Genomic DNA, 70,635 nt, shown 5'->3' on the forward strand with positions numbered 1-70,635 from the left:
TCAAAGGACAAGCTCAGATACCGAATCTTGCCTTTCGCCTCATTTGAGACAGGGTCTTTTCTTTTGGTTGTTTTCTGTTATGGAAGCTAGGCAAGCATGAACACTTGGGTTCATCCAGTCCCTCCTTCCCGTCTCACTGTGAATCCCTAAGATACATTCCTGTGCTACAATGCCAGCTTTTATGTGTGTCCTTGAGATTCAAACTTGGGTCCTCTAGCTCGGTTGGTAAGAGCTTGCTTTATCCGCTGAGCTATGTCTCCAGCTCTCATGAAATCTGAGGGCTGTGACATGAAATGTGTCCACCGAGGGGATGCCTGAGCCAAACAGCACTGCTCTGCTGGGCTCTCTCCTCTCTGGTCCAGAGTGTGGGATGTTCCCAGCTCCTCTCTTTGCACTGTGCTGAAGATCGAGTCAACTCTCTGGGGGAGAAAACACTGACAGATCTTCTCAACATGACCTGGAGAGAGGGTTTTCCAGGGCCTGTCCAGCTCCAGTGTTAAACTGAAGCAGTGAAATGGAGGGCCGATCACCTGAAGGGCTCTTCTCCACTACAGGGGAGATAGCACTGCCTCCTTAGCAGGGGCTTCCACCTTACCCATCTAGACGGCTCCTTCCGAATCATTGTTCTCAATGCAGGCTGCCCCTCCATGGCCATGTCTTAGCTCATGGTAACTGACTTAGAAGCTACAGGGTAGGACTTGGGCAACAGAGCTTTTAAGAAGTAGTGCAGGCTGCAGGCAGATGACCTTGGCAGGAGAACGAGGGTTACAAGAAGTCCTTAAGCAGCCACTCAGCAGTGGGGACTGTCTTAGAAACCTTCAACTGAACCTACATTTTAGTAAAATGAATAATGTAAAAGCCTGTGTGCATGTGCCTGTGTGTGCACACATTCTTGTGCGTGTGTGTGTGTGTGTGTGTGTGTGTGTGTGTGTGTGAGTGTGTATGTGTGTGTGTGTTTTCTTGTTTTGAAGCAGGATCTGACATAGACAAGGCTGGCATCAAGTTCCCCATGCAGCCAAGAATGACTTTTTATATCTGATTTTCCTTCTTTTACATCCCCAGCACTGGGCATACCAGCACATCCCACCACACCCACTACACCCACCATACCTACACCACACCCACCACACCTACTATACCCACCATATCCATATCCGGTTCATGTGGTACTGGGATTAAACACGGTGTTTCATGCATATGAGGCAAGCGCTCTCCCAACTGAGCTGCATGCCCAACCTTTGCTGTCTATCCAAATCTGATGGCTGGGTTTTTTCAGCCTTGTTAAAATAAACATTTTTGTTGTTCCCTTCTCCTTTAAGGGGGCAGAGATGCGGGGCGGGGGTGGGGGAGTTGGGAAGAAGAGAATTTTAATTTTCTTGGCAGGTAGTTAGAACTAACTGACATCTTAACAACCCAAATACAAAGGACACACAATCCTAAGGCACTGCCACGGGGGAACTCTGATAAGGGAAGGTGGCTGCCCTGAATTAATGCCCTGGAGGAGCCCCAGCAGCTTATACATTTCTCTGACCTGGTCACCCAGCTGCAAAGCCACTGCCCCAGCTAAACAAAGGGCTTCACCAAGTCCTTCCTGGCCAGGGTGTCTGGTCTATCCACTCTTTTGGGGAAAGCCTGCAAGGATCCTAGGATGGGGGAACCTGACTTCACCTTTTAAAGCAGAGGTGTGTTTAACTTCATACCTGTCTCTGATGGAGGCTTCTGCCATAGTGGCAGGAACAGGAGTTTCCCATCAAGTCATGTGAATCTGCACAGAGACTGCAAGCTGTTTACAGTCTGTGTGTTTCCTCACCTGACGTGTTAGGTGCTCAGAGCGACGACCCACACACACACACACACACACACACACACGCACACGCACATGGACATGGACATGAAGAATGTGAAGAAGAGGTAAAAGAACACAAAGCTTCATCTTGTACATATCAATTCTATAAAGATTTGCTATACTCTTCTTACATAGACCGATACAAGTGAGAAATGGTTTGAGCTTTCAAGGTATAACAGGTGTCCGGAAAGAGCTACGGAAGGATCTGTGCAGTGGCGGGTGCTACGTAAAACTGAGACCCAATGGTTGAAGAGATGGAACCAACTACTCTTTAGAAGGCCAGAGCTAGATTCCCAGCACCCCCAAGTCAGCACATAACTGTCTATAACTAGGTTCCAGGGGATCCAACACCTCTTCTGGCTTCCATAGTTGCCAGGCACTCAGGTGGTCATACATGCAGTCATACATACAGACTACATACCCAGACACATTACATAAACTTTTGTTTAAGCTGAGTTCTGGTGATATCATTGAATAGCTGTGGTAGCTAGGCCATTTGAATTAAACCCAGGTGACTGGATCAAAGCAGCTGGCCTGTGACTATTTTGGTGACACCATCTGTAGGACCCTGAAGGGCTGCTATGCCCTGGCTGAGACTTTCCATGTGCTGCTGTCTACCAAGTAACATTCTGCGGTTTTTCTAAGAGCAAAACATCCTGATGTAGGCACGGTGCCCCAGGAAGGGAATTTACACTTGACATCTCATTGCCCCCCTCCCCCCAGTTGAGTTCCTGTTTGTGTTTTTTCCTTCCCTGGCTTGGGGTATATATTGAACCTGCTCAGTAAAAGCTTTGGCATTCTCACATAACGAATGACCTGAGTCTGTGTCTTTCTTTAATTCCCCAGGCCTACGCCCAAGCACCTTGGCAGTGCTGGAACTATCAAGTGGAGGTCCCACTGAGATCAGGAACCATCTGTAACAGGAAACGAGCCTGGGAGATGGCTCTGTAGACAGGTAAAGCTCTTAGGATGCAAGCCTGAAGACCTGGGTGTAGATGCCTATATAAATCTAGACAGTAGCACGGGGGCACACGTCTGACATCCCAGCACTCTTGAGGTGGATGGGAGATGCAGACAGGAGAATCCTTGCAAGCTCATAGCTAGCTAGCCTGGCCCACGCAGGTGAACATCAAGAGAATTGAATCCAAGCGGAAGGTGAGGGCCGGTTCCTGAGGTGGTCCTCTGACTTCCACATGTGCACCGTGATGTATGCACACCACTGTACACATGACACATGAGTTGGGTTTTTTTTTTAAATGGGAAACATTATTTACTGATTCTAAAAGTTCTGCAACCATTAAATTGTGGTGAACATCTTTAATGTTAACATTTGAGAAACAGAGGCACACTGGGAGACTAGGGTCATCCTGCTCTACCTAAGGAGTTGTAGACTAGCCAGGGCTACATAGTGAAACCCTGTCTCAAAAATTAATTAATTAACTAGTTAATTGTGAAACCGACACTTCGCTAACATAGTTGGATGGCCTGCCCACAGATATTCATGGGGCATGCCATTGAAAGTTTCCACATCAATGATTGACACAATTGTGTCCATTTCACAGATAGGTCACTTCTGGGTCAAGAAATAAAGGAAACATGAAAGCTCCAGAGGATGCAGTGATGTCTTGGGCTGGCATTTCCAGGCCTCACAAGAGGGCATCCTTTTCCTCTCTTTTCTTTTTCAGTCCCCAGAGACTAGACTCATGAATTAGATGCCATTTCTCCTCCTTCATGCTGCCTGTTCTTGGCTTTCAAGCAGCCTTTTGATATTCCAGTCTCAGCTCAGCAGTCATCTGCTCAGAAAGCCTTTCTAGGTTCTCACACCTTACCCCAGCTCCTCTCTATCCAATCTTTCTGAGTTATTGCCTGCACAGGGCAAACCCGTCTGATGTTCTCATCTTGTTTCTTTGTGTATTGTCCTCTATGTAAGTGTAACTTCTAGAAAAATATGTCTGCGCTGCATTCACAACTCTGCCCGCTGTGCTTAAAATGGTGACAGGCACATAGTAGGTGCTCAGCTAGAACTAAGCTGAATAATGAATAAAGCTACCCTCGCTGATACATAGAGGAAGAAAACCGTAAGAGAGGTTCAAAAGGAAAAGGAGTGTGAATTCTAGTGCTCACACCAAGGCTCCAGGCCTCAGTTTCTCCTCTGTGAACTCAGAGAGCTACACCCACAAAACAACCCGAGGAGAAAGATGCCGAGGAGCAAAGGAGAAATGTGGTGGAGGTACTTTGACAAGTGACAATGTGAGTTAAGTGGGGGATGTTATTATCTTCCACCATCTGCTGGACTCTAATCTTTTCCCTCGGTGAGAGGACCTATTGATTGTAGCTTGCTGGAGGAAGCTCTCACTGTCTAATTACTGCCCAGCTCAGCCTGTCACTGTGTCCTCTACAGTCAGCACGTCCTGACACTGACCCCTGATGCCACAGGCCTCTGCATGCAGCCAACAGCACTCTCCACTCAGCACAGAGGGCCAGATCTCCTGGGATCCGAGAGGACGCTCTCCTTTTGGCAGTGAGCTAAGTCCCTGCTAGGTAGATTGACTGGGTAGGAAAAGCCAGAGCCCCAGTGCTTGCTGAAGCAGACAAAGGCCCAGGAAACGCCACCAACTCCAGAGCCAGTGCCTGCAGCGACCAGAGGTGTGTCCTGTGAAGATACAGTAATTAGGCATCTTGAATCCTGGCATCTAATAGAATATTCCTTGCAAACTTCTTCTGGCCTGGATATAAGGAATGAGAACAGACAATTTCTTGTACTGGGCAATATTCATAATTACCAGCTGAGGGGCATGATTGATTTATGTTCAAATATTGAAATGGCAGAGAGAGGAAGAACAGACACTTTCCATAATCCTTGGACTACACAGATATCCACTTCCCTCACAGAGCAGCCCTGGCTGTTAAGTTTAAAGTAGCCCCAAAGGTATCTAGGCTTTAGATGTGTGTGTGTGTCTGTGTGTGTGTGTATCTGTGTGTATGTGTCTGTGTGTGTGTGCCTGTGTATGTGTATCTGTGTGTGTGTGTGTGTGTCTGTGTGTGTGTCTGTGTGTGTGTGTATCTGTGTGTATGTGTCTGTGTGTGTGTGTCTGTGTATGTGTATCTGTGTGTGTGTCTGTGCGTGTGTGTCTGTGTGTGTGTCTGTGTGTATGTGTGTGTCTGTGCGTGTGTCTGTGTGTGTATCTGTGTGTGTGTTGTCTGTGTGTGTGGCTGTCTGTGTGTGTGTCTGTGTGTGCACACACACATGCACAAGAGACAGAGACAGAGGGTTCTAAACATGTAAGGTCAAAGGGCCACCTTGTGGGTATTGTTCCTCAGACTACTGTTTGTTTGAAACGAGGTCTCTCTTTGGCCTGGAACTTGGCAGGCTAGGCTAGTTGGCCAGTAGCCTTCCAGGGATATACCAGTCTCCACCTATCATCTCGCCATTGTTGGGGTGACAAGCTTGCTCCCCAGTGTTCTGCTTTTATGTGGGCTCTGAAAATCCAAACTCATGTCCTCAGGTTTTCCAGACAATCACTTTACCAATTGTCTTAGTTAGGGTTTCTTTTGCTATGAAGAGAAACCATGCCCACAGCAACTCTATAAAGGACAACATTTAATTGGGGCTGGCTTACAGTTTCAGAGGTTCAGTCCATTATCATTATGGTAGGAAGCTCATGGTGGGAAGAATGGCACCGTTCAGGCAGACATGGTGCTGGAGAAGGAGCTGAGACTTCTACATCTTGATTTGCAGGAAGCAGGAGGCTGTGTGTCAACTCAGTGACACACCTCCTCCAACAAGGCCACACCTCCTCCAACTCAGCCACACCCCTCTAACTAGGCCACACCTCCCCCAAGTAAGCCACACCTCCCCCAAGTAAGCCACACCTCCTCCAACTAGGCCACACCTAGTTGTACCACCCTACTAGTGCCATTCCCTATGTTCAAGCATTCAAACATGAGTCTACGGGCTCCCTACCTATTCAATCCACCACACATGGGGCCCTCTCAGACCCCCAAAACCACTCTTAGGGTTAGAGATTTGGCCATGGGAAGCAGGACACTTGTCTAGTACTAGTGAGTGAGTTCCTGGAGTTGATCTAAGTATTGGAAAAACAGCTCTCTTAAAGAATTAAAATGCATAAATAAAACCTTTGCCAGCAAAATAAATAAATAAATGAATAGAATTTTAATTAAGAAAATGAGGATATGCCAGAAAATGTGTATCAGGTGTATATCTGTGGTTTTTGTCTTGAATCCTCAGGAAATAAACAAATCAGGCGAAACTCAGGCTAGCTATTGCTACATAGAGGGGCCTGGCAGGGGCTTGTTGACTGACTGGGTGAATACTGGCCAGGGCTAACATATAGCCTGAGGGAGATTTCTGCACTGATCTTAAGCGTCAGCCGCAAAGTCACAAAGTGCTCTAATATTGTTACGGTACTTTACCTTTTCATTTAAAAGGTTCTTATTGTGTAACATCGTCATGTGACTCTCCAATAACTCTAGGAAATGGGTAATTTGATGATTGGAGAGGCTGGGGTTTCATATACAAGGGTTGTTTGCCCAGGAGAGCAGAATTGTAGAAAGGTAGGGCAGTAGTTGATGACAGCATGGAAAGATAAGTACAATAACAATATGGGAGTAAAGCTTGTGTTCTGATTGGAGCTAAGGCTCTCCACAGGAGCATGCGCATACGCCTGAAGCTATAAATATGGCCAAGATGCCACGCTCGGGGAACTCACAGGGCCTAGACGCTCATCAAATACTACTAATCTACTAAATGGCTATAGTATCACCCTGCTCTCTGAATTCACGTCTACCTCTGTAGCCATAGATTAGTGGGCTCTAGAAGGTGGTTAACACAGAAACCCACCACAGAAACCCACCATCTGCCAAAGGACGAGAATCAGTGTCAGGGAAGCATTCACCCACAAACAACACGTGCATATCTGCTCTTCCTCCCACATCTCAGGGACCATGGCAGAAAAAGGGACAGAAGTGTTATAAGAGCCAAAATCAGAGTCAGCCTGAGTGAACTAGCATTTCCTTTCTCTTGGAGTCGGGGCAGGGGGCAGTGGTCTGAGACAGGGTTTCTCTGTGTAGCCCTGGCTACCCTGGGAGTAGTTCTGTAGACCTGACTAGCCTTGAACTCAGAGATCTGCCTGCCTCTGCTTCCCCGAATGCTGGAATTAAAGGCCTACTGGTGTGAAATAGCATTTTCTGCTGTCTGTTCTTACTGTGGTGATTTCTCACCATTAGATAAATAAGCCAGGGGCTGGGATGTAGCTCAGTGGTAGAGTGCTTGCACAGCATGTGAAAGGCCCGGCTTCAATCTCCAGCACTGGAGATTAAGAAAGGGCAGAAAAGAAGGAGGGAGGGAGGGAGGGAAGGAGGGACTAAACTCCTTACACAGTTAAAAATGGATGGCATCAACTCTTGAGTTCCATGCTTACATCTCCTAAATGTTGGAATCACAGGCAGGTGACACCATATGCCCAGCTCAGTTCACAGGGACGCCTGTGTGGGGGACGCCCATGTGCAGGACGCCCATGTGTGGAATGCCTGTTGAAGCTCAAGATCGACCTTGGGTGTTGTTCCTCAAGTACCAACTACTTGTGTAGCCCTGGATATCCTGTAACTAGCTCTGTAGACCAGGCTAGCCTTGAACTCACAGATCAGCCTGCCTCTGCCTCCTGAGTGCTGGGATTAAAAGTGTGTGCCACTACCTGTACCAGATAGAAAGCCCTATTTTTTGTTTTTTTTACAACTGGTTCCATAACAAATGCACTCAGAGTAACAAATTTACTCAGAGAGTAAAGTATAATTTAAGACTTCTATTCAGATAAAGGTCAACAATGAATAAAGCTAAGCATCTGACTTAGAAACTAACAAGGGGTAGGGCTGGAGTGGTTAAGAGCACTAACTGCTCTTCCAGAGGTCCTAAGTTCAAATCCCAGCAACCACATGGTGGCTCACAGCCATCTGCAATGGGATCCAATGCCTTCTTCTGATGTGTCTGAAGAGAGTGACAGTGTACTTACATACATTAAATAAATAAATAAATAAATAAATAAATAAATAAATAAATCTGAGAGAGAGAGAGAGAGAGAGAGAGAGAGAGAGAGAGAGAGAGAGAGAGAGAGTAACAAGGCCAGGGTTACAATTCCCTTCTGCCTCAGATGGAAACCAGACTCCTGACATGATTCACCAAGTTAACTGGGACTTTCCATTGCCCTCACACCACTGCCAAGCTACTTCAGTCTTGATGGCAATCGACCATGCGGTGCTTAAAGCAAAATTGTAGTACTTCCTCGGACCTTCCATCATGACCGACTGACGGCATGAGTGTAAATGACCTGGGGCCATGCTTTAGTGGGAAGGGCTCGTGAAACACAGAATGCTGATTGGTGTCAAAGGCTACACTCCTTTGAGGGCCTGGTGAAAAGGCTCTACTGTCCACTAGCATCCTGCAAACACTGCTGTTACTGCCAGTAGCCCTGAGCCAGCCATCGAGTAAGAGTGAACTTAAGGAGACATACTTGAGTGTGATCTGAGATCATTGTGATCTCCGGGTCTCTAAGCTGACTATTGATTTTTATTTTTTTTTTTTTGAGTGTTAATCTATTTTTTTTTCCTAAGTTACTCTGTACACTAAAGAGTTTTGGTTGGAGGTATGATTCTTTTATTCACTTTTAATTAATTTTTAAATTTACTTTAAATACTGATGGCAACTTTCCCTCCCTCTTTGAGGTATGATTCTTAACTCTGGCTTCCTTGAGAACCACCTGGAAGAAACTGAAATGCCCTGTTGAGTGGGTCTTGCTGAGGTTGATGGGGTCAGGATGTCCACTGTGAGGTCCTGGCTGCAGCACATTCCCAGGTTCCTCAAGAGACCTTGATACACAGTGAGGGCTTGAACTCTGAGCCTCTTCTGGGTCTGAAAGTCTGTGTTCCCCAGATCTGAAAGACTGTACCCATGGCCTCAGGATGCAGCACAAATGCATTTTGAGAATTGCATCACGAATACCCAGAATACAGCACATTGACCTTGGTCAAAATCCTATGATGGTCATTACCCAAGACTGCCCCAAAACTCTCTTGTAGTATCAGAGGCAGAATGTGGGTCTACAAAAACTTTCTGATATTTTAAGGGGAAAACTAGACCAAAACTAATAAGCCCACGTATCAGACACGGAGACACATAATTTTAATCCTCAGGATGTGTTATTTTCGGTAAGATTAGATTTTTTCAAAACCTACTTTAATAAGGGTTCTTAAACTCTTTAACCTCCCTTCTAGCCCACCACCCACCAGAAGTAGAGGAAAAGAAAGCTTAATCGGAAATGAAAATGGTGAACGTGGACCTGTTTAGGAAGTAGTTCTCTGGAGTGATTCCTATCTTCATTGTCAGGATACCAGCAGTAGCAGTGGCTTGACCAAGAAGAAACCTGGAGGCACCGCTGGATCAGCACAAGTTCACGGATGCTGCAAGAAGCAGCGGGAGTACCAGGAGGTGTGTTTCTCTGAAGTCATGATAAGCAAAGAGAAGACCAGTGAAGTGTTGCAAGGCGAACCAATACCAGAGTTCTCTCATTCTCTGTGGGGTTATGTTTATACCCTTTCTAAACATCACACACCCTCAAGCATCCCCTCCAGCAAAACGTCACATGCCCTTTAGCAGCTTCCAGAAAAATACCATGTGTCTGCCTCAGCAAAACATCCTCTCATAAGGCAGCTTCCAGAAAAATATCGCATAACACAATGGAGTCTCCAAAAAACCCAGAAATTTCCACTTCATTTCCATTTTTATTTTTATTTATTTTTTTAAATTTTTTTCAAGTTTTTTTTATACACATTAGTGTTTTTTCCTGCACATATGTCTGTGTGAGAGTACCAACCCCCTGGAACTAGAGTTACAGACAGTTGTGACCTGCCATGTGGGTGCTGAGAATTGAACCTGGGTCCTCTGGAAGAGGAGCCAGTGAACCCAACCACTGAGCCATCTCTCCAGCCCTTATTTCTATTTTTAAAAAGAAATGACAGGCCCAGGAGTATAGCTCAGTGGTAGGATACACACTCAACATGAACAAGGCCCTGGTTAAATTCTCAGCATTACAAAAAGAGAAAAAGAGAAAAAGAATACCTATAAAAGAGAAGAAGCCTCAGGTTAAACAGCCTGGCAAAAGTGGTAGCTAGTGAGTTGTGAAGTGGAGAGTCAATCTCAGGTTGTGTATCCATCACAGCTGCTTGGCCCAATGTCGGCCGGGTCTCCTGAAAGGAGAAGATAGGTTACCCAAGGCAAACCCAGGGCTGGATCACAGGCCGTGAAGATCTCCAGAGAAGACCTCCGTCTGGTGGGAGCTGACTGATGACTGCTAAGCTGGGGGCCTCGTGTGCAGGAAGACAGGGCTCTTGACTAACACGTCAGGCAGCCAGCCTCAGTTGGTATTTTACAGTCCACTAATTAGGCCATTTTAACTAATTTGTTTGCATTTTGTATGAGCAAGTTGGGCTTTTGGATTGACTAATGTAATTGCAGCTGGTTTCTGCCAAATACAAATTACTCAGTCTAGTGTGGGCTAGAGAGAAAAGCAAATATTTAATAGACATCAATACCCTTGTAGCTTTTTAGTGGAGCCTTTCCCCTCTATGAAAGTTGAAATAATTTCTTCACTGTCTGATTGAACTTTCATGTCAGAGAATTATTTTTTAATCATTTTTTAAAAAATAATGAGGCAAAGGCTTTAGTGCCTCTGTTGGGGTTTATCTGATGCATTCACCCCTAAGCTTGGGGACCTCACAGGACTTTTCCATTTTTCAGGCCAGCTTCCCTCCATCTCTGTCTGCTTCAGCTCTTCCAGAGACCACCAGGCAAGGACCTGAGAGAAGACCACCTGGTATGGCAGCTCTCAATGTTTATCCCTGGACCGGCAACTTCAGCCATGTCAAAGAACTTGCTAGAAATGGCACCTCTGGGTTTCCTGAATCAGGAACTGTAGGTTGTCACTAGCAATTTTTTTTTTTTTTTTTTTTTTTTTTTAAACAAGCCTTGTAGAGGATTTTTCATTCATGTTAAACCCAGAGAACTATTGATGTGTTTCAATCATCCCATTTTACAGAAGGGAATGAGGCCTGGAAGTTTATACTTCAGGTCAAAGTATTCATATGTGTGAATTCAGCACAGTGCTGCCTCCTGGTGAGCTCAGTGGTGACTGGGCACATGTTGGGATGAATGGATGTCTTGGAATTCTACTTTACTCCCTGAGAATGTTCTTTTGTTGTGGAGACAAGTGTAAAAAATAGGGGTTCCTGCCCAGCAGTGGTGGTGCACGCCTTTAATCCCAGCACTGGGGAGGCAGAAGCAGGCAAATTTCTGTGAGTTTGAGGCCAGCCTGGTCTACAGAGCTAATTACAGAACAGCCGGTGCTAGGCAGAGAAACCCTGCCTCTAAAAACCTAAACAGACTGACATATGGACAGGTGAGCAGGAGGGTAGGTGATGGGCAGATGGATGGATAGATAGATGGATGGATAAATGGATGGATGGACGGGCGGACATAGGGGTTTCTGGCTTGTGAACACAATTGGGACTCAAGACACTCAGTGCTATTGCCTGGACCTTAGGAAGATGGCAGCCCCTTCCCTGCTCCTAGTTCAATTGCTTGACCAGGTCTGTTACTCTCAGGTCCTGACACTGAGGTCAAGCCCTTATCTGACCAGCAGCCTTATCTCAGGGAGTAGATGTGGAGAAGGGGGCTAAACTCTGATTTATGAGTAAAAGAGACATTTGAGGAGAAATTGCTAGAAAGGAGGGGGTGGTGGATTGAATATGCTTGGCCCAGGGAGTGGCATTTTTAAGAGTTGTGGCCTTATGGGAGTAGGTGTGTCCTTGTTGGAGGAAGCCTGTCACTGTGGGGGTGGGCTTTGAGTCCTTCCTCCTAACTGCCTGTGAGACAGTCTTCTCCTTCAGATGAAGATGTAGAACTTAGCTTCTCCCATGCCATGCTTGCCTGGATGCTGCCATGTTCCCACCTTGATGATTATGGACTGAACCTCTGAACCTGTAAGCCAGCCATAATTAAATGTTGTCCTTTATAAGAGTTGCCTTGGTCATGGTGTCTGCTCACAGCAGTAAAACCCTAACTAAGACAGTGAGTTAGTATATGGGGTTGAATAGGAGGCTGTTCCACTGCAGACCCATTGAGCCCTGCTGCCTGCATCTGAACCCTGTCAATCCGGCTTCCTCCCTGCACTCCTGCTCACCCTTTAGATGACAGGAAGAAAAGAAGAACAAATGAAGCCCACGGTTTTCAAGCACACAAGAGACTCTAGCCAGAGAAGTTCTTAGGTGCCAAGTTCTGTTAAAGTCTTCTATGAAATGGGCAACTACGAGCACCAACAACTCCTGCGGCACAGCCACTTGGGAGTTTATGTCCCTTCACCCCCAAGTTCATGGCTTCATGGCATAGCTGTCTGAGTCCCTTCCTTGCTATCTGCCTACCGCAGAGCCAACAGCCAGCGTCCCAGTGTCCAGCACATCCTCCCAGGCTGCCCTGGGCCTTCCCTAGTTATTCCCATACTCTGAGACCTGCCCCATTAAAGTCACTTGAGAGGGACCACTTGTGCCTTGCAGAGGACTTAAGCTAAAGGTTTCATACTGTATTGTTGATTCATAATTCAGGATCTGTAGTAGAGTAACCCACAAGTACCTACCTACCACGTGACGTCAGTCCCGCTGGGCCAAGCTGTGATCCACTAGGCCAAGGAGTTTGGAGCAGGTCTCCCATTTTACAAACAAAAATATCTGCCCAGAGGAACCTTTAGGAAAGTGAATAGGTGTCTTCTGGCTTCCTGCTGTGGGGAAATGCTTAGTATGTATTTCTTCTATGTGCACAAGGAGATAGGAGAGAGAGAAGAGACGTGTGGGTGAGCAAGGGGGAGGGTCACCTCTGTTCCTAATCCGAAGTGGTCTTCTTTTTTAAATGTATTTTTTTATGTTTCTGTTTTGTCTGTATGTATGTGTGTGCACTGTATGTGTGCCTGGTGCCCCTGGAGGTCAGGGTATCCCGTGGGACTGAAGCTACAGACAGTTGTGGGCTGTCAGGTGGATGCTGGGAATTGAATCTGGGTCTTTTGGAAGGGAACCCAGTACTCCTAACTTCTGAATCACCTCTCCAGCCCGTCTCAGACCTTAGGGCAACTGCTCCTTTTGCCACATACTCCCTGGTGGGTTTCTTGTATTTTTAATCTCATTTTTAAAAATTCTTTTCTGAAGTGTAGCGAAATCAATCAAAGCATGTGTATGTACTACACCAGTACCCCCAAGTCACATCCCCAACCCTCAGATTTTTGAGACAGAGTCTCACTACAGAGCTCAGGCTGACCTTAAACTCACTATGCAATCCTGGGTCTGCCTCCTAAGTGCTAGCATATTCCACCTTGTCCACTTAGACTCTGGTTTCTAATGAATCTGTTGGCCTGGTTTTTCTTTCTTGCAAACCACGATGTTCCCTGAATCCCTTTCAGAGCTTGGTACCACAGAGGATGTCTAATGATTTCTGTAAAACAATTAAACCCAGAATTTTCTGAATGCCAGCCCTTTGCCAACCCCTGCTGGATGCAACAGATTGCCTGCATGCAACTTCAGCACGGTCCAGACCCACTCACACCTGCGGAGTTTGACATAAACAAGTTAGGCCTGTACATCAGTGCTTTTAAGATGCTTCCTAGGGCTTCCCCATGGAGATCCGCAAAGGCTTCCCGCAGCCCAGCAGACAGTTAAAGAGTTCTAATGCAGAGGCTCATGTTACTAACAAGTGATTGCGGCTGCAAATGAGGAGCAAGGTGAGAAGGAGAAGACAGTGACAATGGGGTCCCTGCTCCTCTGGACTTACAGGCTAGCCCACAGAAGTAGAAGCATGTCAGCCAGCGGGCTGTGCTTCAAAGGGCGGAGATCTGTGGAGACAGCGTGACATCAGAGTAACTGATGACTCCATATGGAGTTAGACAAGCTCCTGGCCAGAAGTTCAGAGGAAGTCCTTGATAAGCAGGAACCGGCTATGGAGATGTGAGGAAAGAGCACCCAAGGCAGACTGACCTGCTCAGAGGTCTTAGGGAAGGACAGATTCTGTGTGTTCAGAGATGGACCAAAGGCCAGCTTGCCTGTCCTTGAGATCAAAACCTTACTGCAGGAGTTGAGATGATGTGGACTGTGATGCCACAATGATCCCTCTGTGATGTGGACAGCATCCTAAGTTCTTTGGGTCTGTTTATGGTCAGGGTAAGCTGGTAGGTGAGATTCCATTTCGTAGAGGGCACTGTCAGGTCTGTAGAGGCTATCTGTTGTTGTGGTTGGTTAGGTTGTTTTAATGAAAACACATTGGAGGTGGATAGGAATGAGCCCGCCTACTCTCAGGATGAGCCAATCAGCACAGGTGGAGCTGTGTGGTATTTCTGCTTCCGCTGACTTGGCCCTCTGAGCCCCTCCTGAACTTGTAACTGAGCTCTGCCTTGCTGCCTGCTAGGAAGAAAAAGGCTTCTCTCTCTCCCCAAAGCCCATTCCTGGAAATTCGCTTTGCATCTTCACAGTCCTGGGTTTTATCCTCGGAACTGAAAGAATAAGCAATAAAAGTCACCCCATTTGGCCTCTGAAACAGTTTGTCTATTTCTTTCTCACGGCGTTTGCTCTTGTAGTGCCTGCCCTGGTTCTGACAGCTAGTTCATCTATACTCCATCACACCACAGTATATTATAATCTAAAACAGGATTAAAATCTCTCAAGACAGGGCCACATAGTAAATATTGTAGAGCTTACTCGGCCTGCCATGGTAGCCAGAAAGCAGCCACAAGCCTATGGAAATGGATGTCATGGCTATATCCCAGAGAGTTCATAACTCCGGGTGGCCTTCACGGCTGGCCATGAACCAGAGTTTGCATAACCTCTTACTGGTCTAAGCAAGGTTTGTTACAGCAACACTGTTACACTGGAACATCAGATATGGGGTAGAGAAGCATGACAGCAGAGAGGCTGAAGACAGAACATGGAATGTAAAACCAGAGGGGACAGCAGAATGAGCGCGAGTTTTGAGAACAGAGCCTCAGGACGGAGTTAAGCTAAAAAGTATGTGAGATGCTATTTGATTGACAACAGATTTAGGGCCAGACATCCATGGGAGAAACTGAGGAGCAGAGGAAGAAAGGGTTTTCTGGAGTGGAGAAAACAGGAAGGTGACATTTGGGAGAATGGATTCAGGCTACACTACTTGTCACTCCCCATATGCCTGAGCTCTGGGTGTCTTCTTATCCCCATTGTTCCCCGAGCAGCTCTCTGCATTCTTCATCAGTCTTCCTCTCAAGATGTGTGGCACACCTCTGGATGCTATTCTCAGGACTAGGGGCAGAAGCATACTAACAAAGAATTTCTTTACTTGTGTTCAAGGCTCTGTTGCCTGCTTCCCTCTCACGGCCTGGCTACTGTTGTCCCTGCCCTGTAAACAGAATGGCGAGCTTACTGTACAACTACAGGTGAGCCAGGGCCCTGACCACAAGGAACTTGTGGTAGCATAGAGGCTGCAGAGCACTGGGCAAGCGCTGAGTGGAGAGAAATGATGTTGCTGGCTGTGGGATAAAGGGATTCCTGGAGGTGTGGAGGCTTTACAAGCCCGACAAAAGTGAAAGCTGTCTAGGAAGTGGGTAAGGGCCAGAGGGAAAGGTTTAGAAAGGTTTTGCTGAGAGACCAGCACATGAAAAGCTAGGGAGGCACTAGGGAGGCAGAGGCAGGGGGATGTCTGTGAGCTTGAGTCTACAGAGTAAGTTTTAGGTCAGCCAGAGCTGCATATAGAGAAATCCTGTGTCAACAACAAACCAGAAACAACAAAAAAAGGAAGGAAGGAAGAAAGGGAGGGAGGGAAAGAGGGAGGGAGGGAGGGAGGGAGGGAGGGAGGGAGGGAGGGAGGGAGGGAAAAAGAAAAACAGAGAAGAGGCTAGGATTCGTGCCCATGACTGAAGAGGTGTGACCCAGCTCCTCTCTAGGGACAGGTTAGTCCTGGAGCGATGTCTGGAGGCAACAGTCTGCATCCTAGCATCATGTGGGCTATAGCTTCATGGAGGAGAACATATTCCCACAGAATCACCTCAGCAGACTTCCTCCTTGCCTGTGCTTTGAAACAGTTAAATCAAAGGAAGACTTCTAAACTGTATGCAAAAGTCTAAAAAGCAACCTTACATAGATTCTTATGTGTGCAGTGTAATTACAGACGAAGGCAGACTTGTCAGGCAAAACAACTGAGTGCTGGGCAGCCTTACATTTTCTGTTTTCTGAAAATGCTTCTCATACCTCTGCTCCCAGCCCTTCCTCAAGCACAGCTGAGAATACACACGCTTCACACTCTCCACAAACACCACAGACACATGCCCACATCCAGGAGACATTGTCTCAGAGCTCTTGTCTGGAGTCCTACCCTTAACACAGCTTAGCTATCATGTTCATCTACAGAGAGACAACAGATTCTCCATCCATCTGGGAGTGGTATTGGTATTTACTTGTTTAAACTAACTGCAGAAATCATGGGGGTGGAGGGAGATGAGGCAAGCAAACCAGTAATGAAGTTTTATTTGCCCATCCCCTACCCCTTTGTTTGTTTGTTTGAGTGTTGTTATTATTTTGTTTGTTTTTTTTTTTTAATGGGGTTTCTTTCTGTGTTGAAGAGATTAAAGGGGTTAAAGTAGGGTGCCATCACCCCTTGAGCTTATCTTTTGACCAGTATATTTCAAACACCTTATAGGTCCCGTAATAAAGCAGACAGGAAAATATGTAACTGATTGATGCCTTTTAAAGTCACTCCTGGGAGCCAGATGTAACGGTGTAATTCCCACCCCACTCCCCTTTTGATCAACAGCTTGATCAAAGGGGATCAGACCAGTAACCTGAAAGGGAAAGCAGGGCAGGAGTGGCCAGGTTGGGGGTGATGGAGACCTCAGGCAGCTGGTGGAGACCTCAGGCAGCTGATGGAGACCTCAGGCAGCAGGTAAACACTATGAGAAACAGATCTCTCAGGAGGCAGGCTTCATTGAGCACATCATTTGGGGGAACAAAGGGGAGTGGGTAGATGTTTTCAGGGTGCGTGTATGTCATTGTCGGGGGCTGAGATCCTGGGAATACTTCAAGGGTGGCAGTTGTAAGGTTACTTGAGCCAGGCAGGGAGGGAATGGTCTTCATCCAGGACGGCTCCCCTGCCACATGGCTCCTTGGCCCCACATGGTGGCACATGCCTTTAATAGCAGCACTCAAGACAGCAGAGGCAGGTGGATCTCTATAAATTCTGGGCCAGCCTGATCTACATAGTGAATTTCAGGCCAGCCAAGCTACATGGTAGATCCTGCTTATACCACACCCCCAAAAAAAGAAAGAAAGAAAGAAAATCACTCCTGAGTACAAGGCTTGCCTAACATGTGTGAAAACAGGGGTTCAATTCCCATCAGTTCAAATAAAAAAAAAGTCTGAACTCTGTTTTTTAATGGGTTCCAAACTGATATAGAAGCCCACCCCTTCAGCAATCTGGTTTGATTGTTTACCCTGTCAAAACTATACGGACAACTGAATTTTTTTCTTCTGTGATGTCCTAGTCTTCTCATAGCTATGGGTGCAGACATTTCTGGTCTTGACGCGGTCTGGCATACAACCCATTCTCAGGAGACTAACGTCGGCTCTCTGCATTCTGCACATTTATTCTGCCCTACTATGCCTGACCACTGAGGATATACCTGACTTTCTTCCTTTGATCTAACTAGTATGTGAGCCGGGGTGAATAGGTTTAGTCCAGTCTGGAGAACTGCATTTCAGAAACAGGGGTTTTTTTTGTTTTGTTTTGGTTTTTGTTTTTTTTTTTTTTTTTCCAGCAACAGCTCAAAAGTGATCTGGTCTGTGGATTTTAGATGTTTAAAGTAACCATACGCTAAGGCTCTACACCAAAGCGCTGCACTTAGGAGGGGTTCCAAAGGGCTAAAAATAGAGGTAATAGTAACTCATGTAAAGAAGGGGGGAGAAATGCAAGGGAGAAGGCCCAGAGTGGTGTTACAGGTGACAGTGGGGGCGGGGATAGATGCAGTCTTCAGCATCTGGCCCATGACAACCATGACAGGTATAGTTTTTAGTAATACTATTCTTTCTCTTGTATTTAAAATTCTCTCTCCCCTACTCTTTGACCTTTAAGCATTGACTACAGAATCAATATTAATTGATTATGGTGCATTTGTTAGGATACAATATAGACATGCACAGATCAATCACTTCTCCCAACTACAGGGATGTCTTGGTCCATTTGGATTGCTATCACAAAATATCAGAAACTAAGGATTTGTGGTTCAGATGGTAGGGTGCTTACCTAACATGCCTAACACCATGGGTTCGATCCCCAGCACTGCCTAACCTTGGCACAGTGGCATACACTTGTAATTCCAGTGATGGAGAGGTAGAAGGTGGGATAATCAGAAGCTCAAGGTTATCCATGGCTACATTGCAAGTTTGAAGCCAGTCTAGTCTTTCAAGAGACACTTTCTCAAAAAATAAGATAAATTAAAGTAAATTAAAATGAAAACTGGGTACCTTATAAGGAACAGAATTTTATTCTGAACAGTTCTAGAAGCTGGGAATTGGATGGTCACAGGCCTGGCAGAGTCAGTGTTTGTGAGATCCAAATTTCTAGTTTACAGTGTGGAAGGGGCAAGATGTCTCTCTGAAGCTCGCTCATGAGATTCCCCGTGCAGGGCTGGAGAGATGGCTCAGCAGTTAAGAGCACTGACTGCTCTTCCAGAGGTCCTGGGTTCAATTCCCAGCAACCACATGGTGGCTCACAACCATCTATAATGGGATTATTGCCCTCTTCTGGTGTGTCTGAGACAGCTACAATATATTCATATACATAAAATATAATAATAAAAGCCACTGAGCTGAGTGCATTCAAAGGGGTAAAACCAGACTGAGCAAGTCCTATGCAAGGTTTAGTGGGCGCCTGTAGATCACCACTGTGAGTGTGGCACGGTTCTGACCAGGTGTAAGGCAGGGGAGGAAAATGCAGGCTTACTCATGGGTGATAGGAGTCTCTTGGCTCCAATTGCCTGCCATGCGCTCTGATGAGGGATGACTAAGTGGACAGGAGACGAGACATCTCAGTACCTCTCAACGGCTCCATTACAGCCAACCCTAAGGGACCAGGATTATGATTCAGAGTCAGATATCTTGGAGAGAAAGATGAAAAGTGTTATGGAGAAAGCTGAGTGTGTAGAGACTGTAAGTCTGCCTGGAGAGCCAGCTACGGGCTGTCAGTCAATTAATTAGAGTAACACATTGCTCACACCTAGCATAGTCTCCAAGTAGGAAACGAAGTAACAAAAAAATGGAATAATAATAATAATGTGGAATGAGAATAATAATAATAATAACAGTAATAGTAATAAAGAATTAACTGATACCTAATGTTTTCTCCTTGGTCTCTGCTTGCCCAGTTCTGACTGGTACAGCTTATAATTAGTCTCTACCTGCAGATGTGTGGTTCCAATGACTTGTGGATTAAGGAGAAACTCTAGAATTTCTCAGTACCTGACAAGTTGTAACGTGAAAAGCTACACTTAGTCCATTAAAGATTTTTCACGGTGACATTTGAGTGCAGCTTGAGAAATCTGTGCCTTGCCCTTCATCGTTCCAGGGCACGGGCGTTGGGAAGGAGGTTGCTATGAGGGACAAAACAAGAAGGGTTGCGTGTGTGGAGGGGATGCTGATAAATGTACTTCATTGAATGTCAGCAAATGTCACTTGAGAAGCCATTTGCAGCTACCAGAACACTCCCCCAAGACAACAAAGAGTAGCAAAAACAGGCAAAATGAACTGGGCGTCTTGCTTCCACATGAATAAGCAATCAGCCCTCTCAGAAGTTACACCAGAAAGTTGTTAAATCTTACAGAAGAAGCTTTTCAGCTATACTGACACATGTCTACATTACTGCAGAGGGTTGGGGGACCGTCTGAGGACATTGTGTCTGTGACTCCAGGTTTGACTTAATAGCCCCTCAGCTCTGTGGGTGCCTGTCTTTTGCATGTGGACAGACTGACTGCGTCTGAGGCAGGTGTTCTGGGTTCTTCCTGGCCAGTGTGCTGCTTCTGCAGATTCCAAGAGCCCCAGTTCCTTCTAATCTAGCTCTTCTTGCAGTACGAGGCAGGTGGTTGAAGGAGGAACCAGACAGGACTCTGTGATTTGACATCCATAGCAACCACTCAACCCTTCATTCAGAAACAGGACTTGAGTGGTGGCCTGCGTTTCTGTTTCATTCCTGGTGATTGGCCAATACTTAGAGCCTGTATGATTTGGGTTCAGAGCTTCTAGAAATTCTTTCAGAATTCTGCTTGGATCCATATGTTCCTCTCTTCCTCCTTAGCTTGGTGACTCTCCATGGATCACTGCAAGGAAATGAATGGGAAAGAAAGATGTTCTCAGGACAACTACCCAGGGAAACGGGAGACTCATTAAAGTGGAATTGCGACCCCTCTTCATTTTCTAATCTCTATAGGCTTCTTCCTCCCCTCAACACCTACACAGTGATCTAATTCTTACCTCCTCCTTTGTATCAACATTCCCAGAGCAGCCTGAACTGGTTGGCTTAGTGAAACTGCTGCACACACAACCTGCACACTCAGTGCCCATACGAGCTGAGGCCTGTTATTGGATCCTACCCCTGAATGTGGTAATGGACAGACTCTGTCCTCACACTGTTACAGTCTATGCTCTGACCATGTGCTCTGGCACTGAACACATTTTACAACCAGAAAGAGTTGGGCTCTTGGGAAAGTATGCTTCCCTTAGATGAACGCAGGCTTGGTACCTGGAGGAGTGGCTGGGTGGGTTCCTGTTTCACACTCAATTGTATAGCCTTTTATAGCCCTGTATCTCCTCCCTTTGAATTAGGTATTTCCTATGGAAGGGCCTTTGCTTCCATCCTAGACATCAAAAGACATGTTTATTATTGAAATTGAGTTGCTTTCAACTTGTTGACTTTTGTGACTAGTTTGAGAAGAAACTTATTTAGGGAAAGGGGAAGGATGGGGAAGGAGGGAGAAGGAGGGAAGGAGCAGGAAGAGAGGTCTCTGGAGGTGAAGGCCAAGGTGAAGGTGACAGACAAGCCGAAAAGATATATCGCCAAGAGGGAAGACAGAAGAAATGTCCTGCTCGGGTAGGATCATGGCACAGGCTGGGACCTACTTTACTCAAATAAAAGGTTTTTCTGAACAGTCAGTGCCTGCTGTATCCCAGTGTGATTTTTGTCTCAGGATCAAAGACTCACTTTCCGAAGAGAAATCAGGAGAGGTGTACATATCTCATCTTGTCAGGATTATTCTTTTTTCTGCTTTTTGTTTTCCACTTTGGGTTTTTCTTTTTTTCAGACATGGTCCCATGCAATCCAGGCTAGCCTTGAACTTGCTATGTAGCCAAGGCTGACCCTGAACTGCTGACCCTCCAAGTGGTCACACTTGTGGTCCAAGTGTGGGGACCACAAGTCTATGCCACCACAGCTAGAATAAACTTATATCTCAGAGTTTAAACTAGTAAGCATTTATTTCTTGGAGAAAAAAATGTTCATAATTGGTCAATATCACCCAAATCCTGGCATTTCTAGAGATAAGAGCTAAGAAATAAATAAATAAATAAATAAATAAATAAATAAATATCTTCATTGTGTGTGTGTGTGTGTGTGTGTGTGTGTGTGTGTGTGTGTGTGTTCAAAGAACCAAAACAGAGATTTATATCTCTCAAGTGAGAAGCTACTTTGGGTTAGAGCCTTTATCTGGCCCATTCCCAGACCCATCCTCCATTGGCCACTTTGGAATCTGAGATACATCAAACAAAACATTGAGTTGGCACTAAATGAGGAGGGGTATTCAAAATGCAAAATTCCTAAAAGCCGCAGTGTCTTCTTACTCTTGTAAAGTTGGAAACGGGGCAGCAACGGTGGAATATCCATTCACTCAGGTCTCTGAACAAGAATATGCACTCACCATGCGATGCCAGCAAACACAGTTTGTCAGCCCCAGACATCAGCAACAGCCTCACACTGACTTCCCTGCTTGGCCTCCAGGATGGGGCTAGAACATTAACATTAAAGCGGGTATTAGGCTGAGGGCAGGTGGGTCATCCCTAGGACACATGTTCAGAGGTGTATATAAGGTTTCTTTTTTTTGGAAAAAATGTCATTGGCTCCTTTACTGGATTGTTTGAATAAACATTTATTTGCCCACCTTAGGTCAGATGTGATGTTGTGGCTGAAAAGGATACCAACTCCTCTTAGCCACTCCACTCCTTACCATTTACACTCAGGCTAGACCTTTGGTGTCCAGTTCAAACTCCGCCTCTTCCAGGAAGCCAGCTGAGATTTCTCCTATGCTGGCCCCTGTTTGTTCCCAGGAAGACACCTGCTGTCTTCTACTGTACATGTCCTTTCCCCAACGCACATCAGAGAAGAGAATCTAGTGCATCTCCTCATCACTCAGTTGGTTTCTCCTAATCAGCTCTTTGAAATGGGATTTGGGCTATTTGTTATCTTCCAAACACACTGAGATTTAAGCCATTTGGGTTTAAATATATGGAAACCAGTCTTCTTGGCTGTGGGGATATTTACATTCAGTGTATAATAGGAAAATTCAGTTGAGGAAAGGCATATGGGCAGCCATCTGGCTTCTCTGGGCACACCCTGTAGTAGGGGAGAAGTCAGGGGATGTTGGGTGGGCTGGGAGGCTGAATAACCCAAGCAATTGTGTCGCTCTGTCCTTTGCTGTCAAGTGTTACATTTACTTGGTGTTACTATTAGGTATTAGAAGCCATGTCCTACAACCTCGGTGTTAAGTGTGCCTTAGAGACTGGGGGCTGACCTCTCCTGCAGATAGAATGGGGTAGACATGAAAGAGTTCCCATTCGGTTTGGGGTCTCCCAGCATCAAAGCAGCCAGGTTTCCTCAATACAATGAATAACTTCCACTGTTTCTGCAGGCAAAGTTTGGGCAGGAATTAGCTGCAGTTTCTTTTATCTCTGCACAGGTGGTCACAGAGGACAGATGCCCACATCAACAACCACACACCACTGGTTTCTCTATTGAAAACAAAGTGTTACAGGAGGTTTCCAAATGATAACAATGGCCTTTGATAAAGTTCCTTTCTTTCCTTCTTTCTGTTGAGAATTCCCTTCCTTCCTTCTGCTACCTGTTGTTCTCATATAGGCCTTTCAGAAAAGTATCTTAATGCAAATTGTCAGTCTTTTTAATAGAACAAACAGGCAGAAGACTTTGTGCCCAAGACAAATTATCATCCAGAAGAAACCATGATTTACCTCACTTGAAAACCGTACGGTTTGAAAAGCTTGGACAACTATTACTATGTTTACTAAAATAATAATAATAATAATAATAATAATAATAATTTTTAAAAAACAAAAACAAACAAAAAAACCAAAAAAGAAAACAACAAAGCAACAAAACAAAAAAACCCTTTACCTAATAGAATTCAAAATAGCCCTTATTATTTTGAATGTTTCATTTCTGTTTTGTAAAATGCACATATTTTTCTGCCCAATCAGATTTAAAATCTTTGCTTCAATTTAAAGAAGATGATCTTTAAAGTTTTTAAAAAATAAAGAATGGTTGGAAAGATTTTCCTTTTTCAGACAGCTGTTTAAAAACACATATACCCTCCACTTACTTCAGAGAGCAGAACAGAACAGCCATGTATGCCCAAAACCTGCTTTCTGAAATGGCACAAATCCGTATGTGAGCATTTCTGGAGTTATTATGCTGCAGAAGCGGTGAGATTTCCTACCAAGGAAATCTGAGGGAGAAGTACCAAAGTCTAGGGAGCACTGAAGAGAATTTTAACATCCAAACAAAAGCAGAATTACCATCACTAGGCATTCTCTTGCCCAGAGGAGAAACAATTAATAATTTGCATATGCTCATGACACAAATTAAAGACAAAAGACCCCTCAAGGGCTGTGGTTACCACGCAGCTCTCAGCGTGATGCAAGGTTTCAGCTCTAAACTGCTCTAGCTTCCAAATGAATAGCATTAAGCTCCATAACCAAAAATAGGGGTTGTGGGCCCTCTGGCCTATTCCCACTGTAGAATCCTGTTCCCAGTCAGAAACATCTCCCAATCTCCCTGTGAGCTTCTAGGCAAACATAATGTATAGTCCCAAGGGGAAAAAATAATGTATATACTTTGCCCTTTTTATTTTAATGGCCAAACATTGTAATGCTAGCTAAATACAAATTCTCATCTGTTAATAGGTTCTTTTAGTTTGTAATAAATAGAAATGCTAATGACTAAAATTTGGTATTTGGTATGCATTAGCTTTTGTGAGCTTTTCTTTACAGCCCTCATTGACATGCAATATGGCAAGCTTCCTTTGAAACATATTTATAAAATAACTACAGTATAATTAAACCAACAAAGCCATCTTTTAAGTAAGCTTAATAGCTCAGGGTTTTTTTTTTTTTTTTCATCTCAGTAAAAAAATTATTTTAAAAAGAAAAAGAGTTATGTCTCAATCCCACTGTACATTTTATTCTGTGCATCTAATATTTCCTTTGCAGCTACAATCTGTGCATATCTAATTCTTTTTGACAACCGTGATTGTTAATACAGAGCTCATGAAAGATAGACTTCATAGCTTCTTCAACAAGAGTAGAGTTTTTTTGTTAATGGAAAGTGTAACATATCTTGACAGATACAATATATAAGATGTGCTTTTTTTCCCCTTTAATTGTTAATTTTGCTCTGCTGAATACAGCCGATATGGCAGGTGATAATCAGAGTGGATGCTATTCTATACAACGTAACCAAAAATATTTTAATGATATAAATGCAATAGATAAATAAAGGGAATTATGTTTAATTTTGCTTCCCCGTACTTGCAGTTTTTGTTGTGGTTGCTGAGGCTACGGGTTTGTGTAACAGAAGAAACCATGAGTTGCAATGCACCCTTTCTCTGCCCTTGACCGCTTCAGCATTCCGGGTGCGCAGGGCCCGGCTGAATGCAAAATCGGGATACACAGTGGCTCGAGTTCACCAAGTTTTGTGCAGTTTGTAAGCCCTTCCACTCTCCCCAGAATTCCACAGCTTGAGACTGGAGCCGCTAGAGCGTCCTCAAGCCTCTCTTTTGCCCCTCGGACCTCTCCTCTCTGCCCTACACTCTTCTTTTCCTTCTTAGGAAACTCGGTCCTTGTGGCCGAGGAGCTGCCGAATACTCTACGCAACCCCCACCCCCAACCCCTGCGCAGAGAATAAACACAATTGACACCACTGTTATAATCTTTATTTAAAACAGTTTCCAAGGTTACAAATTGCAGTGCCTCGTATGCAACAGGTTCATCCGAAACGGTATCATTACAGATTAACTGTAATGTGTAGGATTAAAATAAAACATAAGGGATTAGGTAAAATGGGTGATGCTTGAGAAATAACGCCCAAGCGCATCTCTGCTGCAGAGGGAACCTGTGAAGACGCGGGGCTTTAGGAAGCCGCGGAGCACTAAGCTGGACCCTCGTTCTGCAAACGGTCAGGGGCGTTGGTTCTGGAAGGACCAGAGCGCCTAGAAGCTGGGAGGTAGGTGAGCCTTCTAGGGCTCCGGAGAGGAGACACTGGGCTCCCAAGAACAGGAAAAGCCAAGGGCCGGGGAGTGGGGGGAACTATACAAGTGGACACCGCAGGCAGGCCTGTGGTCCGGCTTGGGGCGACAGACAGCGCGGCGCCAGGGACACGGTCCCATTGCCTTGCAAAGGGCCCTGCAAGCGGAGAGGGGAGCATACCTGGGGGGGGGGTGTGTGTGTCACTGGGTTTGCACGTAGGACTGACATGATATTCAAGGCCCAAGCTTGAAGGGGTCTCAGACGGAGTCCTTCTGTCCATCCTTTCTGTTGTCCCCACTCTTTGACCGCGTCGGAAGCTCAGGAGCCGCCACTCGAGCCACGTGCACTGGTCTAAGCCCAGACCTTGGGCCTTCACAGCCCACTGAAGTCCTGAACCATTCCCGGCACCTCCCCTGCCCGATGATCTTTGTGCCCTCTGGCTCCAGGAAGACCTTGGAGCCCTCCTGTCCCCCCTGCTTCCTGCAGAACCAGAGCTGGCGGCGAGGCAGAGGCTGGACTGTAGCCTGAGCTGGGCCACGGCCTGGGACAGCTGACGCAGCCTCAAGGGCTATTTGTGCGTCTGGGTGGAGGGCTCGGGGCTGGAAAAACAAACAGGACCACTGCGCAGGGACTTGGAGGCTGGCTGGGGGCTGGAAGGAAGTGTGCAATGTGGTCAGAGAGGGAAACAAAGGCCGATCCCCAGCCCGGTCACCCCGTAGTGACCCCAGACCCACCCCGCTGAGTCGCGGGGCTCCCGGGCCTTTACTCTGAGCCGGCCGCGCAGCTCGGCCAGCGCCCACCAGGAGCTCCGAGGGCTCCGAGCCACCGCTGTCGCCGCCGCCTCTCCATCGCCTGCTCTCCCGCGTCCGTGGAGACCCAGCGGGCAGCCTGGCTCGAAGGCGCGATGGACAGAACAGCAGACAACGAAGCCTCATCCCACTACGGAACACCAATCCACCAAGGCTTAGAGAAAACCGTGTGGCTAACCTTTATCAGAGAGCCAGGCGACTCTGGGTTCACTGAAGCCATAGCAGTGCGAGCAGTCAGGGAAGAGGAGAGTGAGCTCCCAGGTGGAAGAAAGTAGAAGAAAGCTTGCGAGAGAAGGGCCCTGGCTAAGGCGCCAACGGGAAGGGGCTTCTGCAAACAGCTGTTCCTCATACATATTTCATTACACAATCAGATAATGCGTCCCACTACCTTCTCAATTATTCACAGATAAACATTTTCAAGACGTTTTGACATCTGTCTTGGTGCCTGCTATTAATTTAGTAATCACTGTAGTTAAAAATGTATGGGATTTTTTCCGTCGGAATACCTCCTCTCTGAGCCCAGTATTGGGCTGCGGCAGAGAGTCCGGGGCCCTCTGGGAGTGAAGACACCTTGGGAGGTGAGGCCCCATCTCTAGAGCAGTTGATGCTGTTGAGGAAAGGATTAAAGGAGTGTCTGGTTTATTTTAATTTATTCTTGAAAGTAATGACTGTGATATCACACACACACACACACACACACACACACACACACACACACAGAGCCAGGTACTATCCTATGACAACTCTAGACCCACAAGGTGATTAGCCCTTTGCCCTGGGCAATGGAAATGGTTTGGTTCATCCAAGCATCAAGAGTTGTTAAGAAAGAGTGGACAACCTGAGAGGAACACATATATGCACATGTATATGTGCATAGACTTATAGGACAGATTTATCAAGGCACAAAGAACAAAAGCCGAGCAAGTACAGGTGCTACCAAGAGGTCACAGACCTCTGAAGTTTTACCCCTAGTTCTGTGTCCTGGGCAGAAGGCAGGAGGTAAGAAAGAAAACACATTACATCCTGGAAAGTGTGGATCAGTCGGGATTATGAGAAAGCAGTTGGTCATTGAGAGGCAAATGTTACCAGTGTTCCAGCTAAACTGCCCAAAACAATTTTTTTTTAAAATTAGAGTTTGAAAATTGTCGTAAGACTAGAAAGTCAGAGGAAACATTTCTGGTTCTAGAATGCTGTGGTTTGTTGTGAGAACGGATCTAAACTTCTTAGAGACGTAGAACATGTTCAAAGGCAACCAGTTTCTTCGTGTTCTGACTCCTAGCTAGAAGGAACCAAAGCCACACTTGGCTCTGAGGATGATGCGTCTGTATTCACTTCACCCTTTCAGTCACAGTCTCTTCCTGAGGAGCATCAGCAGGTGACTCCCATTTGGGGGTGAGAGAAAAGCAACCTGGAGAAAAATAGCTTTGAAAGAAACTGCCCTCCCAAGAAAGATGAAGATTACATGGCCTGTAAGTTGATTTTCACAGTTTATTGTTCAAAACACAATCAAGAACAAACTCAACTAAAATGTCCAGGAACGAGATGTGTCTTGGAAAAGTGTAAGAGCTGTTCACAAAAGGGAGGAAAATTCTTCTCTATTCATGGGCTCCATCTCTTGTCTCTTCAGTGGACAGTTACATCTGTTGCAATGTGCCCTGGGCACAGCAATGTTCTGGGGTCACTTTGTCCTTACAACACAGGCTCTCTTTTGCTCCTTGGTGAGTGGTTATTAGACTTGGTGGCCCAGGAGGTAGCTCTCCTTCCCACTCCCTTCCTCCCTCTTTTCCTCCCTTTTCCTAGTCGTTCTTTTAAAGAAATGGTCCAAGACTCGTACTTGCTACTTTTAGAGGGAAAGGCTCAGAGAATGAACTCAAGAGAGGACATTGGAAGATGAGGTGAGGTTGGGAGGGGCAGTGGTGCTCTGAGTAGCCCCTGTCTCTTCTTAGAGGGAACTGAGACAGTCATTGTCTGGGACTGTTCCCTAGAATGTGCAGCAGAAGTGACAGAGAAAACGAGTCAGTACACCTTAAGGCTGGCCCCAGAACCACTGTGGAAACCCTGTTGGTAAAATCTCTGCCAGGTCAGGACCTGCCTGGCATAGAGGAAGTTGAAGTCTTCTCGGTATCTCACAAAAGAAAATTAATTAAATACATAATTTAGCTTAGTTTAGCTTATTCCTTATGGATTTATTTGATGTACATGGGGTTGGGCTATAGGGTTGGGTTTTGTTGTTGTTGTTGTTGTTGTTGTTGTTGTTTTGTTTTGTTTTGTTTTTCCCTCAGATCGCAGAGGAGAAGGGTAAAAACAAGGCTTTCCCCTTATCTGGAAGCTTCCTTAGAACTGAATGTCCCCATTGGAAACTGAGAATCTCTTGTCAGCTAGTGGAGGCCTGTGCTGTCTACTCAAACCCTATTCCAGAGCACAATTTTCCAGGCAAGGGGTGAAAGGGACAACAACCAACAGAAATAACTGAAGCAAAAAGAATCTTTCCTGTATTGCCCTCTTCTGGGTGTCTCCAACAGAGCAGGCGGAGAGCCCAAAGGCAGCCTCTTGGGTGAATCAGTGCTTGCTCTTTTCTTCAGAACATGGCCTGAAACTTTGCTTACAGAAGATTCGACGAAGATTTTTCTCCAGGGCCACTGGGCAGCTTGCAGGAAGTACTGTTCTCTGGTTGAGCCCACTCTCCTTGGCTTCCTGTACATCTGTGTGCATGTCTGGGGGGGGGGGGTCACTCCATGTGGACTCGGTAGCTTTTGTCTGTATCTGGACAACAGGGTATGTGTCCATGCATTCGATCTATTCCTTAGACACCTCTTTATTCCTCCAGTACTGATGTTAGCGTTTCTATACGTTTTCTAAGTGTGTTCTCGCACACTTACAGTGTGAAGACCTTCTGTGGATGCCAGATGAAGAGGAGACCTTAGGGATCTGAGTTGGGAAGAGAAGGTGTATGTACAAAGGAAGCTTCTGGACTTTGGGTGAACTGTGAGGTTGGTAAGTTTCCTAGGCACCCTAAGCTTTTTTTTTTTTTTTTTTTTCACACCTTCCTCTACCCTAGTAAGTATGCTAACCGTTTACAAGAAGGAGCAACTCTCTGCCACCTTACAGGATGAATTCGGGACCTGTGCGACCAGCTTTTAGAACCTCCCCAGGTGGACACTAGCACCGAACAGCCAAATTAAGAAGCAAGTGAAATCTTAGCGTCAGCTGGCATCCGCGGCCACTGCCGTCCTGTGTTGCCTCGGGGCCCAGGACAGTGCAGAGGCTCCGTAATTAACCTCAGCGAGCCTTTAAGCCAGCACCCGAGGTTAGGGAGAGAAACTCTCCTTTCTGGCGTCCCAGGTGCAGCTGCACTTACAACTGCAAACTAGCAGGGCCCGCCCCCTCGGCTCCTCCTTAAGCCCTCACCCCAACTTTAAGCTCCCAGTAGGAAAGCCAGAGTTAGAGTCACTGTCTCCCTCTAGGCACCGTAGGGCAAAGCCACTTCTCAGGGTCCCTAGAGGGACCTAAGGTCCTAGATAGCAGAGGCAACAGAGTATTGAAAACAGTTATCCCAAGTGTCTAAACAACCCTAAGCGATGTATTCCTCCGCCGCCTTCTCTCCTCTGGCCTGGGCAGGCTGTATTAAGGGTGTGAGTGCACAGGTTCTCGTGCTGTTGGAAGGAGCTTCAAGGAATCTTCTAGATGTGAGGTTTTTTTTTTTCTTTCTTTCTTTCAGCGATTGACGATGTCTTGCAACTAACTTCAGGTAGTGTATTCTCAAAGGACGAATATTAGTCCGATTGTCGGCCTTTGAGTTTTTCCTGCGCGTTGGCGCTGCGTGAAGCTGCCACTCCCCCTCCCTCAAGCAGCCTTCGTGGCCGAGTGAAAGGGCCAGGCAGGCCCTGAGATCTGTATGGCTGAAGTCCTTAATGCTCACTCCAGAGATCTGATTCAAAGGTCCAAGCTGTTTGGTAACCTTGCAGGGTCAGGAAGGAGAAGGATATCTTGATAACCACTTCATACTCACGGCGGGGAGGCGTTCTAACCGCGACACCCAGGACCTTCGGACCTAACTGCCTTGCAATCTCACTCCCAACCCAATCTGTGATCCGGATTGGCGGCGGCGTGTGGGAGGGCTGCTGAGGGAGTTAGGTTGACACAGGATGGAGGTGGAGGTGGAAAGAGGGAAGAAAAAGAAGCAAGATTGGGTGAGGATGCGCAGATGGGTGAGAATGAGGTGGAGATGGAGTTGGGGTTGCATCGCAGGGCACCAACTATTCACCCTTCTATGGAGAGGTGCGTCTGGCTGCTCCATTACCCCCCCCCCAAATAAAGCTAATGATGTAGTAATTTAGGAGGGGTGAGGGGCTGAGCGGAAAGGAGGGAGGGGAGAGGATGGGGGCACGCCCGCCCCAGGAGAGAAAGCAAACAGCTAGCTGTAGAGGCGCCGCCGCAGTTCAGGCTTCCCAACAGGTTAGCTAGCCTAGGATCCACCCGGTATTTCGCAGGAAGGGGGGGGGGGGGGCGGCGTTGAGCTAGCTAGAGGAGGGGAAGCTGTCCTGGAGGACAGAGGGAGGGAGCGAAAAAGAGACAGGAGCTAGAGCGCGCGGAGCCCTTTGAAAGGATTTACACTTCCTAATGAATATTTATCCGCCACTGCTACACGCTCCCAGCTTCTCTTACCTTTCTGCAGGTAAGATCCTCCCTGCTCCCTTACCCTGGTGTGTGTATGGGTGTCATCTCGGTTCTCCCCTCCCCCCTGACTCGGGCGCGGGTGGTCAGTCTTTGGGCCGGCGGGGTGAGATGTGGAGTAAGGTGGCTTCTCTGTGTGCGATGGACCCCGCACAAAGTGTGTGTGTGTGGGGGGCTACCTGTGTAGAACGAGAGAGAGAGAGAGAGAGAGAGAGAGAGAGAGAGAGAGAGAGAGAGAGAGAGAGAGAGAGAGAGAGAGAGAGAGAGCTTGTGCGCCCCCGAGCGCGCGTCTGCTCCGCGCGCATTAGGAACAATTTTGGACTTTTCTCTCGGACGCCCTGGGTCTCTTGCCTTTGCCTTTCTTTGGTTCTCCTCCCCCTCTTTTGGCCTCTTCTACCTCCTCCCCCACCCCACCGCTACCCTGGGTTGCAGAACCACTCCTCTGCCCGGCTTTGTGCCGCTGGCGTGCATCCCTCCAAGCAGGTTCTCGTGTCTCTCACAAAGAGGATGGAGAACTCTTTTCCTCTGTGACCCCTACATCAAGACCGCTAGTCTTTCCTGCAGGTTCAAACACTGAGATTCTGCTGCGCGCTCTGCCTCCTTCCCCCTCTTGGGATGTAGAGGCTCAGTGCAAGAAACTGAGAGTAATCATTGGTGATTGGAACTCTGGGGTACCGGGTGGAGCTTCACAAGGGGTCTACTAACCGGGAGCCGCGAGCCAGAACACCCCATGGTAGGGCGCTAGTACCCTGCCACCCCGCCCCCCTCCACCCGAGCCATCGCTGGCGGGAGGAGCCCAGCGAACTCGGACCCGCCTAGGGGGAAAGAGGGAGGGGAAAGGGAAGGGGTCGGGGAGGAGCTGATGATTTACACGGAATTCTTTAAACAAACTTACCCAGCCACCTGTTGAGAATCAGTCTGGGGTCGGCCAGCTCCGGATCTGCTCGAAGTGGACACACAAAAGCAAAAGCCAAGCTGGGAAAATAAATTTCTTTGGCTGTGCCAGACGCGGCGGGTTAGGCTAACAACCATGCGCTAAGGTAGCAAGGCTGTAAGATCCAAGAGGAGGTCGTTGCAAGAAGACCCACTACTCCAGCGTCTGCCCCTACCCCACGCCTCCTCAGCTTAGAGGCCAGGGACTCAGAGCTCGTGAACTCGGCGCTCAGGGCTCAGCACCCTCAGTTCAGCTTAAGCTGCGGCAGGTCTTCTAAGCCCTGCTCAGAAGTCAAGAGCAGCAGCGCCGCCGCTCCTCGCAGCCTTTCACGCTGCAGCCGCTTCTTATTCTTGTGCCTCGGCCTTTCTGGGCGCCCCGGGACAAAGCCCCCAGAACTCGGTCGCTCCCTTCCCGCTAAATCCCCTTCGGGGTCAGTGCGCTACCAGCCCAGGGCCGCACGCCTCTCCTGCTAGCCGTGTGGCTCTTAAAGAGCCCCACACCCCTCCGCCCTGCGTGCTCCTTCGACCCCCGCCACCCCTCCCCTCTCCTCCGGATCTAGCCCCCCACGCCGACGCCTGATGTCCCTGCTGCCCCGACCCAATGCCCGTGGACTCCCAGCCCCCTCCTTTCACCTCCTCCCCTGAGCAGGCGGTGGGCCTCGAACTGAAGTCTACCCTCCGTTTCAGGTCTCCCTTCTCTCCTAGACCACCCGCCCCTGACTTTTTTTTTTTTTTCCGCTGCTTCTGCCCTTAGAACGGATCGTGACCTGGACACTACTGTTCCCCAGCTCAAAGATGATCCTAGAGTTTGTGCCTGGGCTTGGTTTGGGGGGTCGTGGAATGGAAAGGGGGCTGGGCACGGGAGTGAAGCTGAATGGAAGGAGGGAAGGAGGAGGGGCCAGTCAAATAGACTTAGACTCGAAGGCTCTTCTATCCCAGGACCTACACTGGTCTTCGGCAGGAGTTGAAAGCTGGCATCAAATGGGGTCTTGAGGTTGGTTAGTAATCTCACCCTGGCCAGCGTAGGAAGGTGGGGTGGCGAGCATATGGAGACAGGCTTCCAGAAAGTCCTGATTGGAGAACTGAGAGTTCCTTGCTCCTCAAACCCAGCAAGAGCTAGGGGTACGAAGAAGGGAGTGAGAGAACCTTGAGTTCCAACAGTCCAGGAGAAAGGGCAGTGTAGGCGAGAGGGCAGTGAGAAATGCCAACTCTTTCTGAGAAGCCAAGTGCAAGTTCTAATGGTTCCTCAGAGTAACTAGTTAGCCATGTTCCTTGGCCCAAGAAGAGGAGAAAAGGAGTGACTGCTTGTCCTAGTGGGTGACCGTCTCCACTTCCTTTCTTTCCATTTCCCCCTTCTCTCCTCCAGGTTTGTGTTGGGCCCCAGTCTTGCCTAAGGAGAGTGGCCTTTCCTGGGGTAACTTCTTCAGACCTCTCCAGGGCTAGAAACACTATGGAAGAGAGACCAGGCGAGGGATTGTGTGACGGCAAGTGTGAACCTGGAAGTGAGGGGGTGTGAGCAGAAGTGGTTTGGGGAACTGAACCTGTCCACCCTTTCTCAAATACAGACCTAGAGTTCTAGTTGTCAGGAAGGTTGGCCTCCCTGAAAGTGTGAGGCCTCCTGGGGAGAAGTGTGAGGCCTCCTGGGGAGACACTAGCAAAGGAATTTGAAGAAGGGAAATGGAAAGCTGACCCTCCCCTGTGTAGTAACCCTTCTGACGCTCTAACACTAGTCCAGATGCACCTTTAAGGAGCTGGGCTGGTTAATTGATTTACAGCTGGCCCTGTGGGGGAAAGTTCATAGTACACACGGGTGAGCTAGACCTAAAGGCTGTAAAATCCACCTCCCTACTTCCTCATACACACAACCATTTTTAGCTTGCATTCCGCAAATATCTGGTTCCTTTCTCCAGGGGCTAGATCACTGTGCAGCCAGCTAGACTGGGTTTGTGCCCACCCTCCTGGGCCTGGTGGTGGGAGGTGTTCAGGTCCTAGACGGAGCCAAACCCCTCTTGTTTGAGGATGTGGGGGGTGGAAGGGCCTTTAGCGGGCGGCGGGGCTCATTAGGCAGAGCGGGGTGCCGAGAGGTGCGCACTGCCGGCCCCAGAGGCCGCCTTTGAGTCGTCGGGGCGGCTTCATTAAGCAGCGCTAACAAGGCGTACAAATGCCGGGCCCAGCAGCTTTTTTGCAATGGTGGGGCCTTAGCAGGGCGCCAGGCTAATGAGGGTCACTCAAAGGGGCTGATCAAATATTCAAATTTCCCCTCACGCCAGGAACTTTTATGCACCGGGAAAGTTGAGACAACTGAGCTGTGTTTACTGTCCTGAAGGACAATTGCTCGAATCCCTGGTCCCCGGAGGCTAAGGAAAAGAGGGGAGCTAAGGGGAGGGAGCAGTTGTTGTTGTTGTTGTTTTTGTTGTTGTTGTTTAAAGGAAAGTAATCGGGGTTCTTGAAGGGCTTCGAGGCCTCCCCGCCTGAGTACTGCGCTCCCCTGCGCCCTCCCTGGCGGTCTGCGCCAAGCTCCTTCGTTTACTGCTTGCGGGGAGGCCCAGACCACCCGCTACCCAGCAATCTCAGTCTTCGGATGTCTAGAGCCCGGAAGAGGCGTTGCCCCCAGGACCAACCTTCCTGACTATTTGGGTCGGTTGTTCCGGGTGGAGCAAGGCGAACTGGGTGTAGCTGTCCCAGGCCTTCTGGGGCTCCCTTTCCTGGGCTTTCCCTATACTCTAAAAACAAGGAGGGAGTGTGCTTCTTGCAAAGTCCTCTGATTGTATTGAGACTTTCTCATTGCTGGCTTGGAGCTGATATTTGTAAATAAATGCCCAGCAGAGCAGAGTAGAACACCCCGCAATTCAAATGATCCATTTCTCCCCTCAACAACTGAACTCTAATCCTCTGATCCGGTAGGCCAGGGTTGTAAGGTGGCGGCAAATTTGTCTGTGCAGGTGACCCTGTGGGTACGTAGATCCACCAAGTCCCCAGTCCTGGAGTCTGAGAGGCCAGAGAGAAAGAGAACTCTAGCTAAACCCCTCGGGTTTTGTGGCTCTGAGAGTACCGGAGTGCAGACGACTCTCGGCGTCCCACTCACTCTGAAAGTGCCTTGGGCTCAATTCAGAGCCCTCGCATTACCCACCCCAGATCAGTGAGAAAACCAGCCTGGGTCCTTTGCACCAGCTTCTCTCTCCAATGCTCAGCGAATGGGAATTTGGAGAAACTCCAGAGGACCACAGCCACCCTCTCCAAAAATGCACACAGCCAAACCTTTTAGATCAAGACTCTGCGGAGCCTCGGTGGGATCCAGTCCTAAGCATCAGGGACCACCCGCCCCGCCTCCCTGCTCAGCTCTCAGGACTCTCAACTTACCGGCTTCGGGAGGCAGCATAGTGCTTCCGGCCTGAACTGGAGAAGCGCTGGTGGCGTTGTGGCCAGAAGCTGGGCTCAGAGGGCAGGGCAGAGCCTTGCTTGCAGAGTGGCTCTCCGGGCTGCTGCGGGCCGGAGCGGGGTAGGGGCGCGCTCAGAGCTGTGCGCCTTGCCTGCGCCCTCCTCCCGGCTTAGCGCTTACAAGGCGCGGCCGCCAGCGATCTGCGGAGCCCCGCGGGCCCACGGGCGCCAGGCACTGGCTAGAGAACAGGGCCGTTCCCGAGCAGCATCTGTAATCCTTTTGCCTCAATTCTTCCTGAGTGGCGAGGGTTTTCGATTTCAGCGCTTTCGGCACAGCCCTCGGCACCTGCCCAGCCTCCCTCCAGGCCTGGATCCCCCCCACTCGGAGGCGGGGGATTGCGGGGATTGGGAGTGACTGGCCGGGTTCACCCGCCCGCCTGGCGCCTGGGTCCCCGGCTCCGGGGGATGCAGTTTCGGGGTCACGAGTTGCTTTCAAAAAGTTGAACACAATATTCGGAAACCCACCCGTAGGAATTCTCCCCCTCCACACGCGGCACAATACCCACTCCCCTCCCCTTTTTCATTCCTTCCTCCCCCCGCTTCCTCCTCCTGCCCCTTCTCCCTCCCACCTTTCAGCCTATAATCCTTCCCCCTACAAGAGAAAGGGGTCCGGAAGAAAAGATGAAGTGTCTGTTTTTGTGTCCCAACCTTTGGGCTCTTTCTGGGCCCGCGATGAGCGACCGCCCAGAGCTTCGCAGTTGAGCGGAAAAAGTATCCCTGGTCCAGATGAAGATGTTTGGAGAAAGAGACCGCCAAAGTGGGGCTCGACAGATCCACCTTTTAGGGGGAACATTCTTCTGCCCTGGTCAGCGAGCTTAGGTCCCCCACCTGCCTCCTGCTAAAAGAGCCAGTATAGTCCCCCTAGCCCAACCCAAACATTCGGTGTCACCCTCAAATCGGGTTTTGCACACCTCGGCCCTTTAGAACCTGGCACTGCCGGATCAAGGCCTAAGAAAGACCATAGCTTGAGCTTTAGGGCCTGCGACCATTTTGGCTCCAGCCTCCAGTTGGGTTCATGTTTAAATTCTCCCACAACTTCTTTTATTCCACTCCTTCCTCATTGAGATCTCCAGAGTAGTGTGTACCCGGCGCCGCGCCCCCAGATCTGCATCGGAATGTAGAAAAGATCTTTTTAAAAAAAGTTTTGAATTCCTCAATGATTTTTCTTCTGGAAAGGCAGCTTAGGATAATTATTTCAGCTTTATTGAGGGCAGATTAGTTGAAGTCTGGGCGCTGCGTTTCAATACGCGTTGTACATGGGCCGACAATGTGGGCATTGTTGGCTACTGTGTGTGAATCCATTCAACATATACACTTTTTAACACCAAACCGAATCCTGTCTAAATATACACAGTGCGTAGGGAAAGATGTCTCTGACCCGGACAAATCTGCGTAAATCACACTTGCATAGTTACAGAAGCCTCACAAAGGGAGGCCGGCCTCAAGATGCAGATTACAACTTCTCACAAGCAACATACCTAAGAATAAATAAACGCCCATGCCTGGCCTGGGGCTGTGGTAGCCGCAGGCAGGAAAGACCCTCTGCATTCTTTGAACAAGAGCGAGTCTGTTTCAGGGTTACAATATTGCTTTATGTATGGAGAAATTCGGCTTTTATTATCTATTATAGTTATTTACATTATGAGCAAACACTGAACTTTCAGGCCTTAGGCACTTACTCCGGGTGGCCTCTAAAGTTTCTGTATCTTTTGGGGGATGTTGGGCACGCCAGGGGTTGTACCCATGGATGTAGGAAAAGTGGGCATCCTTCAGACTCCCCATGGTCAAGAGTCCCTAGGTTTCTGGCCTCCTGTTGCTAGTCTACCTCTGTAGGAGGCAGCTGAAGTTTGGGGGTTGGGGAACAAAGAGGAGTTGCTTTTGAAGACAGAGAAAGTGTAGTGCTGTTTCCACTGTTTTACAATACGTGGTGATGGAAGAATTCGCCAATGCTTGGCTGTGCAACTAAGGGCGCTGGCCAGGGAAGCACTCCGCTTTCTTAGCCTTGGGTTCAACTTCCTAGGTACTAGATTCTGTCTCCCAAATCTAGGCTCCCCCAGTGGCTTGTTTCGTCATCTCTCCTCTTTCTTCCTGACCACTATCAGTGGTCACATAGACAGAAGGAGGTGGCTGAGACACCATGTGCAAACCTTGCCTGACCACCTGGTCCCCAGCCTCTTCTGAGGCTGCCTGGTGCTCCTGAGGCTGACAGCCTCTTTCTAACCCCCAAACACTCCTTGTAACTAATTGCTTACTGCATTCAACTACTCTATGCCTATTCCTTTTTGAATTTTTGGATCAAAACTTCTTTGAGCAGCGGGAGGAGGAGGAGGAGGAGGAGGAGGAGGAGGAGGAGGAGAGAGAGAGAGAGAGAGAGAGAGAGAGAGAGAGAGAGAGAGAGAGAGAATATTAAGAGTTGCAAAAGATTTTTTTTTAATTCTGTTTTGCCCTCTTCTCCCCCCCCCCCCCCTCCGGCTAAGTGGTAAAACCGTCCTTACGTTCTCAGTATTGATTGGCAGGGCTGACAGTGATTGGCAGTGGTTGCCGTGGCAACGCCACAACGACACGCCACAGACCAATAGAAAAGCGAAACAAAATGTTTCAATGCTGCACTCACTGTGGATTTAGGGGAGATATTATGAGGCTGTTGTCATTAGGGCGATTGCTGTGGAATCGCTGAATCTTGACTCGGCGGTGGTTGGCTCTCGCTCTCCTCTCGCTCTCCTCTCTCTCCCTCTCCCTCTCCCTCTCCCTCTCTCTGCCTCGGGTTCTCTCTCTGCGCGCGCGCACCGAGCCGCTCTTCTTCCTCCCTCTCTATGTGGCTGCGCGGGTGTGTGTGTATGTGGATGTGTGTGGGGTGTGGGTGTCCCTTACGTCCTTCCTCCTCCCCCTCCTTCTCCTTCTGCTCCCCCCTCCTTTCCATCTCCTCCTCCCCCCTCTCCTCTCCCTCCTCCTGGTCCTCATCGCCCCTCTCCTCCTCTTCCTCCCCTCTGTCTTCCTCTCCCTGAATTTTCTCCTCTCCTCTCAGGTCAGTCCATGGTATTCCGCTCCCCCCTAGACCTCTATTCCTCCCACTTCTTGTTGCCAAACTTCGCCGATTCCCACCACTGCTCCCTACTTCTGGCGAGTAGCGGCGGCGGGAGCGGTGCGGGCGGCGGCGGCGGCGCGGGAGGAGGAGGAGGCGGCGGCGGCGGCGGCGGCGGGAACCGTGCGGGAGGCGGCGGTGCTGGCGGAGCAGGCGGCGGCGGCGGCGGCGGCGGCGGCGGCGGCGGCTCCAGGGCCCCCCCGGAAGAGTTGTCCATGTTCCAGCTGCCCACCCTCAACTTCTCGCCGGAGCAGGTGGCCAGCGTCTGCGAGACGCTGGAGGAGACGGGCGACATCGAGCGGCTGGGCCGCTTCCTCTGGTCGCTGCCCGTGGCCCCCGGGGCGTGCGAGGCCATCAACAAACACGAGTCGATCCTGCGCGCGCGCGCGGTCGTCGCCTTCCACACCGGCAACTTCCGCGACCTGTACCACATCCTGGAGAACCATAAGTTCACCAAGGAGTCTCACGGCAAGCTGCAGGCCATGTGGCTCGAGGCGCACTACCAGGAGGCCGAGAAGCTGCGCGGCCGCCCGCTCGGTCCGGTGGACAAGTACCGCGTGCGCAAGAAGTTCCCTCTGCCGCGCACCATCTGGGACGGCGAGCAGAAGACCCATTGCTTCAAGGAGCGGACTCGGAGCCTGCTGCGGGAGTGGTATCTGCAGGATCCCTACCCCAACCCCAGCAAGAAACGCGAACTGGCGCAGGCCACCGGCCTCACCCCCACACAAGTAGGCAACTGGTTTAAGAACCGGCGACAGCGCGACCGCGCAGCGGCGGCTAAGAACAGGTTAGTGGCGGGGACTGCGGCCGGGCCGCAGCCTCTGGGGAAACGGGTTGAAACGCAGACGATCGGGGCATGGTAGGGGCGGCTGACCCAGCTCTGGAGAGGCTGCTGCTCTCTGGACAGTTAGAGAAGTTTCTGGTTGCCCTGGAACAGGGAACAACTGGCTGTGGTTTTATAGACTGCTTTGCCCCAAAAGGGCTTTTTATCAGGGCCAGCGCTGTGTGAGCATGCCTCTGGTTTCCTCAACCCACGGTGCCTGTCCCTAGGGGCCTTAGCCCCCTCGCGGGGCTCTTCAGCCCTGGCCCCAGCTAGAAGGTTGGGAAGAAGGGAAAACATTACTTGCTATCTCATTATTTCCGTGCACCGCAAAAGGGACGGGAGTGGGGTAGGGTGGGGGGAGGTGGTGGTGGTGGTGGTGGTGGTGATGGTGGTGGCGGCGGCGGCAGCGGCGGCTTAGAGGTGTCCATAAGCGTCAAAGAGGGGAAAGTGGGCCAGGGTTCCTGCCACAAAGAGAAGACCTGTGGCCACCATCCCTCCAGCTTTCTTCCCTGACACTGAACTGGAGAGGCAGGCCTGGAGTGAAGAGGCCTGGTGTGTTTAGTGCGTTCATGGGGAAAAAAGTGAACGCTTGAAGAAGCGTTAAGTCTCCCTATATCCAAGGAGCATCAGCTCCTCTGGTCCACTTATTCTGGAGGTGAGGTTGTGGCAGGCAAGTTGGTTACAGAGTCACAAAGTTGTTTTGTTCTGGTGGATCTTTAAAGCTTGACTGAGAGAAAGTAAACAGAAAAAAAGGAGAGAAAACTAGTCCAAAAGGAAGGGAGAGAAAAGTAGGGGGCTGGACAAGAGCTCTGGCTCAGAGCTTTGCTCAGTTTGAAAGGCACTAGGCCTAGGACACCGCAAGGAACAGAGGCCGGGCTGCTGACAGCTGCTGGTGGCTGGGGGCTTAGAGAGTGTGTGTTTGGTTTAGATGGCCCAGACCTGAATTCACTGCCCTCTCGTCTCTGCCTGTGGAGGCCACTTTTCGCCAGATGGGGGGAGCGCCCATGACCAGTGAAAGGCTTCCTTGTAGGGAGACACTTGGTTCAGGCAACTGCTTCTTCACCCGGAAAAGAGGCTGTCTATCCTTCCCTCCTGTCTTCTCTTTCTCCCCTTTTCTTCTCCCCCGCTCCCATCTTTTAGCTTCCAGCTTCTCTATTTTCTCTTCCCCGTATCCTGCGCTTTCTGCATAGGGATTCAGAAAGGAAAACGGTGGGTGCTCTGAGGAGAACCCCTACAGCTCTGGCTGTGTGTTTGGGAAGGCCGTGGCAGGAGTCTCTGTGGAATCCCTGATTCTCCGGGTCCAGTTACGTGAGCCCTCCGAGGCTGCGGAAGAAAAGCGAAGCTCTTCCTCGCTGTCTGCAGGTCCAGAGCTCAGCGCCCTTTGCTGCCTGCTCAGGTCTCCGCAGGAGGCTGGCCTGGGAGTCCACCCTTCTTCTGGGGCCGTCCCTATCTGGAATGCTTCCCTGGGCTAGGGAACCCGGAGCTCGGACTTGGGTTAGGAAGTCTCTGTGGTACTCAGGGGGCAACTGGGTGCCTGGAAGAGCACAGAGCGCAATCGAGGGCTGTGGCAAGGGGCATGCCACGCGGGAGGCCGCGGTTGTAGGGGAGTGTGGGACCAGCCGGGCCAGGCTCCCCGCGGTGCGAGCGAGGGGAGCAGGGTGGCGGGCCACCGAGTCAGGGCAGGCATGGCTCTCTTGTTCCCCGCAGGCTCCAGCACCAGGCCATCGGGCCGAGCGGGATGCGCTCGTTGGCTGAGCCCGGCTGCCCCACACACGGCTCAGCAGAGTCACCGTCCACGGCGGCCAGCCCGACCACCAGTGTGTCCAGCCTGACCGAGCGCGCGGACACCGGCACTTCGATCCTCTCGGTAACCTCCAGCGACTCGGAATGTGATGTATGATAGCCAAGGCCGCCCTCCTCCTCCCCCTCCTCCCCCTCCACCTTCCCTTCCTCTTCCTAACCCTGCTCCTCTTCCTCTTCTTCTACTCCATCCCTAGAACAAACCGAAATCAGGATACACACACACACACACACACACACACACACACACACACACCCACACACACACACACGTCCATACACACTCCCACCCCAGCAAAAAAATATATTTAAAAAACAAGAAAAATAAATTAATCTCAAACCATCAACAACCCCCCACCACCTACCACCACCATGGCCACCCCAAAGGACCGCGACGCCAACAGACAGTCACAAACGCTGATGTTGCGGGCAGAAAGCATAAAAGAGGTGACAATTGTATACTTTCTAGGACAAGCACGGCTTCTCCTTTTGGTTCCCACGGACCCGGCACCCCACCTGCATGACGATTTATTTGTATCTGGGAAAATATTCTCTCTAGTTTAAAATGATTTAAAGAGTCGACTATACAAAAAAAAAAATCAAACAAACAACAACAACAACAACAAAAACACCACCACCGCCGCCGCGACAAGACGACAAAAGCAAACAGACAAAAAGAAAAAAAATGTGACATCTCTGTTCTGAATTTGTTGTTTAAAAAAAAAGGAAAGAAAGAAAGGAAAAAACTCCTCGAGAGAAATAGCACATGTTTCTTCCTTCTGTTGCTCTTTTCTCCTTTAGCCCCCTCTCTCTCCCTCCCCATCTCTCTCTCTTTCTCTCTGTTTTTAAGTCCAAGTATTGGTCAAACAAGATGCAATTCTCTGTTTTTGTTCAGCCGACAATCATGCCCTTCGTAAGCACCTTTCTCTCCACTCTGTCACTGCCTGTGTGGGTACTGGTTATAAATGTGGAAAAAGAATAGTTATGACTGTAACAGATTTTTATTTTTATTTCAAAATTTTATATGAATTATGTATATCTTAATGATCAGTCATTTTCCCAGTTTGTAATATATGTGTAGAAATTGCTTGTATATGATACCTGCTCTTTCTCCTCTCCCTTCTCTCTCTCCTCCCTCCTTCCCGGCCCACTCACCTCTTTCCTTTTGGGGATTCTCAGCGTCGACTTGGCAGTCGAGGCTTGGCGAGGTGGTCAGGGTTAGAGCGAGAGAGAGAGAGAGACCCCGTCGCTAGCGAAAGCAGAGAGTGAGACCGTAGTATTCTTATGCAAAAGCTATTCAAGTTTTTCCTTGCCGCTTTGGAGGCCCCATTCACTCCCGTAGGGCGCTTTTACTGTTATCTTAACTGCGTGTTTATCTATATGTAAAAACTTTCTAAAGCAAATACAGTATTCTCCATTTTCTTATCACTCCCAGAGACTGGTGTTTGTGTCCGCCTTGGCAAACAGCTCCCGGGTGCAACAACCCAGCGTCCCGCTTGCTCTCTCTGGCTTGCGGGCCGCCAGAGCCGGGGAGGGGGAAGGATACCAAAGCTGGGTCCCAGATTTTTTTGGAAGTTGAGTCGAAAACTGGGAACAAACACTTGGTTGGGAAAAGCTCAAGCAGGATTTCGAGAGAAAGGCGAACAAGGCGTGAGGGAAGGGGGTTACAACTAGTTTCTTCCATGACAAGATGTCAGGCCTGAATCCTCCCCAGAGTGTTTTACCCTGGGATTGCTGCGTCTCGCGGCCCCTGTGAGGCCTTGGGATGTTTGGGAGCCTTCTAGTTGCCTGCTTTTTTAAAAGGAGAAACATTAAGGCTTCCTAACCCAAGCGACCGTCCTGAGCACAGCTGAAATTCTGTCTTCCTTGTATTTTTCTTTTAAATCTCTCTCCCTTTTTTTGAAGGAGGTGTAAGTTAGTTAACTATAGCCCAGGTGGAGAAGACGGGGCGGGGGGCGCTAGGTGGGGTGGGAGAAGGAGGCAGTTTTCTGACTTCAGGGCCTAAAATCTGGATGCTCTTCTTCACTTCTCCATTACCACCCTTGTCCGACTGAGTCACTTGCCTTAAGAATCTGGATCTATCTGTTTGGGGGGGAAAAAAAAGTCCTTGTCTTTTGGGATCACCTGCAGTCCCTTAGTTTCTAAGGGATTTTGGTTGGTTTGCATGGTTAAAGGAAAACCAGAAACAAAACAAAAAACACTACCCCTTGCTGACCATTTTCCTCTGCTGGCCCCAAGCTTTCCTGGCCCGCCGTGGCCGCACAATTCCCAAGGATAGCTGGCTGGGAGGGAGCGGTTCTGCTGCTCTGAGGAAGGGCCAAAGAGGTGATTTCAGAAAACTTGCCTTCACTTGAAAAGTCCAATTTCAAAGCTAGGAGGATTAAAAAGAAACCAGTCTGAAATTTAGCGACCGCTTCCAAACTAATTTCGACTTCCGTTTTCCTTTTGTCTTTATTCCCAACAGCACCAGGGGGGTTTACGCGGGCCGGCCTAGGCAGAGGGTCTGACTGGCCTGGAGGTGCCCTAGGTGCACAAGAGCGCATGCGCCTTCATGAGACGGAGCGTTCCATAGGGGGTCCCTTCTTAGAATCAGGGCATCCAGCCGACCTCCCCAGCTGGCCTGGCACACAGTGTCAGAATCTCTGTGTGTGCCCACTGCCCGTAGAAACAGCTCTGTGCAGCCACATTTCTGACAGCGCCGGGAATATGGAAAGAGGCCATCTAAAACCAACAGGCTTGGACCGCCATTCTGTCACCTGCTCTTCACATACTTGACCCAGAACTTGGGCCTTTCAACCCAGGGAAATGGCTGCCTTGGTGTAGACAATGTGGATGGACCCAGAGTAGCGAACAAGCCAAAACGGGGGTGGGGGTTGGAAGGAAGGGGCTATCTCTGCTGCAGTGACTTCTGGAGCATACTAGACCAGTGACATCAGGAGCAGGGGCCTTTTTGTGTGAGAACAAAGGGAAAACTTGAGTCACACTTCTTTCTGTCATCATGGCCTGCAGAAAAAGCAAGTTTGGGTCTACCCATTGCCTCTTCCTCCACTGAAGAAAACAGCTACTAGACTCCTTCAACAGCCTTTGCCTGAGAGGGCGGGAGTCTTGTTGGGGTTGCTGACAGACTGTGGTCCCTGTCAATCACTTCTATATTTCTACATTAGGTCTACTATCAATACCAATGCTTGTTGTGAGAGGCGTGTGTGTGTGTGTGTGTGTGTGTGTCTGTGTGTGCGCGCGCCCTGTGAGGTTCAGTCTGCTTGGGGACATCTAAGTCATTCTAGTTCGTTCACAAACATGACTCCCACAGTGCCCATCTCTAAGAATCTTCCTGCCCCTCTAAGAAATGGGGAGGGGCTCTCTCTCTCTCTCTCTCTCTCTCTCTCTCTCTCTCTCTCTCAACAGATGCTCATTGGCTAGAATGGGTGGGCTGGGCGTTTTGTCTTTCTCCATTCCCCCTTTCCCTTGATAAACTGGGGTTGTTCCAGGGGATTTGGCCCTCATCCTTTTTTCTTTTGGGGCCCCAAAGCAACGAATGGGCTGGCATCAGAGGACCGAGACCACTTCTCTGTGGACTGTGTGCTTCTTGCCTCCCCTTCTAATGCATTCGGTTGGGGGCTTTCCCAGTGTCAGGCCTTTAGACACCTAAGTATAAGTACAGCTTGAGGAGTAACATCCGATTCTCTTCCTCTCTGCATCCCTCAGAGGCAAACAATGGTTGTCTAGAGTTTTCATTGGAAACCCAAACCGAAGATTGGGTGGTGAAGCTGTGAAATCTGTGTCCAAGGCCCCACTCATCTGTGTCCTCAACCCGCCCTCCCCACGCCAGAGGAAAGACCTGCCAACAGGCTTCTTCTGGCTTCTTCACCTCTTAACCCTTCACAGACCCATCCCAGAGCTCCCATTCAGCCCTTCTTCCTGCCCTCTGAATCCTGCCAAATTGGCTGCCTAGTGCCCAGAAGTTGGTTATCCCTGGTGAGATACACAACTGATTTCAAAGAAATGGCATAGAAGCTGCTAGGGTGCCAGGCAGGAATGCTGACCGACAGTGGAACTGGAGGCACGGAAACCTGCTTAGGTAAGGCTGGAATTGAGCTTAGTGGGACCAGGGGCCTGATTTGGGCTCTAGAGCTGGTTCCAGTGCAGCGCTGGGAAGACCAACACAGGGCCTAGGCGGGCCAAGTGGGAGGCTCTGTGGAGGCTGAGGAGTGGCTCCAGCCTCTACCAGCCCACTACTAGTTTGTCGTGGACAGCTATGCACATCTTCAAAAATGGAATGGAACCGCCTGGCACATTTTGAACCCAGTGTCTTGCAAGGATCACTAAACCTGTAGCCTAGTATCAGGCCTGTTGGGGCTTTGCGCATGCTCCAGTTCCCCCAGGGCAAGGGGTGTCTCAGATTCTTCTACTCCTTGTCCTCCTTTGCCTGCTGCCTGACCTTTCTGTACTGCCCAGACCATTGTGTGGCTGTCACCTGGAGTACTGGCTGCCACCTCTGAGGCTTTTCAAAATCTTCCCTGAGCACTGAGGCTGAGTCTCCCTCCCTACCAGAACCATTGAGATACAGGTCCTCAAGCACCGGCCCCTTGCCTCCCACTGCTGATTCTCTTTCCTCTTTCCGGGGCCCCAGCTGAGCTGAGCTGAGCTGAACTGAGTCTTCCTGGTCCCAGCCAGCCGGCTGGGATGGCTGTCTGGCCTGAGGGGTGGGGGGTGTGAGAGTCTGGGAGGAGGGTAGCGGGTAGCAGTGCTAGTCCCCCCCCCCCCCCCCCCGCTCCAATTTCTCCGGTCAGCTGAGCACAACTTTCCATTCGAGTGTATTCATGCAGCGGCTGATTGAGCTCTGCAGTGTCAGGCAGGAGGGGGTAGGCAGAGCCAGGCTGACAGAAGCTACACCACATACCACACACACAGACATGCAGACACACACACACACACACACACACACACACACACACACACACACACCTGCTACAAGAACAATTTCCTAACACCCATAGATTTTTCCTACTTAACACACGGTCTTTCTCCTCTACCCCTTACAGAGTCTACACACCAGCTCTCAAACACAAATGCAAGCATCTTTCCTCCCTGCGGGTACTCTCTCCAGGATGCACATACTCTAAACTTGCATGGATGCACACACAAACCTGTCCAATCTTAAAATCTTCCTCCCACAGAGTTATCTAGACTCAGACCACGTTGGAATCGCACACTTGTGTTAACCATCACTAGCACCCACACACTGCTAGCACACTGGCAGTGACTCACCAAAAGTTTATACATGAGAAAAGCATGATCCATTTATTTGAAGAACACAGCCATGGCATAGTCATGAAGACAGAAATTACTGGAGGAACCTTTAGGCACCTGATGACACAAGAGCCAGCTCAAAGACAGTAGCTTCACCCTGCAGTCACTTGCCCTCCATTATACAGCCTGTCTGGGCACCCCAAAGACCACTTTCTCTTAGCCTTATCCACTGACAGAGGGACTCCCTGCAAACTGCAGCAGGCAGCTAGATATTTAGAGAAGACAGGTCGCACACTATAAACACCATCAGCTGAACAGGACTCCTATTGAGAATAGAGCAGAAGCCCCCATTTTGAAACTCCCTCCCCCCCCCAGGTGCCTAGGTATGCTGTCGTGCAGAGCAAGAAAGGACCCAGAATGGAGGGACATCACAGAGAGATATTACAGTGAGAAGGTTGGATGAAGAGAGAAGAGAGGTGAACTGAAACAAAAAAGAGGAGCCAGACACATGGCTGTAATCCACACAGAGGCAGGAGGATTACCACAAGTTCAAGGCTAGCCTGGTTATAACAACAAGAACAACAAAAACCTAAAGAGAAAGGAAGACAAAGAAAAGGAAAAAAAAATAAGAAGAGTAAAGAAGAAAAGAAATGGGTCACAGTCACTAAGAAAACTCCAGAAAACCCAACTGGACCAAGCTGGGTTAGAGGAGAGGGGCTGATGTGATACAGAACAGTTTAGTATTCCCCAGAGTGTCTGAGGGAGCACCTGACTCAGGGCCAGCTCGACTTGGGAACTGAACTGAGTGTTTGCTGCATGTGTGCTAGGCAGCCTGGACTCCCAAAGTACCCATTCCCCTTGGGGGTGGTTGGAGTTCAGACACCTTCCTCTGCCCGGAAAGCCAGGAAACCCTTCCTGCACTTGGCTGCAGCCTCTGAGCTCACCATACCCCCTCCCTCCTGCAAGCGAGGAGCAGACAGACTCCTACAATGGACAGTTGCTGTCCACTCTCTTCTGTTCAGGGATGAACAGCCAAACAGCACCACACAGAAGCATGTTTGACCTAACCACATTTTGCAAATAAGTCTGTACCTCCTTTGAATTGTGTTTATATAAACATGGTCTTTAAAAAAAAAAGGGGGAGCAGGGCTTAAACCCAAAGAAAGCAAACGCAGACCCCCGGGGTTTTACCAAGAGTGTCAAAAACCCGAGTGACGGACCAGGCCTGCACACACCTGTTTACCTTCCCTCTGGCTGTGTTCACCCGGCAGCATCCAGGAGACAGAGAGGAAAGGAAAGGGTAGGTAGATGGACTTAGCTAAGCAAGAGAGGAGCCAGGCTCGCACTGGCTGAGAAACCGTGCATTCTATATAGAGTGTTGATGACTGAAGATGAAGGTAGGGGTTGGGACCAGGAATGGGTATCCTGAGGCTTTTCAAGTCCCTGAATGTGAAGGAACTGTTGGTGGGGTGGGGGCTGAGGACATGTCCAGGAATCTACAAATATGGCAGGAGGTGAGGTCTGGAGGTGAGGACTGTGTGGGAGGCAATCAGTCCCCTGGGATCAGGTGTGTCCTCAGTCTTCACTGAGCTCTTGCTAGCCCCCTACCCCCAGCCACATTCTCTGGCTCAGACTGCCTTTCTTCTTTCAGACTGCTTGGGGGCGCTGTGGTCCAGTCCTGGCCTCTTCAGGCCTAACTCCTGGAAATTTGGTCATAGCATAGCCTGGCCTTGCCCCTTGAAGGCTGGACTGCCTCAGGGGATGGTCCAGCCTGTGCCTGAGTGTGGCCTGAACCCCTTCCAGGCCCTAGCAAGCTTTATTTTGTTGGATTTTGAGATGAGTATTTACCATCATAATTAATTTGCGACTATTATTCAACTGACATTCTTAGCGAGGCCTTTTAATGAGCGAGTGTAGCTAGCTAATTATGGGCAGGGTGCACGCTTAGCCTCTGCAGATATGGAGTTCTGTGCCCCCCCCCCCCCCCGCCTGCCCTCACCTCCTCTGCACCCTGGCCAGGCCCAGCTGAGACAGAAAACCCTGACTACAGGTTGTAGCCACAGATACCTCTTTCTGGATGTATCTGAACCTAAGAGGCTTTGATTAGAAGCAAAGATGGGGGAAAACTCAGAAGTGACAGTGGCTTGGCCACTGACACACAGCTACCCTTACACATTCGGTGTCCCAACCCCAGTCTTTCTTCCTAAGGTTACCGCTAGTCCAGTAAACAGATTTCTAAGATCCTTTGCTGGCACTTAAGACTGAGCAAATTTGAAAGCAAGGAGTTGAGTAGGTCAGGAAATGGCTTGCCCCAGGCACTTGACTCGTGTGTGTGTGTGTGTGTGTGTGTGTGTGTGTGTGTGTGTGTGTGTTATGTGTGTGTGCGCACACTCGCATGCACATGGGGTGGGTAGGAGAATGTAGTCCTTGCAAGAGACTGGCTCCTAAGCACACACTCAGGACCTGATTGAGGAGCCCCCAACCAGAGGCTAAAAGCAGCCTGTCCTACTAAGGTTGTAGATCAGTAGAGCTGGTTCCACTCCTAGAGAGGACAGACCTTGGCTTGATATGTCAGAGTGTCCCAGTGGGCTGGGCTCAGTAGTGTGTGAAGTGGATATATGTGATTCTGATACTTGTTGTGTGAGGTAAATATGCATTTTACTCAGGGGACACACCCACGGACTGATGTGCCTAGGATTTTATTCAACAGCAAGTAGGCTGGGCATCCAGCACAGTCTACAGATCTCACCTCTGTGAGAACAGAGAGGAGAGGGTCAAGTGCACTTCGGGCTTACCTTCGAGTTGCTTACAATTGATAGGAGGAGACAGTTGAGATCATGGACTAAAAACAGGTGCACACAGGATGTATGGGGATGGAGAGAGGAAAGGATAACATTGATCCAGACAAATGGATTGGATTCAGTGGAGGGAATTCCAGGCAGGTGGGGGGAGGGGGGGAGCAGGGTGTGGAAGGAGCCTTGGCTTCAGGGGCTGCAGTGTGGCAGGACTGGTTCCTGGTGACAGTAGGGTGTTGCCCAAGGGGTGTGGAGAAGCTGAGTCAGAGGGAAGAACACATGAGGTTAGGTACAAGGTTCCAGCAAGCCGGATAGTCTTGATCCCATACCCACTGGGCAGTCAGCAAAGTCCTAGTGAAAGCTCAAAGGACCATCCTCAGAGGTCATCACTGGTTTGTGGACTTAAGACTTAATGGTCCTGGATCTCCACTCCCTGTGACTTCAAGAAATATGGAGAACGTCAGCTTTCTACTCCTAGATTGGTCTTAGAGGAGATTTGTCAGCCCGTCAAGCTGAGTGTTGACAAGCCAACCCCCTACCCAGATTAAGACTCCTCACTGGGTCTGCCTTAATTCCACTGTGCAGGAACATCCTGGAGGAGGTGCCAGGATGCAGACCCCTGGGTGGCGGACCTTAGTCTCTGAGGTGGCTGAGTAGGCAGGCTAGTGCAGTAAATAGTTGGGAGTATGGCTCCTGCCAAGGGCTGAAGGGTCAGAGATGGGACAGAGGTGGGGCAGGAAACTAAGGACTTACCAGACTCCCAATACCCTAGGAGAATCTGGGTCTGAGCTCTGCCTAGCTTCTGTGCACCCAGCTCTCTGCAAACTGTTTCTCAGCCTGGCTGACTATCTCCAGGGATAGAGACAGCCCAGTGCCCAGTCTTTCTGGTTTGTCACCACTAGAATTTCAGAAAGACTTTCTAGAAGGCAACAACTCTTCTCTGGAAGAAGGCTTGGAGAACATGTTATAAGGTAAGGGTGGGTTTGAATCCTAGAGTGGACAGAAGTTGAACCCAAGTTCCTGGGCTTTTTACCCTGAAATTTCCACTGCACTTCAGGGGAAGGGGGGGGAAGAGAGAGAGAGAGAGAGAGGGGGGGGGGTCTTAGGAGCAGTTGTATAGAAGGCTCAGTTTCAGCGGCATTCTAAGGGATGGAAAGAGGCAGCACCGGGAAAGGGTGGAGGCAGGCCTGGATGCTGCCAGAGTCCAATACCTGACACTGAAAAAAGGAACAGAGGAAACAAAAGACTGGATGGCTTTCCTGGATGTATGTAGGAGGGCAGGGAGAGCCCAGAGAGGTGCAGGTGAGGAGGGATAGACTTTGTCTATCTCAAGAAGTTTCCAGATAATATTTGAATTTTTATTATCTGGAGACTCGAGGAAACTAGTCTTCCCTATATCTCAAGGAGCATCCAAAAACGTTCTCAGGACACTCAGTCTTCCGGGTTTGGATGGATGCCTTTCTGCAGCCCTCCCGTATTTGGCTTTCCGCGGGCCAGAGTCCAGGCAGCTGGCAGAGCGTGCAGGGAACATTAGCGGGTTTTTGCTGCCACCTCGCGGCCGTGGAGCGCAGTATCTGAGCTGGTTACCGAGGTGAAGCGGATTGCGGGTTGCTGCGTCTGTCCTCACCCAAATTCTTGTAAACTGTTTTATTTTCCTACTTAAAAAAAAAAAAAAAAAGACCCAGGTAAAAACAAAAAAAAAAAAAAAAGCTTTGCTTTTAGAAGGCTTTCTGCCCTGGCGTGTGCAACTTGGGTTCCCCCTTTCTAGTCCTTACCTAAGCCTGTAAGCCTCATGCTGAGGCTTCTTTCTCCCACACTATTAACTTCTGCTCAAGGCTCCAGGACTCCAGATATATGCGACAGGTGGCTCTCTTCCTCAGTGATTGTCTGGTGGGAAGCCAACACTGCTTGCTGAGTGCTGGACTCTTTGGTACACACGAGGGGACAACTGATGGCAACCCAGACCCTAGAGTCTTGGTCGTGATCATAGTTTGATGAAAGCAGAAAAAAGCAACAGGAGTTATTATTTAAAGTAATGAACCAAACTATGAAGAAAAAAGCCAAAAAGAGGGTGTTTGAAGTAGATCCTGATCGGGATCTACTACATGGCTAGAGAGAAGATACAGACAACACCGGATCTGGGAATAGACTGAAGTAAAGAGCATTGCATGGTCTGATGGCAAAGCCAATGCCCCACCCTGATAACACAGCCAGCTCTGGCTAATGAATTGAGTGGTTTCATTAAATGTTAGTGATAAAGGGACCTTTGGAAGCCCTCTGGTCTCCCTCTGAATGGGTAAGGAAACTACCTGTGCCAATGGTGAAGTCTCTGTCCTTAAACACACAGCTAGTTCAGCGGCTCTTAACTCTACAGAATACAAAACAGTGCATGAGGAAGGCCTCCAAAGTGGTTTTCAGTAGGAGGGTGGTGGAAGACAGGGCTCTTCTCCTCTTTCCCTCCTTTCTTCCTCCTCCTCTTCCTCCTCCTCTTCCTTCCCTTCCTCCTCTTCCTCTTCTTCTCCCTCCTCCTTGTCTGTTTGTTCTTGTTCTCCTCCATGTTGGCTTTCTCCATGTGGGTTTTCTCTTATGCCACACACATTCAGACCTTCAATCTCTCCTCTACACATCTAAAATTCAAAAGGATTTGGTTTTTATTGTGTGTTGGGTAAGGCTGCTGCCAAAATGACTTGGCAGCAAAGCTGACCTAAACTGTATGAAGCTATTTAGAGTCTATTTAACCACTTGGCGTGGGTATTAGATGTTTCCCTGCAGAAGGATCAGTGTACTGATGACAGGTACGGCTCCAGACCCACCAATGTGATATACAATGTATGGACCATTCTCTCTTTTCTTCCTTTGTGTCCCTCTTGAGATCAAACCCAGGGTCTCACACATGCTCAGCATTCTAAAGTAGAGTTGTATCTCCACCCCAGTGGAACCTTCCTAAAACTTCCACACTTTTGGATTTGCAGAGCTTTGAACAAAGGGTTTGTGTTCTATTGAACTGAGCTTATGTTGTCTATGGGTAGAGAGATTGGTGGTGGGACCGGAAATGGGAGAGTCTGGGATTTAAGTCATGATGATAAACCATGAAGGGTAAAGTCCACAGGGATGAGAAGTCAGGTTGGCTGTGGGACAGGGAGACAGAGCCTGTGGACAGCTGGAGGCACTGTGGAAGACCCCCTGAGTTAGGAGTTGGATTTCTATACAAGCTAGGGAAGGCAGATAAATCCTGGCTTCTAGCAGTAAATCAACATTTCTAAGTCTATTCTGCTCTCATGGGCATTGGAAGATTTGTCCAGGACAACTCCTGTCTCTGAAAGGCCCTTTCTCCTCACCAACACACCCCAGCTCAGAGTCACCTTCTTTTGTTTGTTTTTGTTTTAGTTTGAGACAAGGTCTCATCGTGTCTGGCTGGCCTGGAACTCTATAAAGCCCAGGCTAGTCCCGAACTCACAGACATCTGCCTGTCTCTACCTCCCAAGGTGCTGAGATTAAAGATGTGCGCCACCATAACTGGGGGCTAGAACCCCTTTCTATTGGATATTTCGTGGTAAGTTCAGGTGCCTAAATATTGTCACCACCAGTGGAGTGTCATCTCAGGTGAAGTTCCAGATCCTGGTTGCCTCCAAGGAAGAGGACAATAAATCTTCTCACAAAATCACGGCCCTTCTCTCAACTCCTGTGGTCAGCTGTACCGACCTCTGCCTTTACCACCTCTCCTCTGATCTGCCCAAATTGCCACGCCCTCTGAGTGTGGTCCTCCAATCCGGTGAACACAGGTTCCATCCTGCCTGCATTTCTCTAACTGAGATGTCCAGTCTCTTGAGAGAAAGAAGATACTTGCAAGTTCTATGCCAGGGAGTCTGAAAGGCCAGAATCAAAGGACAAGTAGGAGTCTGCTGTTTTATTATTTGGTCACAAACTTTAGGTCTGAAGGTAACACTGTTAGAGCCAAGGCCTTTGGGAGCCATCCTGGGAAGGGTTTGTCCCTTGGACACTATCCTCCCAACAAAAGAAATAGAAAATTTCCTTTACACTCATGTGAGCTCCTCAGTGCCTCTTCCTCATAGCATGGGGATTGGGAGGGTGGGAGTGGAGGGAAAAATACTCAAGGATTGTTTTTCCTTTTGCTGTTTATATGTTGAAGTTGTAGCCAAGCACCCATAACAACTTTAACCATTTTAATATTGTTTGGTGTCCAGTCAGTGAGGTTGTGTATCTGTCAACACTATCTAGTTAGTCTCAACATCTCAACAAACAACTTCGGTGGTCACTTCCTGTGCTTCGCCTTCTCCTGCCCAGATCCTGACAGCCATCCATCTATGTTTGCCATCATGGTGAACATTTTCTTTAATTGGATTATGCTATATTCGGCCTTTTGAATCTGACTTTTTTTTTTTTAACCAGGTTCATTCACTCCTAGCATGTATCATTCCATTTTATGGCTAAATATTATTCCATTACATGAATGTGTTTAGTCCGGCTCATATCACTACAATGAAATATGTGACACAAAGTTATTTATGGAGTCAAATAAGTTTACTTTAGCCCATGGTTCTGGAGGTTCAAATCCCTCCAGAGTCCCATAATGCTCTTGGTGAGTCCCATTGCTTTGGTGAGATTAGAATCATGGTAAGAATTAGTCTTAGAATAAGTGCTCACATCGCAAGCTAAGAGGCAGAGAAGGAGAAGGAGATGGGCAAATAGGTAAGGCCACATAATCCTCTGCAAGGCTGTGCCTCTAACCCTAAGAACCTCTCTCTAGGCCTACCTCCTAAAGAACCACAGCATCTCCCAATAGCACCTCCCTGGGAGCCAACCCTTTAATACCCAGACTTATGGATGTGTACTTAAAGATCACACTAATGGTTAAACCACATCTTGTTTAGCATTTTAAAGAGATTTATTTATCTTTGTTTTATGTGTAAGGGTGTTTTCTTTCAAGGATGTCTACGCACTGTGTGCATGCAGTGCCCCCTGAGGCCAGAGGAGGGCACTGGGTTTTCTGGAACTGGAGTTACAGACTGTTTTGAGTTGTGCTGTGAGGGTTGGAAACCAAACCCTGAACCTCTGCAGGAGCAGAAAGTGCTCTTAATGGCTGAGCCATCTCTGCAGTCCCCCATTAACTTCTTTTTTTGCCCCCACCACCTATTAACTTCTTGATGAAATACTATTATCATTATCATCATTATTATTAATTATCATCTCCTCAGAGTTGACTGGAGGTAGAGGAGAACATGCCGGACCACACACACACATTGTAGGGCCATTAGCAATTGGAATTTTCTGATAGCTTCCCTGACATACCCCTGCTATGCCCAACAAATATTCGTATAGCATATTTGATCCCAGATGGAAAAGAGATGAGAGTGTCCAAGCAACCCAGGGACGCTTGAAGCCAGGGGCAAAGATGGCAACAGAGACACAGGAGGATTCCTGGAGCAGCCTGTGAGAACAACTTCAGATGACTCAGGATAGAGTGTCCTCTTCTCTGTGTGTCCAGCCCTTGCTCTCTGCCTGGGTTGATGCATCTCCCCCCTTTTTTTGCAGAGTTCAGGAAAGAATTCATTCTTAACCATCAATGGGAAAAAGGGGTTTTGTGAAAAAAAAAAAAAAAAGCTTTAAAGTTGACAAAAACAAAGTGGGTTTCCCTCAGGAAAGTCAGTGGTTCAGTTTCCAGATCTCAGACTGACTTTCTACCCAGAAATCTTAGCTGGAGGCAGCTTCCACTCATTGTCGTTGCTTCTTTCCAGGCTGGACCTTCTTCCTTGCTGGCAAAAATTCACCCCTTCTGTAGATCACTTGACTCCATGAATTCTCCAGGTTTGCCATGTGGGCATAGCCAAGGGGCCCTTCATCTCACTGGATGTATTGGAGGGAAATTCTTATAAGGAAACCTCAGGTAAGTGTGTAAGATTTAAACCTAGACATGAAGAAGGAAGAAAAAACTGGACATCTGTGACACTTCCTAGACATCTGTGACACTTCCTAGACATCTGTGACACTTCTTGGACATCTGTAACACTTCCTGGACATCTGTGACACTTCCTGGGCATCCAGTTGGGTTTCAGGCTCCTTCACCCATCTTGTTCTCACTGTGTCCTGGGTAGATGGTATTTTTGTCTCATTTTCAAATAAGGAAAAGCGAGGGCCTGGAAAGTCGACAGATGTTTGCTCATCACCTCTGTCATCTCAGAGTCACCCACACTAGAGCACTAGAGTGCAGGGTTTCAGTGCAGAATGTCTGCTATACCTTCTTTGAGAAAGGAGATGAGCTGGAACTGTGTCTGTCTGTGTGTATGTGTGTGTGCATGTGTGTGTGTGTGTGTGTGTATGTGTGTATGTGTGTGCTCGTGTGTGTGTGTATGTGTGTGTGTGTGTGAGAGAGAGAGAGAGAGAAGGGGGAGAGAGAGGGGAAGGAGAGGTGGAGTGGGGAAGGAGAGGGAGAAGGGGAGGAGGGGAGGGAAAGGAGAGAGAGGGAGGAAGCAGAAGTCTTTTACAGATGAGTAGCAGGGGGCTCTGAGGCTGGGGGGAGGGGCTTAGGAAGGCTTACTTTGAGGATAACCCTGTGGAACTCCTTTTTATGAGGGTCTGTTACAGACTGGGATGGTGATGGAACATGCCCTGGTCCCTGTAGGGGACCATCTACCGCTGGTCACTTCTTCCTTCTGGTTAGACCTGTCCTTCATCCCTCTGTGAGAACTTTAGCTGTATTGTCTTTGTTGCTTATTTAAAGTATTGTAACACTAGAAACTTGTGTGCCAGGAGTCTGGAAGTGCACAGCCCTGGGACATCTGGGCCCCTGAGTCACTTCGAAAGTACTTAGATCCAGGGTGGGGATGCTAACCTAAGCTGGGGAGGGTAATGAGGCACTATCTGAGTCATCCTGACTACTCAAAGCAGAGGAAGCAGGCAACCCACAGGTGGGGACAGAGGGACTGGGATTTTCAAACAAACAGAACTGAGGTCTCAGTGTCAACCATATAGAGGTTACACTGCAGGGGTAAGGGACTGTCGGTACCAGACTAACATGGTCTCTTCATCCAGAACCACTTTCTCTTTGGCCTGATAGTGATATGGATGCATGGTTTATTTCTCCTGCTGGGTTGGAGGTGGAGTGGTATTGGATGCACTTCCTTACCCCCCTGGCACCTATTGCAAATCCAGGCACACATTATTGGATTAATGAACGAGTGAACAAATAAGTATGTGCCAGAACCATAGGTAAGAAAGCCAGGTATCACTAAGCTGCTACAGCAGATACCTAGAGAAGTGAGTCTGGAACTCAAAGGGAACAAAACTTGGGCCATGGAGGGCCACAAGGAGGAGGGGAAATAAGATGGCATGAGTGTTTGGGACCATCCAGAACCCTCAGGACCATCAGATGCGAGGGAAACAAAGGACTGGCAAGGAGTAAGGACTTTCCAGACCAGGCCAGAAGTGAAGGTGACTCATTAATTCTCCCTTACTGTAACAGATATAGTCAGTTTGTAAAGAGAAAAATGGTGTATTTGGATCACAGTGCTAGGGGCCCAGTCTATGGTGGGCAGACTTGCAGATTTTTAGGCCTGTTGTGAGTTCACCCACTATAGCTAGGTCTTATGGCGTGGCAAAGCCACCTACCTCATAGCCAAGGAATTGAAATTGAGGAACAGGGGAGTGGGGATTCTCACAGTCTCCTTCCAGGGCACACACTCCATGACCTGAAGACCAGGTTCCTGCCCAGCTCTATTAGGGCTTCACTAACCTTCTAGAAGTGCCTCTCTGGAGACCAAGCCATTGCCCCCTGGACCTTTGGGGGAGACTTTGTAGGGGTGAGCATCCTTGAAAGCACTCAGAAGTTCTGGGTGAATATGATAGGGGAGCCTACGAGCAGGACTCTCTTGGGGTGGTGGCAGGCCAAAGAGCTGGACCAAAGAGCTTAGCATTGAAAACGTTCTTTCTTGGAATTCATTTGTAGTGTAAAAGGTTCTTCTCCAATACCAGCTCTATTCTGCATATTTTAACAATCTTTAACTTAACTCTCACGGATCTCTCTGGTTACTGAACTTAAAATCCAGCCACTGAGGCTGGAGTGGTGGCTCAGAGGTTAAGAGCATTGGCTGCTCTTGCAGAGGACCCTGGTTAGATTCCCAGCACCCACATGGCAGCTCACAACTTTTTTTTAAAAAAGGGGATTCAAAGCCTTTTTCTGACCTCCACAGACACTGCATACATGTGGTGCCTGGACATACATGCAGGGAAAAACACTCACACACAAATTACATTTATATAAATAAATAGGCTGGGCTGTGGTGACACTCACCTTTAATTCCAGCAATCTCCAAGAAGCAGTAGGTAAATCTGAGGTGGAGTCCAGCCTGGTCTACAGAGTGAGTTTTAGGACAGCCAGGGCTACACAGAGAGGCCTTGTCTCAAAACACACAAACAAACAATAAATAAAAACAAATAAAAAAATGCTTTTAAAAATCCAGCCATTTGAAACACACACAAGCCCTTGAACACACAGCATGGAACAGTGTGTTGCTCAGTGGTAGAGCACTTGCTCAGAAGGTGGGAGGCTTTAGATTCAAACCCAGAGCCACAAAAAAGTGGTTGAGCATAAACGTCTGTCACCTGCGTGCAAGCCTTCAGGTCCACTGGTCTTCTGTGAACGTGGTAAGACATATATGATCAAACTCACATTCCTATTCTCTCATGGGGACATGTGGGCTGAGCTGGCTTTGCAGGGTAATTTCTGATTAGTGATTGTGCCCTGGAATAGCAGGTGACATGTTTCATGAAGAGAAAAGGGAAATAGAATTTACAATGCCTTGGTATGCATTAGGGCAAAAGCACTCTTTGTTCAGCCACTTTAGGAGAGGGCAACTCCATTTCTAGAAAATCAGCTGAGAACAGGCACTACGAATTTCATTTGTTTGTTTGTTTTGAGACAGGGTCTCACTATGTCCTTGCTGGACTCGACCTCACGGAGATCTACCTCCCTCTGCCTCCAGAGTGCTGGAATTAAAGGTGTGAATCACCACACCTGGCTAATTAAAAAGAAAATTAAACATCGAGCTTGTGTGTGCATGCACATGTGTGGGACATGCCACAGAGGTTTTGGGAGACAGAAGACCACTCTCAGGGGAGTCTGTTCTCTCCTTCTACCTTGTAGATCCCAGAAATTGAATTCATGTCGTCAGGCTTGGTGGCAAGTGCCCTTATCTAAAATGCCATTGTGCCAGAACACAAACTAATCATTTCTGTAAGTCACCATGTCACTTTATAATATTCCCAGCACTCTGTCACAGTGAATGATCCACAGTGAATGATCATGGGGTTGTTTTGTTTTTTTCCTTTTGAGACAGTCTCAGTATATAGCTCCAGTTGGCCTAGGCTGGCGTTGAACTCTCAGCCACCCTTTTGCCTCAGGCTCCCAAGGCTTGAATTATGGGTGTGAATTGCCACACTCAACCCCAGTATACTTCCGATTTGATTTTAGGAGGACTGTTTGGTTCATTTGGGTTTGTACTGCATGTGTGAATACCCTTTCCAAAGAGAGGTAGACCCCACAGAGCACAGGGGGTTTAGAGCAGGAACCTGGGTTTGGTTCCAATTCCCTGTAAGAGCGGTCCGTTTTCCAGCACCGGAAGTCTGTTTCCTTCATCTGTTAAACAGGTATGATAGCACTTATCTTTCCAGAGCGGATAGAGCATTAAGGAGGAATGGTGAGCTTCCAGTAGATGCACAGTAACTGCCTGCAACGAGGCTCCAGATGTGGTGGTGGCTGCTCTAAATCGGGTGATTGTTGGCTGGGACTGGAGTGGAGCCAGTGAGTGGGAATCTGGGAGAACGTGGCTCGGTCCTACAGCTCCTCCTGCCGGGCAGTGTAGTAGAGGCTGCGATCAGCAGAGAGGCCAGCTCTTTTGTGCCTCTATCCTTCCCTCCATTCCAGGCCAGGCAGGTAGGCCACGCCCTCCAGTCTTCTTTCTCCACCCTGATTAGCTCTGGCCACTCCCTCCAGCCTGGTTTCTCCATTCTGAATAGCTCTGGATACAGCCTGACTTGTCATGGACAGAATGGGGTCTCAATTTGAAATGGCTTTACTTACCACTGTTCCTTCCTTGAGTAAGGAAGTAGATGTTTTCCTTAAGGAAACATCTACTGGAAGCTCACCATTCCTCCTTAATGCTCTATCCTTTCTAATCCATCCCTTGGCCGATTCTAATTTTGTTCGGTTGCATTTTTAAATGCCAAGGGGAGAGAACAAGGTGTAGCACCGCGGTACTCTACTCAATTCTGACTCTGTGCTCCAACACAGCTATGGAGGGTCCCCGGCTCCTCCCAGGCCTCTTAATGGCCTCCCATGGCCTCCTTCCATTCCATTTAATCTGCCTGGTGTTTATAGGACTGGCACTACCTTGGTGACCCTGGCAGCTCCAACAGTCCCTTCTTTTAGGTTCCTCCTCCATCAGCTCTGTTGAGTTTCCTGATCTTTAGATACCAGGTCCCAGATGACCAATGAGAGGGTCCAAGCAGGGTAGGGGTGGGAAGCAGCCTGCTGCAAAATAAATGTCTAAGCAAGGTTAGAGCCAAGGCAGGTTTTTTTTTCCTGATGGAAGAGGGGGACAGAGGGTCACTTTAGAACCCTGATGAACGGAGCTCAGTTCTTGTCACATCTCCCTCATACTTCCAGAGTATCATCCCCCAAACTCACTTGACCACAAGAGGCCCACGGGGCTCTTTTGAGTCACAGTATAAAGTGGCCAAAATCTTCAGGAGCTTCAAGCAATCCCTAGCTGTAAGCTGGAGGGAAAACCCTGCTCCAAAGCTCGGTCTTTGTCCTTGGCTCTTGATCTTTCTCTCTGGCTTCTTGAGAATGCCTCAGCCTGTCTGTCTACTCTCTGGTCCTGCTCTTGACACTCTACCTCAGTGCCCAGGTTGGCTCCTCAGTGCCTGAGATGGCGTTTCTCAGGTTCCTCTCCAAAGGGGGTGGAGATGGTTGGCATCCAGAAGGTCTTCATCCTCATCATCCTCATGGCTCTTCCCTCTCACCTCCACCTCTGGCCAGGGAAACCAGGTGGAGCATCTCTTAATGGACAGGTTCTACAGGAAAGTACGGAGGGCAGTGGCAGACAGAGGGGCAGACCCTGTGCCTGGTGTGACTGGAGTCACATCAGGAGCATCCCAAGGTGAGGAGTGGTTCTGGGAGCAGATACTTGTGAATGGAAGCATCATTGTACCACCAGACAAGGTATTCCCTGAGTGGTCAGCCACCCTCACTATGGATGGTGAATAATATGGGGTTCCTGACAACCTCCCAGAAGCAACAGCATCTCTCGGCCCATGTTCTTACTCATCTAGTAAGTACTTTGCAGCCGGCTGCCGCAAGCGGGTCTTCGGAGCCCTTTGGTCTGCTCCTGTCACTGACGTATGACAGATGCATGTTCTGGACTATCCTGGCTTGTCCTATCAATTCTATACTGCACACCATTTATTCCCAATTATCCTCCTGTGCTGTGTATACCCACCCGACACCTCCATCCTCTATGCTGCTAACGATTTTACTGGTATAATGGTTAAGTTTTATTCTGTGGGAGGCATAAGAAGAGCACATGGTCAGATCTTCTCAGCTCCTCATAGATTCCTGCTTCTGCCTCACCAATTACAAACATAGTCCACTCTGCAACAGTAGCAAGTGAGGTTCTGAGTCAGCTGATTCTTCTCTCTCTCTCTCTGAGACACAGTATCTTGTAGTTAAACCCACCTTAAGCTTGATAAATAGCCAAGGAGAACCTTGAACATCTGATATTCCTGCTTCCAACTCTCAAGTGCTAGAGTTGCAGGCGTGGGCTTTCCCATGCTAGGTAAACACTTTTATCAACTGAACTGAACCTTCAGCCTCCTGATTCTTTAAAAAAAAAAATTTTAGGGAGTGAGGACATGGCAGGATCTTCCCATATATCTCTTGCTTGCCTAGAACTCTAGGTAGACCAGGCTGACCTTAAACTCAGAGAGATCTGACTGCCTCCTGAGTGGTAGGATTAAAGGTGTGTGTCACCAGGACTGTCCTAACATTTTATTTGTGTGTGTGTGTGTGTGTGTTTTGCCTACACGTATACGTGTATGTATGTGTGTATGTATGTATGTATGTATGTACGTATGTATGTGTACCATGCATGGACAATTCCTCCTAGGCCAGAAGGCATGATATTTTCTAGAAGTTGTGAATGCCGTGTGGGTGCTGGCTGGGAACTGAGCCCAGGTCTTCTGCAAGAGCAGCAATTCAGTGCTTGTAGCCATTGAACCATCTGAGTCCCAGCCTCCTGATTCTTAAACTATTGTATGCATGTGTCTCCTACAACCACAGTCCAGGATTTCTTCTGGATTGGTAACCACAACTCTCTGGGATGTAGCCCTGCTTCCTCCTATGTGAGTATTTTTCCAGGTCACCTCTGGAAAAGGCAGGCTTTGTCTTCTGTAATCTGATGTGAACAAGCCTCTTGGGGACTAGACCTCAGGATGATTCCACAAAGATCTAAAAAAGTCAAAACTCTAAAACCAGAAGCTTAAAGTATGGGAGAAATGGACCATGGTGGGGATTCTCCACCTGATAGCCTTGTGGGGATGCTGCCTTGCCTGGACAAGCTGGGCTGCTGTAAATCTTGGCAGTGATATTCAGGTCCACACTGTAGGTTTTCTTCCAGCTAAATCTGAGAGCCTTTGTCCCAGCTGCAATGTGAGGAACAGTGCTTTTAAGACTGAAGTGCCACCTGCGAAGGAGTGAAGAATTTAACTTGGGTTAAATTCTTTGGTGGGGAAGTGGGGGTGGGGTGAGGGCGGCAGTACATTCTTCTCAGGGAGGTTTGGGTACTTCCTGTCTCCTTCCCCTCCCTCTTTTCCCCTTTTTCCTTCTGTGCCCCACCCTCTTAATTTCCTCCCTCTCCCTTTTCTTTCTGTCTGCTGATTGCCTTTCTAAAGAGTCCGGGCGGGCGCAGCGTTCCCTCTTTCAAGGGTCTGGGTAAGGAATGACAGGCCCCTGACAGGAGCAGGAGGCAACACTGGGTGTCCTACCCCTGTGAGTGAGGTGGACTCCGCCTGGGCAGATGCAGCATCTCCCGCATTGTTCCGTCCTGAAGACGAGCAGCTGCCGCGCTAATTGCCACCAGCAGGGGGGCCGCGCCGCACTCACCCTCCTCCTGCCGATTAGGAGGCCGCCCAGGAGGGAGGTTTTCAGGAGCCAGTGTTGCGCATTATTCCAGGAATTTTAAACACTCGTTAAAGGCTTTGCTGTGTCTCACTTCAGTACACATCATGCTCCAGTTACTGCTTGCAACTGCGGGGGCATCAGTGCGAGCAGCACTTATCAATATTTTAGCACGAGAAAGGCAAATGATGTTGAAACATTGAACTATATTTCCATCTGTTCAAACTGAAATGGGGCAAGCGCAGCTCAGGAAATGGAATACCTCCTCCCCAGCTGCCTCTGATGCAGCGATACCCACTGGCCTGGCGGCCTTCTTTCTTCTCCATCTTGCTTCCCACCTGGTCCTAGCATTCATACCCTGTGGGCCAAGTCCAAGGAGTTGAGTGTCAAATGGGTGATGGTTTGTTTGTGGAACGACAGAGGGTGGTAGCACCTTGAAGATTCTGATGTGAACAGTGTTAACATGTTAACATGTGCCTTTGCCATAGACTGAAGGCGTAGTGTCGAGTCTCCTGCCTCTTTGGAGTTGATCCACCGCACTGGCCTGCACTGACACCTACAGGCTGACTACCTCCTCTGCCGGAGAATCTGGGATGAAGCCAGGCATGATGGCTCAGCCTTCTAATTCCAGCTCTTCCCAAGGTTGAGGGAGGGTGAGGAGTCCAAGGCCTGCCTGAGCTGTAGAGTTCAAGGAAGACCCTGTCATAAGACAACAAAAGGGTCAGGCCTATAGAATACCATGAGAGTTTGCCTAGTTTTGTGTAAGGCCCTGAATTCAAGTTCCAAACATTAGAAGAAAACAAACCATATCCAGAGTTAAACCTCAAGGTAAAGACCATGAAAAAAAAATGTATTGTACTTTTTTTTTTCTCCTGGAATAAACAAGGTTGATTGACAGGTAAGACTCCTGAGCAATATTGGCATAGTCTCTAAGGATCTGAGAAGTTTCTATACTATGGAAAAAAGAATGCCTGTCATGAGCCCTGAAACAGGTTATCTTAGAGATTTAGGGACTCCATGAGGTGGCCCCCAAAGGGGGTTGCAGGACTCAAGAACTACTCCTCCCTTTTGTCCTCATCCCTAACTCAGAACGAGGAATGCTTCTTCTAATTTCCCCTTCAGATTCTGACTTCTCCCTTTGAAGCTGTTTGCTTTAATTTGATTCATGTCCAGGGTAAGGATGTGAAGTGGGGATCCAGAGCCTTCAGGCCCCAGGATTCACACTGCTGATCAGAGGCACTGTGGGTGGGTGGCTCTCAAGTCTTCAGCTTATTTCTGGCACCAAACAGAAGAATAACTGAGGGCAGTCCTGATGCCAGTCCTGATGCTGGTCCTGACGCTGGTCCTGATGCTGGCAGCCAGGCTGGTGAGGGCATTTTCATCATGAGAACTGGAGTGGCAGCTGTAGTGATGTCTTGTAGTGAGAAAATGAGATAGGATGAGGAGACAGGGCTGTGGAAGGCGGAGGGCACACTGATTTCACTTGTCCCTCACTTGCAGGCAGGGCCACCCACATCCCTGGCCAGCTGGAGGTGAACCATTGCCACAGTCTTTAGAGACGAATGCCTTCTCTTTAGAGAACCTTTGTAATTAGAACAGGGTACAAACATTAGACCAGGAAGTCAAGGTCACACTAAGACCACAGCTAAGCGCTGTCCAAGGTACTCCAGGCAAATACTTTTAGAGCCTGAGCGATGAATATTAAACCCACTAAACTTATGAGAAAACCAGGAGTCTGGCAGACTAAATTGCATGCCAGATGACACACACAAGGTCACTGAGTAGCACATCCAAAACCAGAACCTAGGTGTATATATCTTCAAGGTTTGTGTTCTTTTTTTATTCATGTGCTGCATGTAGCCTTAATGTCAAAAGTCAGGGTGGGAAAGTGCAGGCAGAGAGGTAGGGTGGGACTTTCTGCATACCAGAGGCAGGAGACATCATGGGTGTGGCCATATTGTTCTTTCAAGGGTACTAACATGTGGCTGGCTCACAGCTAGACAGATCTGGATGTGTAGGAGAAATGATCTCTTCAAAGCAGTGCTAGCTGAGCAGGAGGACAAGGGCAGGTGAAGGGTGAATTCAGGCTGTCCTGAAATTGAAGATGCAAGGTCAGAGCTAAAGTCTAGAGACTGTCACACAGGTGAGGGGCTGACTGGTAGCCAACATTCCAGGGGTTCAGCAGACATGTGTATCCCAGACAAAGGATGAGAGTACATGGTGAGAATGGAGGAGATGGAGTAACTGTGAAGATTTTATTTTATTAATTATATTGTATTGATATATCTAGAGCTCATTAATTTAATATTCATAAGTGATTTGAAATCATATTACAAGGTAAAGACCCAAGTTACTCAAGATTTCTGAAATATGCCCACTAACAGAGCCATTAAAGCCACATAAGTGAAGTATGTCAAGATTACGTGGACAGAGAATTTTTTAAGAGAGTTATTCATTTATTCTATGTATATGAGTACACTGCAGACACACCAGAAGAGGGCATCAGATCCCATTACAGATGGTGGTGAGCCACCATGTGGTTGCTGGGAATTGAACTCAGGACCTCTGGAAGAGCAGTCAGTACTCTTAACTACTGAGCCATCTCTCCAGCCCCCTAGACAGGGAATTTTAAGCAGGGAATGTAAACTGTTGACACTTTTGTTTGTTTGTTTCGTATGCAGCCTTTGAAGTACTTAAGACTGGCTTGTAGGACAGTTAGCTTATGTCAGACAATTCAGCACTGTGAACTGACATCCTTACAACTTGGATAACATCGAAGATTGTAAAGAATCACATAAAGGGCAGGACAATGGCTCTGGTGCTTAAGAGGGATTGCTGCTTTGCAGAGCGTCTGGATTCCGTTGCCAGCACCCACACAGTGGCTCACAACGGGCTCTTCCACAGGATCTGACACTCTCTTCTGACCTCTGCAGACCGTGAACACAACACTCAGCACACATAAAATACTTAATTAAAAAATAAAATAATGGTAATAAAAAATAAGATAAGTAAAGGAGCCAGGAGGAATGGTTGGGTAAGTTGTAAGAACACACATATATCAAGAGCACTGGCTGCTCTTCCAGAGGACCCAGGTTCAATTCCAGCACTTACAGGGTAGCTAACACGTGTGTGTAACTCCAACTCCAGGGCTATTTGACACCCTCACACAGACATACGTGCAGGCAAAACGCCAATGAATATAAAATAAAAAAAATAATAAATTATAGAGGGCTGAGAGATGGCTCAGAGATTAAGAATATGCATATATCTAACACACACACACACACACACACACACACACACACACACACACAGAGAGAGTTGTCAGCCTGGGTCTCAGGGACAAAGTGAGATATGATAAATCTCAAAGGGCTTCTGTGCTTCAGAAAGGGTTCCATCTAGGCCTGAAGACATACTTGCTGTGTTTGAGAGACAGTGAGGAGGCCACTGTGAACTCAGGAGCAGGCCACTTTACGAGTGACGTAGGGCCAGTTTTCCAGTGTCTTACAGGAGCATTCACACTTATGAAGGGTTGTTCTGGAAGAAAGTGGGAGCCCTTGGTCATTCTGAGAAACTACAAGGTTCCTCCAGCCTTGCTCAGATTGGGATGCCTTCAGGTGAAGGCAGTTTGGGGGTGGGGTTGGTTGAAACAGGGCTCATCACAAGTTCAGTTTGGGCGTGGTGAGCTGGGGGCCAGAAACACCAGGCAGGAAGCTGAATGGACAGCTGGATATATAAGTAAAAGTGCAGGAAAGATCTGAGGGGATGGGGGAGGGACACTAGAGCCGTTGTCCTGCTGTCTGTCATCAGTATTTCAAGCCATATGCTGCTGACTTTAATGTGGAGGAGAGGAGAAAAGAAACATGGTGGGGCTCTGAGGACTCCAATTTAGAGGCCCGTGAGAGTAAGCAGAGCAGTTAAGGGTTGGAGAGGTGACCAGGAGCACAGGAGGACAGCCCAGGATGGCTACCCTGCTGTCAGAAAAATGCCTCCAGGCAGAGGACCGCGTTAGTCACTTTCCTTGTGTTGTAGAAGAATACACAGCAAATACAAGAAAGGGAGATTTATTCTGAGTTACAGTTCAGAGACTATTGGTCCATCATGGGGCTGGGGGCAGGCATGGAGGCCGTGGTGGTTGGATTCCCGGTGACAGGAGCTTGTGGCAGGGCTTGTTCACATCCTGACAGATCAGGAAGCAGAGAGCTCAGGTTACAACTGGATGTCACCTTCAAGGCCTGCTGCAGTGACTGGTGTCTGCTAGCTTGACCACCGCTGCAAATGCTTTACCACTTCCCAAAATAGTGCCCTCAGCTGGGGACCAAGTGTTCAAACCCAGGAGCCCACAGCGAACATTTCACACCCAAATTACAAGAAGGCCCAGAGTGGTGCTGCAGAGCAACTCATGCAGAGTGTAACGGACCACAGCAATTAGTAAGAGCTCAGCAAATGCCAGACATAAAGTTCTGTCCTTGTGGTTTGAATATGCATTGTCCCTGTAGGTTCATGTTTTGGTCACTTGATCCTCAGCTGGTGGCAATGTTTTCAAAGGTTATGGAACCCTTAGAAGGTGGAACCTTGCTTGAGGAAGTATCCCTGGGGGCATGCTTTGAGGTTTTTATAGCTTGCCCTCACTTCCTGTAGCCTGCTTTCACTTCCAGTTGTCTCTTTCTGAACTGCCAATGGGGCACGACAGGCTGGCCTTTCTCAGTACCTTGCCCTTCCTGTTATGCCTGGCCCCCTGGAACTGTAAGCCCGACCATGGAGTTTTCTTGAGTCACTTTAGTTAGAGTGTATCATCACAGCACCAAGGCACTGTAGAGATGGTGGTGGCGGCGTGTGAGCTCTGGGGAAAGAAGGAAGGTAGAGAACAGCCCTTGGATATTGGATCTTCATGCCTACAAATCTACAATTAACCGTCAACTAGTGGAGGGCAATTCTTATACTCATCCGCCACTAGACTAAAGCAACTCTGCCTCTCATATCAGCCTTGGTAAAGGGCCTCAGGTATGGACCACGGGGTCGTTCTGTAGATCTCCAACCTTTGACACTCTCCACAGGGGACTGTAGCCAGGACATAATTCTGATAATGTTGGGCTTATGCACTCCAGCATGGGTTCTCCAAAGACTCTTTTGCCCTCCACCCTTGAGCTGGGAATCAGGCCCTCTGTCAAGCTCACTGCAGACATGTCCATAGAAGCAGGCTTGCATATCCTTTGACACAACCGCTCTTTAGCTCCTAGCTAGTGTTAGTCACCAGGAGAGACAGCCCCTGCTGTTTCTCTAAACACTCGGGTGAGCTTGGAGTGACCCAGCCTGACACAAATGTAAGGAGCAGCTGGACCGAGGAGAGGTGACAGCTCCAGCAGAGCCTGGGGAAGGACTCCTAGAGAGAGGCTGATTTCAGACCGAAGCTGCTGCTAGAGACTGGCTGGTGTGTGCTTATCGGGTAGGCCTGGATAACTGGGTGATTCTTCAAAGTTTGCTGGCTGACTCCTCCCTCCCATCCACATGTCCTCAGTAGATAGCACACACTCAGTAAATGTTCCATGAACGATGCTCATGAACCCATGTCTTCGATAGCCACCTCACCCTTAACCACACAAGGTGAAGATACCAGCCGTGGAGATTTCCCATTGTTGCTTTCATTTCTGGGCCCATCTATCTTCTCCAAAGCCCTGTGGTTTTCATCTCTGAGATGATCCTTGGAAGCAAAAGACCTTAACAAACAGAAGTCTGTATTTTTAGCATGCCTTGCCAACCATTCTGATGTCTGTGGTGGGTCTGGGGACCCCAAGTGAACATTATGATGTGCTGATTTGTAATCATGCTTTATATGGGCAGGACGGGGCCAAGGAGGGGCAGGCAGAAGGTTGGAGTGAAGAAGTCCGTCTTTAACCACCGTTGCCCAGCTTGAGCCTCACTGTGGAGCTCTGATCATGTCCTTGCATCATGCGCTGCTCTCTCTAGCATCTCTTTAAAAGCTTCTGCCGTGGAGAGGCCCTCCTTCTGCAGCAGTGATTCTCAACCTTCCTAATGCTTCCACCCTTTACTACAGTTCCTCATGCTGTGGCGAGATCCCCCAACCATAAAATTATTCATTGCTACTTTATGCATGTAACTTTGCCACTGTTATGAATTGTGATGTAAATATCTGTATTTTTTTGATGGTCTCAGGTCACTGCCCTCCCTGTAAAGCACTATTCCACACTCCAAAGAGACCCACAGGTTGAGAACCACTGTTCTAGAGGCTGCTGAGGAAATGCCCTGCTTATTTCAGGGCCCAGAGCTCATCCTGACTGTGTCATGGACAACACCCCCATAACTGCCATAACCTAGGATCCCGAGGTCCTTACCTTCCAGGCTGGGCCACCTGATTTTAGGTTTTATAGAAGCATTTTGATTGGGTAAGAGGTCTCTCTCCTGAATCCTCTCTCCTCCCTCATCTTTCTGCCATTGCCTGCTCATCCTACCACTCAGGGTGGTAGCACTGGGAAGCAGATGGCTTCACCTGCCTGGCACTGCAGCCGGGATGCATTGGCTCTGCTGTGCCCACCCCTCAAGTTAGGCAGCAGAATAAAAGACAGTCCCGGAAAGATGTTACCTAGAGACCAGCCCAGAGTAGTGGCATTTGACAAAGACAAAGCTGCTCCATTAGGCAATTCCTTCCCTTCTGGGGGTCTCTGCTCCAGGTTCTAGATGAACATCCCAGCACACAGAAGAAGGGCTTCTGCTGGAGCGTCTCTGAGATGGGGACTCTCTATCCTTCCAAAGTCCCCCAACTCATCTTTACTTGTGTCAGACATTTTCCCAGCCCTGACTCAGAAGTAGTGACCTCTGTTTTCTTCTAAGTCTTAAAGAAAAAGCTGCTGCTTTCTGGGACACTGGGGGGGGGGGCACAAAAACCCTACTGTTGAAGTACCCAGAGAGTACTTCCTTCATAGGGATCCTGCAGCCCCTGTACATGAGACCCCCGTAGGATAATGAAGATCCCTTCCTAATGGGAAGAAACTTTGGGGACTGTCCCCTTGTGAGTTTCCTTTCCTCTTTTTGCCACGACCTCAGGACCTGTCAGTTCTACAATCCATTAACCACTAATCAGCCACTACTCCAGGCTAGTTAACATTAGTGATGAGTGGCTCTGGTCCCCACTTACTCCTAAGGGCTGGATGCTGTCCCCAAAACTTCTCACACAGCAAGTGCTTGTCCTGAAGTTTCTTCTCTTAATGGTTTCTATTGATTGTCAACTAGGCAGGACCTAGAATCGCCTGTAAAAGGAGCCTTCTGCGGTACTTGTGAGGGGTTATCTAGAGCAGACGAACATCTGGGGATGTCTATGAGGGTTTTGTTGATTAGGCTACATGAGGTGTGAAGACCTACTTCAATTAGGCAGTGCTACTCCCTTGACTGAGATCTTGTCCTCATAAAAAAGAGAAAGCCAGCCGGGTGGTGGCAGTGGTGTGGCGGTGGCGGTGGCGTGGCGGTGGCAGTGTCAGCCTCCTCCCTCCAGCATCCTATCCCTCCTCCCTCCAGCATCCTATCCCTCCTCCCTCCAGCATCCTATCCCTCCTCCCTCCAGCATCCTATCCCTCCTCCCTCCAGCATCCTATCCCTTCTCCCTCCAGCATCCTATCCCTCCTCCCTCCAGCATCCTATCCCTCCTCCCTCCAGCATCCTATCCCTCCTCCCTCCAGCATCCTATCCCTCCTCCCTCCAGCATCCTATCCCTCCTCCCTCCAGCATCCTATCCCTCCTCCCTCCAGCATCCTATCCCTCCTCCCTCCAGCGTCCTATCCCTCCTCCCTCCAGCATCCTATCCCTCCTCCCTCCAGCATCCTATCCCTCCTCCCTCCAGCATCCTATCCCTTCTCCCTCCAGCATCCTATCCCTCCTCCCTCCAGCATCCTATTCCTCCTCCCTCCAGCATCCTGTTCCTCCTCCCTCCAGCGTCCTATCCCTCCTCCCTCCAGCATCCTATCCCTCCTCCCTCCAGCGTCCTATCCCTCCTCCCTCCAGTATCCTATCCCTCCTCCCTCCAGCATCCTGTTCCTCCTCCCTCCAGCATCCTATCCCTTCTCCCCCCAGCACCCTGTGCCTTATTCCTCCAGCATCATACCTCTTCCCTCCTAGCCTTTCTGTCTACAAGAATTAGACCAGTCCAGTTCCCTCATATATAGGTTTTAGATAATAAAGTAACTAATTATTTGCATTTGGATTATTTCAGCTAGTGGTGTGTCCTTAGGCTCATTCACAGAATAGACATGGAAATTTCATTCTTTAGTGGGTCTGACTAATGAATGATATAACACATTTTCCATCCCATGGATGGGCATTGTTGCCCTGGTCTACT

The 70,635-nt window shown here is 48.7% G+C and overlaps 1 protein-coding gene and 1 long non-coding RNA gene across 4 annotated transcripts; one reads left to right on the forward strand and one right to left on the reverse strand.

Moving 5' to 3' along the window:
- Positions 1–18,433: 18,433 nt before the first annotated feature.
- On the reverse strand, positions 18,434–37,702 carry LOC117716822 (uncharacterized). 2 transcript variants are annotated; one of them, XR_004607841.2, is made up of 4 exons: positions 35,269–37,702; positions 31,871–32,024; positions 21,877–21,963; positions 18,434–20,283 (listed from the first exon to the last, which is right to left on the reverse strand). It is a non-coding gene; the product is annotated as an uncharacterized LOC117716822 (long non-coding RNA). The 2 variants fall into 2 exon arrangements; XR_013113382.1 differs by having other exon boundaries at positions 31,871–31,950; positions 35,269–37,681.
- On the forward strand, positions 25,271–42,479 carry Six3 (SIX homeobox 3). Of its 2 annotated transcripts, XM_076942400.1 has the most exons (4): positions 25,271–25,469; positions 27,647–30,579; positions 38,372–39,215; positions 40,959–42,479. In XM_076942400.1, exons 2-4 carry the CDS (start codon positions 30,447–30,449, stop codon positions 41,149–41,151), a joined length of 1,170 nt encoding a protein of 389 aa, XP_076798515.1. In that variant the 5' UTR covers positions 25,271–25,469; positions 27,647–30,446; the 3' UTR covers positions 41,152–42,479. The 2 variants fall into 2 exon arrangements, with proteins under 2 accessions (XP_076798515.1, XP_076798516.1); XM_076942401.1 differs by lacking the exons at positions 25,271–25,469; positions 27,647–30,579 and adding an exon at positions 30,639–30,976.
- Positions 42,480–70,635: the final 28,156 nt, after the last annotated feature.

The sequence above is a fragment of the Arvicanthis niloticus genome, chromosome 11 (assembly GCF_011762505.2).
Source record: "Arvicanthis niloticus isolate mArvNil1 chromosome 11, mArvNil1.pat.X, whole genome shotgun sequence".
Classification (NCBI taxonomy): domain Eukaryota; kingdom Metazoa; phylum Chordata; class Mammalia; order Rodentia; family Muridae; genus Arvicanthis; species Arvicanthis niloticus.

What these genes read in the sequence shown, in the direction of transcription:
- Six3 (XM_076942400.1), top strand. Translation starts at nt 30,447, where the DNA reads ATGGAGGTGGAGGTGGAAAGAGGGAAGAAAAAGAAGCAAGATTGGGTG. An exon ending in ATTCACCCTTCTATGGAGAG is followed by an intron (nt 30,580 to 38,371) that starts GTGCGTCTGGCT and finishes CTCTCCTCTCAG; the next exon opens with GTCAGTCCATGGTATTCCGC. An exon ending in GCAGCGGCGGCTAAGAACAG is followed by an intron (nt 39,216 to 40,958) that starts GTTAGTGGCGGG and finishes TGTTCCCCGCAG; the next exon opens with GCTCCAGCACCAGGCCATCG.